This window comes from Culex pipiens, chromosome 3, assembly GCF_016801865.2.
Source record: "Culex pipiens pallens isolate TS chromosome 3, TS_CPP_V2, whole genome shotgun sequence".
Lineage (NCBI taxonomy): Eukaryota > Metazoa > Arthropoda > Insecta > Diptera > Culicidae > Culex > Culex pipiens.
The window spans coordinates 94,695,904-94,767,472 of NC_068939.1; the positions used below are offsets into that span (position 1 = coordinate 94,695,904).

At 37.0% G+C, this 71,569-nt stretch overlaps 5 protein-coding genes across 6 annotated transcripts in view; 1 reads left to right on the forward strand and 4 right to left on the reverse strand.

Moving 5' to 3' along the window:
* Nucleotides 1–2,918: 2,918 nt before the first annotated feature.
* LOC120422705 (A disintegrin and metalloproteinase with thrombospondin motifs adt-1) lies at nt 2,919–35,760 on the reverse strand. Its single transcript, XM_039586217.2, has 15 exons — nt 34,559–35,760; nt 11,336–11,417; nt 10,358–10,447; nt 9,384–10,293; nt 5,720–5,794; nt 5,574–5,627; nt 5,266–5,515; nt 4,919–5,205; nt 4,792–4,843; nt 4,322–4,579; nt 4,073–4,265; nt 3,761–4,017; nt 3,424–3,687; nt 3,172–3,358; nt 2,919–3,110 (listed from the first exon to the last, which is right to left on the reverse strand). The coding sequence occupies exons 1-15, from the start codon at nt 34,697–34,699 to the stop codon at nt 3,055–3,057; spliced, it is 3,156 nt and encodes a 1,051-aa protein (XP_039442151.1). The 5' UTR covers nt 34,700–35,760; the 3' UTR covers nt 2,919–3,054.
* A 13,697-nt stretch (nt 35,761–49,457) lies between these two features.
* Nucleotides 49,458–50,823, reverse strand: LOC128093285 (uncharacterized). Of its 2 annotated transcripts, none has more exons than XR_008212381.1 (2): nt 50,322–50,823; nt 49,458–50,256 (listed from the first exon to the last, which is right to left on the reverse strand). XR_008212381.1 is itself a non-coding variant. In XM_052709517.1 (2 exons), the coding sequence occupies exons 1-2, from the start codon at nt 50,400–50,402 to the stop codon at nt 50,006–50,008; spliced, it is 327 nt and encodes a 108-aa protein (XP_052565477.1). In that variant the 5' UTR covers nt 50,403–50,823; the 3' UTR covers nt 49,458–50,005. The 2 variants fall into 2 exon arrangements, 1 of the variants encoding a protein (XP_052565477.1); XM_052709517.1 differs by having other exon boundaries at nt 50,327–50,823.
* Nucleotides 50,824–54,778: 3,955 nt separating this feature from the next.
* On the forward strand, nt 54,779–56,006 carry LOC120422701 (proteasome subunit alpha type-4). Its single transcript, XM_039586212.2, has 3 exons — nt 54,779–54,938; nt 55,061–55,688; nt 55,749–56,006. The coding sequence occupies exons 1-3, from the start codon at nt 54,936–54,938 to the stop codon at nt 55,901–55,903; spliced, it is 786 nt and encodes a 261-aa protein (XP_039442146.1). The 5' UTR covers nt 54,779–54,935; the 3' UTR covers nt 55,904–56,006.
* A 24-nt stretch (nt 56,007–56,030) lies between these two features.
* On the reverse strand, nt 56,031–56,771 carry LOC120422702 (COMM domain-containing protein 3). The gene is made up of 2 exons (XM_039586213.2): nt 56,550–56,771; nt 56,031–56,487 (listed from the first exon to the last, which is right to left on the reverse strand). Exons 1-2 carry the CDS (start codon nt 56,680–56,682, stop codon nt 56,063–56,065), a joined length of 558 nt encoding a protein of 185 aa, XP_039442147.1. The 5' UTR covers nt 56,683–56,771; the 3' UTR covers nt 56,031–56,062.
* A 13,740-nt stretch (nt 56,772–70,511) lies between these two features.
* LOC120422704 (protein immune deficiency) overlaps nt 70,512–71,569 on the reverse strand; it is a 1,230-nt gene continuing 172 nt past the window's right edge. Inside the window, exons 1-2 of the mRNA XM_039586216.2 lie at nt 70,965–71,569; nt 70,512–70,905 (exon numbers count right to left, since the gene is read on the reverse strand). The exon at nt 70,965–71,569 is cut by the window's right edge and continues 172 nt beyond it. Of these exons, the coding sequence (XP_039442150.1) occupies nt 70,747–70,905; nt 70,965–71,569 (764 nt within the window). The 3' untranslated portion in view covers nt 70,512–70,746. The remainder of the gene's footprint in view (nt 70,906–70,964) is intronic.

Below are 71,569 nucleotides of genomic sequence, written 5' to 3' on the forward strand. Positions count from 1 at the left end.
CATGGATGCAATACACCAAAAGCTTCGTTTTTCCGCCAGGAATCATATTCCGATGAAAAAAAAACACAGATCGCAGGCCGGATTGCGGGCCACCAGAAGATCTGGACTTTCATAATTGTAATCATATGTATTCATAAATGAGCTATATCATTGTGTTTTCCAAAAAGTAGTTTTGCAAAAACATCAAGAAATATTTGGAAAGGTGGTACGGTCCTTCAGACCGGTTCAACGGATTTCCGATTTCCGGTGTTTGCAACTGGAAATACATATATTAAACTTTTTTTTTATTTTGATTTCGAGTTTTTAGCTGGAGCCAACATTTTTTGCATATATTTTGAAATAATTTACTAATTTTCTACTTTGTAGTTTACATATAGGTAGTGAGATAACTGGTAAGAAACGCCAAAACACACGACTGCATAAGGGATATTCAAATCAAGAATTTTACACGCTTGTAGAGCAATTCTTTACGAAATCGGTCTTTTTTAGAATTTAAATTTTTGTATTTTTTAATCCGACTGAAACTTTTTTGGTGCCTTCGGTATGCCCCCCCCCCCCCATTTTGCATCATTAGTTTGTAGGTTTGTACATATAATTTTCCATACAAATTTGACAACTGTCCATACAAAAACGATTTATGAAAATTAAAAATTCTATATCTTTTAAAGGAATTTTCTGATCGATTTGGTGTCTTCGGTAAAGTTGAAGGTGTGGATATGAACAACACTGAAAAAAATTATACACGGTAAAATTTTTTGGAGATTTTTTATTTAACTTGTTGTCCCAAAAACTTGATTTTCAAAAAAAAACACAATTTTTATTTTTTTTTTTCATTTTTGATATTTTTTAAAGGAGATCAAATGCCAACTTTTCAGAAATTTCCAGGTTATACAACCGAGTTATGAATTTTTTAATCAATACTGATTTTTTTTTAAATCGAAATATTGGTCGCAAATTTTTTTCAACTTAATTTTTCGATGTAAAATCAAATTTGTAATCAAAAAGTACTTTAGTGAAATTTTGATAAAGTGCACCGTTTTCATGTTAAGGCCATTTTTAGCCAAATATTCAGTATAACGCTCTTTTAAAATGTAAGTCTTGGTTTAGAAATTTTGAAGATATTTTTTTCGAAGAGATCGGAAAATTTAAAAAATGTTTCATATTTTAACATTGTAAATCGGACCATTAGTTGCAAAGAAATCAATATTAGAAAAAGGTGGGTTGTTTGGGTGAGACTTAGAAAACATCAATTTGCATGTTTTTAAACCTTTGCATGGCAATATCTCAGCAACTGATGGTAGTATCAACAAAGTTCAAAAAAGCAAAATATAGAGAATTTTCTCAGCTTTTCAAAAATATTTTTTTCAAAAGTGGGCAAACATGTGCACTTATTTAAAAAAAATAAAAAACTGCGACTATTTTCAAAAAAGTTACCTAAAAATGGCCTTAACTTGAAAACGGTGCACTTTATCAAAATTCACTAAAGTACTTTTTGATCGCAAATTTGATTTTAAATAGAAAAATGAAGTTGAAAAATTTTTGTGACCAAAATTTCGATTTTTTGAAAAAATAAGTATTGATTAAAAAATTCATAACTCGGTCAAAGATTTTTTGCACAATCTGGAAATTTCTAAAAAGTTGTCATTTAATGTCCTCTAAAAAATATCAAAAAATTAAAAAAAAATTAAAATAGTGTTTTTTGCAAATCAAGTTTTAGTGACAAAAAGTTAAATTAAAAATCACCATATATTTACCATGTATCATTTTTTCAGTTAAGTCCATATCCATACCTACAACGAAGACACCAAATCGATCAAAAAATTCCTTCAAAAGATACAGATTTTTGAATTTTCATACATCATTTTTGTATGAACAGCTGCAAAATTTGTATGGAAAACAAACTAATGATGCAAAATGGCTTCTTTGGGAATACCAAACACCAAAAGCACCAAAAAAGTTTCAGTTGGATACAAAAAAATCGAATGACCGATATCTGAGAGAACTGCTCTGTATTGAAATTATCCACGATGGGAGGAAGGGGAGGGGGTGGTCTTAAATGTCAAAAAAGTGTCCACGTGATTTATGGATGGTACCTTATTCGTAAATTTCAAGTCCAAGATTACGAGCAAAATGGCAGTAATGAGATATAAACCCCGGGCATTGTACAAAGCAATTTGTATTGTAACAGACAATTAACCACTCGAATTTGACTGAAATGGATATTTTTGTCCGAGATTCGATTACATACACGCGGTTTTTGAAGTTGATGACAGTAAACGCCTCGGTTTCGTCAATATCTCGTCAGCTGTGTGCTATCTTGTGACAACGACCATTTAGTTCTTTTCGAGAAAATCGATTTTTAAAGTTTGTTGGTAAATAATTTCAAAATTAAGAATCATAGAGCCAAACTTTTTGAAGCAATCGGTTCTTATACTATCGCTTAACAAACGCTACAAGTTTCAACTAATTTGGTTACACCAGTTAAAATTTACAGTAAATAATGTAAACAAAAATCTGAAAAGCACGTGTCACAAGTGTGTTTTGAAAGTAATTTTGTACAACGTGTCAAAAGTGTGCACATGTGTATCAACATAAATTTGTTAAAAACAGGAAAATTTTTCCACATTTTTCAACAACATGTATGACGTGTCACAAGTGTGCACGATCATTTTGATGATAAATTGGTCTATGTCACAAGTGTGTATTGCGATTTCCGGGAAACGGAAGCGAGTTTCCAAAATCGGGTTAAAGCATCTTGTAGTGTTTGTTAAGTATAGCAAAACGTCATAATTCACTCATTTTCGATCAAAATGGTCTATGTCACAAGATAGCACACAGCTGACGAAATACTGCCTCTTAAAACAACAAAATTTAATGGACTTTCTCTCAAAGACTAGTAGGAGGCTATTCAATTTATATTAGTATTCGTTAAGTTTAATTTCGATATGCGTAAATTAAGCAAATAAATAGTTTACAAAAGATATGTTTCTTTCATTAAAAAGTCTGTGTAGGCCTACAGACTAATATTTTACTAGGAGTTTTGTATTGCATGCATCACGGACTAAAATATATTGGAGTTCTGAAATCGATGCTGTCTTCGTAAACGTCTCCTAAAATTTAATAATTTATTTTTTTTATTAAAGGACAAGAACAATTCCATTTGATGCTTACCCGTCGTTTTCTCAAAATCGATGTGCGCAATCAAATTGTCCAGATATTCCTGGTTGATTCGCTCGGTGATGTTAATCGGTGAGTAAAACTCAAAGTGTCTCCTCACTCTGCTGAGACTTCGTTTCGCTCGCAAATGTGCCAAGCTGTTGTACAACTCGTTGACGGGCGTATCGTCCTCACCGAATCGCTGAAATTGTTTGGATGGAAATTTAAGGTTGGGGGAACTCTACCAAGGTGGGGTTTCCGCCTTACCAAGCACTTTCCATTGACACAGAAGCGGTTCGGCTCGTCAAGGTTGCAGCGCGTCCCGAAAGGAAAGTGTCCTTGCTCCCCATTCACGAGGTAGAATCGATGTCGAATGAACCCGTCTTGACACGCCACACGGCACGACCGGTCTGGGTCCTCAATGCTGGCTGCAATTTGCATGCCGGTTCCAGACAGGCCACGAACCTTCTGCTGGTACCGTTTGCACAACCTCGTGGCATACTCGTACGTTGATTGCATTTTATCACAAGCCTGAAAGGGGTAAATTGCCATCATTATTTGTGAAAACATTGCCGAAGAAATACCGCAATCAATCGGAACAAACAATTGTATTTGGGGTGCACAGCTGAATGCTGGTTCGGATGTCCATCTTTGAGGCCACGATTTGAATGCCCTTTGATTTCTCCATGCAGTTGAAGTGGCAGCCGGATTTCACCTCCCACTGATTTTTGCGCAATCTGAGCTGAGAGTTGCGGTCGTAGCTGACCGGTTCAAAGTTGCGTGCTCTCCAGCGACTGTACGCGTCGGCTTTGTAGAAATTCGCCTCGGGAAAACGCTTTCGCTCGGGAAAGTTGTAGACAACTGAAATTTGCCATAAATTGTATTCATTAACTTATTCAAATATGTTTTTTCGTACCCGAATTTTGAGTAACGTTTTCTGGCTTTCTGCTAGTCGGTTGAGCTTCTTTTAACAAATTTAAACTTTTATAGTCACGTCCATTCTCCTGTTGAATACTGTTACTAACTCTATCCGCAGAAGTAAAACTATCAGGACAAAACGTTGAATCAATGCGATGGAAGTTGTCAGCTGAATTATTGCACGAAAATTTCTATGAATATAAAAAAAATAACTTCAAGTTCCAAGTGGAATTTTACGCTGCCCTACCTGACACCTTCCCCCAATGCAGTAGAAATAATCGTCAAAATCTGCACTCTGCACCCGACAAGCCGTTCCGTCGGGGAAGATCCAACTCTTCGTTTTCGGCGTGCCGGATTTGGTTTCGCAGAAAACCTTGCACGCATCCTCGGCATCGTCCGCCACCTTTTGCAGCCCCATCCCCAGAATGTCCGAATCGAACTCCTTCGCACGGCCGCAAATTTGGTTGGCAAACTCCAGAATCGTAGTGCGAGCAATGTTGTAACACTGGAAAGGAAACCGAGGGGAAAGAGCTCTCAAACTGGGTGTAAAACTGTTCTCGGCTGAGAGGTTAGAGCAAGAAACGGTCGAGAGCATTTTACTCTCAGCTCTTAAAAAAAAATCTTACGCAAGGCATATTTTTGATTCTCTCAATCAAAAAAGAAACCGTTTTACTCTTAACCGTCTGATGTGGTTTAATAAACTCAAAAATGACGTACCTGTTTGGCAATACACGTTTCATATTTCTTGTTAGATCCTGGGCAACTGTTTCTAGAATTTATACAAAATTGGTCAACTTACATTTCTAAAAGACAAAATGAACTTAAACATGAATTTTCACAGTACCGTTTATCGCGACAAGCTCTGTTGTACTGTCGCAGTCCAACGCTGCCTTCCTTCAGCCGACCAGACTCTCCGTAGAGACATCCCGATTCACACTCCGTTGGGTTGCCCCAAGCCTCCCACGTGGGCACTGAGTTCAGTGTCCGGGCAGTGTCTTGCTTCAAGCTGGCAAACTTTAGCCCCTGGATGAACGTCTTCTTGTCGATCGTTTTGAAGGCAGTGATGTGCTTTCCACTTGATTGGATGGTTAGGCCAGGAATTTTAGAAACGCAAACCCCACTTCGACACCACTGAAATTTGAAAACCAAATTAAAAACAACTATTTCCAAAGACATCAATTCCAATCCCACCATCAACGTCCCGCAGGCGGTGCCCTCGAGCGCCGGATGCGACGTCCACGTGTACCGATCGCGCTGGCAGTGCAGATCGCGGCAAATGTCCGCCACGTTCTGGGACTGCGAGCGGATGCTGTCCTTGCCGTACTTGAGCATGCACTGCTGGTCGGCGTCGAACCGTTCCCCGGGTAGCTTGCCTTCGACGTTGTGGTCCAGGTTGGGCGCCACGTGGCCACGATCGAAGAGGCACACCGACTGGCTGGTTCTGGATTTTGGAAAGGGAAAGTTAGTCGGTTTTATTGTGTTTGAAATGAGAGTAATACTTTAGGAATGTGTTCAGGTAGTTGCGACTGCATGCTGACCACGTGATTTTTCCACTGAAAATAGCGAGATATTTTGTATTCAAAGTAACTATAAAACTTCTACCACAATATCCAGTTCAGTTAAAAAATATCTGTAGGGAACATACCTTCCAAGTGTGGGTGACATAATGTAAAGACTTGGATCACAATTGTTTTCGGAAGTATCATGTCGCATACCTAAGCTGTAAACATATATAAAGAGAAGTTATTTACTAAGATTTATCAAAAAAGATACGAAGTTATCCCACATATTCGGAACACCCACAAATTCGGAACACTATTGTGATAATTTGTCAATAGCATGCCAAATGCAGCTTTTCTCTCGACCCTACTACAGTCATCCCACATATTCGGAACACCCACAAATTCGGAACACTTTTGTGGTAATTTGTCAATAAAATGCAAAATGCAACTTTTCTGTCGTCCCTGCTATTTTTAGGACCTTTATTCGGACATTTTCTTGCTATTTCACTAGTAAAAATAGTACTTTTTAAACAAAAACCTCATTTCAAGACTATTTTATCCAGAGCAGCAAAACACTGCCTCCAAATTGACTGTTCCATGATTGTGGAATGTTATTGTGCCTCCCACAATTGTGGAACACCTGAATTTAAGTGATATTTTCACAAAAAAAAATCAGTCCATGTTCAAATATCACTAAGCTTGAGTTTTATTGGTTTCAGAGTGTGAAGAGAAAAAGAAAGTTTGTTTACATCGTAAGAAAAAAGTGTTCCGAATTTGTGGATTTCAAGGGTCAATGTTTTTCTTTAAAAACTTGATATAAAACGTAAAAATGTACAGCCGGTCTAAACATCAATCGAAAGATCGCAAGAAAAGCTTTCACATGAACAAAAAAGCAAATCATTATGTTCAATTATCGATTTTCTATGATTTGTTGAACATTGGCATATCTGTAAACTGTTCCGAATATGAGGGATGACTGTATTTTTAGGACCTTTATTTTTGGACATTTTCTTGCTATTTCACTAGTAAAAGTAGTACTTATTGAACAAAAACTTCACTTCAAGACTATTTTATCCAGAACAACAAAACACTGCCTCCAAATTGCCTGTTCCATGATTGTGGAATGTTGTTGTGCCTCCCACAATTGTGGAACACCTGAATTTAACTGTAATTTCACAAAAAAAGTTATCAGTCCATGTTTAAAACATCACCAAGCTTGAGTTTCACTGGTTGCAGTGTGTGAAGTCATTATTATGTTACAAATATGGAGAGATCCAAAGTTTGTTTACATCCGTAAGAAAAAAGTGTTCCGAATTTGTGGATTTCAAGGGTCAAAGTTTTCCTCCTAAAACTTGATATAAAAGTTAAAATTTACAGTTGTTCGAACCAGCATTTGAAAGATCGCATGAAAAGCTTTCAAATGTAGGTAAAAGTTAATCATTAAGTTCAATTATCGATTTGCTATGATTTTTTGAACATTGGCCGATCTGTAAACTGTTCCGAATATGAGGGATGACTGTATTCGAAGTCTAATTTTTCCGAGGTTTTTTGGATAATCAATTTTGGACTGTTACAGCAAATCATAATTTCGACGCTGTCGTGCTATCTTGTCGTTTGTTACTTTTTGACGTTTCGAGAAAACACGTTTGACCTTGAATAGTCAAAAACAAGAGCATGCAGCATTAGGGTGGAATCGAAAATTGGTTTCTTCAGCAACACATTTTTTGGGTCCCAAACAACCTCTCAAAATTTGGGAGCGATTGGTTAAGCCCACGATTGGCGCAAAGCGAATGAAATTTGTATGGAAATTACTATGGGGAAACTTGCATTTTCACATTTTTGAAATTACAAAATTCATGTTTTATTATTTTATGAAATTAACACAGTAGAAGTTTAGCCCTGGATGTCCTGAACAACTCTCCCGAAGACAATATGGTGCTAACTTGCTTCAAACAAAAGTTACAGAGCGTTCAAGAGAATCGTTTCGGAATACTCGGTAAAAATCATACTTTTTGCCAACACTGCCAAGTCATGTGTAAACCTTAGTAAACTATAATATATTTGAGGAATTGGGGTGCATTTTAACTAAATAATGTCTTCTGGACATTTCTTCATAACGATTTTACGTAAGGCTCAACAAAATATAAGAACAATCGTGTTTATTTTGTATTTCATGGTTCCTTCGGCAATGTTTGCAGAAAATGTGAGTTTCACTGATTATTTCAATACACTACTTTTGAAAACTCTGTATCTTTTTTGTGACGCACTTTAGCACCATACTGTCTTCGGGAGAGTTGTTCAGGACATCCAGGGCTATTGCCGTTCAAGAGCCAAACGACATGCGACACCTAGTGTTGAGTAGCAGAACAGAGCGAAGAATGTCGATTGAAATTTCCGCCCTTTGAGGTTATGTATGCGAATTCTGTTTTGCTAAATTCCAGCGTTGAGAACAACTTTTGAGCAAAAATTCGAGCTGATACTTTGTTAACTTTTGATGCTCTATCATTTTAAACAATATTATTTTTTCAAAATTATTTTTTTTTAATTTTTTTTTATTGCGTTAATTTATAGAGGTCAAAGAGTTAACAATCGTACTACTTGAATTTTTTCTCAAACGTTGTTCTATGAGCTGTAAATTCAATTTTAAGTTTGCATTCCTATGTAACCGAACAGCGAAAATTTGAATCGTCATTCTTCGATGCTTTGCGCCACCTGTCGGAATTTTTGAGCTTTTGATCGCGAATACTTCTACGGTGTTAGTTTCAAAAAATAATAAAACATGAATTTTGTAAATTCAAAAATGTGAAAATTCCAGTTTCCTCATAGTAATTTCCATACAAATTTCATTCGCTTTGCGCCAATCGTGGGCTTAACACGCTCCCAAATTTTTGGAGGTTGTTTGGGACTCTCAAAGGGACCCAAAAAATGTGTTGTGATTCCACCCTAATGCAGCATGCGAAGTTTGGTTGAATTTGGTTGCCTCGGGACCTCGTGTTATAATTATACAGCAATTCCCCACGAAAACAGCATGATTCGAAAAAAAAAAGTTCTCCGATCGAGCTCAATTTTTTCTGGGGGATCCTTGGCCGAAATAATTAGACCCGTATTTTTTTGTTTGGCCATTAGGGTGACCTACGCCGTGTTAGGATGGTTCGAAAAATGGCAATTTTCGTCAATTTTCGCAAAAGCCACTTTTTTCAAAAAGTTAGTCCAAAAATTTGGGAGCGTGTCTTAGTTTTTAGTTTTTAGTTTTTAGTTTTTAGTTTTTAGTTTTTAGTTTTTAGTTTTTAGTTTTTAGTTTTTAGTTTTTAGTTTTTAGTTTTTAGTTTTTAGTTTTTAGTTTTTAGTTTTTAGTTTTTAGTTTTTAGTTTTTAGTTTTTAGTTTTTAGTTTTTAGTTTTTAGTTTTTAGTTTTTAGTTTTTAGTTTTTAGTTTTTAGTTTTTAGTTTTTAGTTTTTAGTTTTTAGTTTTTTGTTTTTAGTTTTTAGTTTTTAGTTTTTAGTTTTTAGTTTTTAGTTTTTAGTATTTAGTTTTTAGTTTTTAGTTTTTAGTTTTTAGTTTTTAGTTTTTAGTTTTTAGTTTTGAGTTTTTAGTTTTTAGTTTTTAGTTTTTAGTTTTTAGTTTTTAGTTTTTAGTTTTTAGTTTTTAGTTTTTAGTTTTTAGTTTTTAGTTTTTAGTTTTTAGTTTTTAGTTTTTAGTTTTTAGTTTTTAGTTTTTAGTTTTTAGTTTTTAGTTCATATTATTCCAACACAGTAAATACGTTCGTTTGTACAATTTTAGTGATACCATTTAGCATTATCATACTCACTTGTGACCAATCTCGTGCGACACCACAAACACACTTTCAAAGTGTTTTCCCTCGTTGATGGTGCAGCTGGACGTCATTGTGCACATTCCGGCCACCGGGGCCAATCCCACGACCTGGTTACTCACCTTGCCCGTTTTACTAACCACGTACAAATCCAGGCCGGTCAGTATGACGGCGTGATCGAAATGCACCGGATCTGCGTCGGAAATCGGATTTAGCTTCCTTTGCCAGCCGCAAAAGCTGTTCAGGTAGACGTCGATGTCGCTGGATCTACGAAGGTCCTTCGGGTCATTGTGCAGGATCTCCAGCCGCTTCAGGATGAAGTTAATCGGACGTCCCAGCGAGGGATGGTTGTACAGCAGTTGAACTCCGTTGATCATCGCCAGCACGAATCGAATGAGGTGAGCTTCGGTATTTTTGGGGAAATTTTTCGACATGTGCCGGTACAGGTCTTTATCGATGAAAATTGCAGTCTCAACGTGTAGCGTGTCCGGTACTTTGATATTGCTAATGTGGCGCTTGTTGCGTCTGTCTCTGGGCTCGTTAAAAGTGGGTTCATAGGCAGCCATATCCGGCTCGAATATCACATGTTCGTCAGTCTGGTTGGTGCTGGGTGCAGCGGAATCGGTCGTTCGATTCCTGTAGATCAGGACGTGACTTGAGGAGCCAAACCGCTCTGGCAGTGGGTGAACGATTAAGTCACTTTGATTTGACTTGAGTAACCCTCGAATGCCACCCTCGCACAAATCGAACGCGGCGTGGTCATTGCGGTAAAAGCAGTCTGCGTATTGCTGAACAAGTTGGTACGAATCGTCCAAAAGTTGGGTGGAGTTATCATAACTCTCAATAAATGCAAACGAGTCGTCTATAAGGATGTTGGACTTTCGCAGCTCGACAGAGAAATCCGCAACTAAAAGGTACAAAGTGGGTTAACATTAAAGCGAACAACAGCCGTAACCGATTTTAATTTATACCGGCGCTGTTGCTGACGTTGAACGAAATTAGTCGCTCCGCAGATCTCGTGGTTCGTTTCCTTCGCCGCACGCTAACGATGGTAAAGTCTTCTGCAAAACACAATCATCAATTATCCTTAAGTGAATTAGTCGTGTCGCTAAAACAATTAAACAATGACACGAAACCCAACCGATGAACTTGAACTTTATCCGAACTCCCACGCAATTTCTGTCGACCACCTTCACCGTGCGAGAGTGCATTTCAGCATAAATGCGTAGAATGCAGAAGTACACCAAAACAGGTGGAAAAGCCTTAATCTGGAAGCTACATTGGCTTGAAATGCCCAGTACCATGACAAAATAAGTGCGTGATCGCGGGACCGAGGTGAGTGGGTGGCTCACAAAATTGCAGACTATGCAAGTCTCTGGAACATTATAAATATTTTAGTTTTCAGAAGAAATAATTGCTCAAACTTGAAATTTGAAAAATATCATTTAATGTTTAAAAAACTATTTCAAGTGTCAAAATTCAATTGAATAAAAATGATCGTTCGTATTTTTTTTCATCAATTTACTCATAAACCAGCCATTCTCAACCTTATTCTGCGCTGGTACCCCCTGCCATGTAAATCAAGTAGGCCCGGTACCCCCGTTGAGAATCGCTGTCATAAACCAAAGAAGGAAAATTCGTTCGAAACTTTTTTTGAAACCCCAGAGAACTGTGGGCGTCGCGGCGCTCGCGCACGTTGGTCAGCGCGGCAAATGGTTTACTTCCGGTGCGCCTTGCCAGTTGTTCGAGTGACAAATTCGCTGCGCATCGCGGATGGTGGTCGAGGCGCGAAGCGTGGAAAATAAAATAAAGCAAAAATAGCAAGCGCCAATTGAATGTGACCATGGTTTGGTTTTGATATTATGCTAGAGGGTATTAATGATGGACCACGTGGTGGGGGCTTGGGGGAAGGGAGTTTAGGTGCTCATGTTTGTTGTTCTAATACTAACCAGCAGCAGCAGCATCGTTCTCTCCAAATAGTAGCAGCTTCTCGTGCTCCTTCAGAAACTGATGAAGATTCTTTTCATCGATCTGCAACGAAAACATGACAAGAAACAAGACGAATGCCTTTAAATTAAATTTCCATTACCAGACAGCAGGCATAATTAGCAAACAATGGAGACAATAAACTCTTGTAAAATCTCGCCAAGATGTACTGCGCCCTTAACAGACACTAATAGGGTCTTTACCAAACCCACAAAGGCTTGATACAATAGCGAACCATAGAGATAAAAGCCGTTCAAACGTTTCTTCATGTTTGTCCATGTAAAATTTATCTTCTGCACTTCCTAACCCCGATTCAGGTGCATCTGCCATGCGATAAAAAACCCCGCCACAGTTCGGTGCATTTCTGGACACCTTGAAAAGAGCCACAAAGAACGTCAGATCTAACGGTTTTTCGAATGCAACAATTTATGACATCTTCAGCCACCAGATCCGACCCCCAGCCTGCGGGTTCTCATTGTATGGGAAAATTTTGCATACAATTTCCTCTCCGTTTCTGATGATGGGACCCGGCGCTTCTCATTTGTTCAGGGTCGGTCAGCTGTGAGATGGACTGTCAATGTCATGCGCCATCCTTTTATAACCGCTTGGTTGGTTGGTGAGTTTTGGTGTAAAAAGTGGGAAATCGCGATAAAATCTTGCATGACACCGTGACCTAGGTGGGTGCTGATTTGTGGCTTTTTTTGGACAGAACATTAACGAGCTAATTAAACACGAAGCCACTATTTATGAGGTGGATTGAAATAAGCACAGGGTCTTCAAATAATTATCGCATATATATTGTTGGAGAACTAATCATTTTATTTGTATCCAGGTACTTCTTGAAATTTTCTTTTTGATGTAATTCCATGTTCTATTTATTTATTTTTTGTGCGCTAATGAAACGATACACACTCAAAAGATTTGAAATTTCACATTCATATATCAGCAGCATTTTGTAATCTGATTGTAATCTAATCTAATCGAACACAAGCGCAGCCAGTCCGAAGAAAGCATCCTGGAAAAAGTTGTGGTTAGAATACGCCCCATGTATTTTCTTGTCCATTTTAAAGATTGCATCCGACATCCGAGTTCATGTGGCAGTGCGTGGCCGAATGGTTACGTTGTCCGCTTTGTAAGCGGATGATTCTGGGTTCGATTCCCATCTGCTGCAACCTTCCATCGGATGAGGAAGTAAAATGTCGGTCCCGGCCTTGGTTGTTAGGCCGTTAAGTCATTCCAGGTGTAGGAGTCGTCTCCATGCCATAAGTACAAACAACACACCAAACCAAGCCTACTCCGGTGGAATCGCTGGCGGCAGTTGGACTCGCAATCCGAAGGTCGGATTGGTTTCGGACTCCTCCTAGGTTTGAGCAGAAACTTGCAATAGAGACCACAAAAGACCCGGGGGTCGTTAATGTGGATGGTTTGATTTGAGTACATCCGAGTTACTCCGAACATGTATTGCAAATATTAAAGCGGCCAGGCCTACTGCGTTGCATTAGCCGCCGGGACAGATTCTGAGAACGGATCACATTTCATAGAATCGTCATGGGATAAAAGATGCGGGGACATACCGTACCAGACGACATCCATACATCAGCAGTTTTTTTATTTAAAAAAAAATTAGCCGTAGAAGAGGAAAAAAATTCTCGGGAATTTCCGTGATTTCCAGAATAAAAAATATTTCCCGTTTCCCGAATTCCCGAAATTCAAGCAAAAGTATACATTTTCTTTACTTTTTAGCACATTTTTTTAAATTTACAAAAAAATGATGACAGAACTCAATTTCATTTTATCCAATATAGATTTTGTTTATTCGTTTGTATAGTTTTTTAAACATAAAATGTTGTTATATCATTTGAAAATAAGGTACCTTTCCCGCTAAAAACAAATATAATTTTTTTTTACGTTTTTGTTTACTATGACAAAATTGGATGAAAATGGAATTGGTGTCATTAAATGTCTCAAAGAGGATTGTGCAAGAAGATTTAGGTTAATTTGTATTACATTGTTCGAGAAATCACAGAGTCAAGCTAACAATGTAAAGAGCACTAAAGCAGGGGTAACCAAAGTATGGCCCGCGAGGTGATTTTTGGTGGCCCGCGGGCCCATTTTGAATGATCATGTAAAATGGCCCGTTTGACACTTGTAAAAGCGATTTCATACATTTTCAAAATTAGAATTATTACATTTTTATGCTGATCTTTTTTTGTTTATAAAAATAAGATTAATATTTTGATCCCCTTTTTACGACACAAATATTTTGTCCAATAATCATAATAATTCAAACAATTTCACACGTTTCAATTTGAGTAAACTGTACTTGTACTTGAATGTAATATGTACCAGGTCTTCTTATTTTTAAAAGATACAAAACTGTTTTTTTTTTGTTTCGTAATGTTTATTCTAAAAAAATGAATAATTAGACAATTTATTATTTTTTTCATATTGAAATTGGCAAAAATACCAAAATTATGAGAGTTTAAAGATATAAAAACTAAAAAAAATCTCATCGAAAACAGGGGGGGGGGGTCTGGCAAAATGTGACGTACTTTTTGAGGGGGGTGTGACAAAGTGTGACATAGGGGGGAGGGGGGGGGGGGTTAATTTTGGCCGTTTTTTGCTTGACATACTTTATGGATGACGCCTTACGGGAGCTTAACAAATTTTATAGGTAACATTTTTTCATTGAAATTACATGTCACAATTTTCGAAATAAAAAAAAATAATGAAAATATAAGTTGAAAGTTCATACAATTTTGTTTAAACCTAAAACAATAAAATCAACATTACTGATAAAAAAGTGACATTTTGTCTTTTCTATTATTATTTTTTATTAACGAACGTGTTTTAAAAATAACAGAAATTTCAACGTATTTTGTAAATTTGGCCCGCAAGCTCATTTGAGTTTTAAATTTGACCCGGCCTTCAAAAACTTTGAGCACCCCTGCACTAAAGCTACCAAGGCAGGGCGTTAGAAGTTTCAATATGAAACCACTGAACTCCTTTTTTTGCTTTGAAAATTCTTTTAACCGAAGTTATTTATTAGGCTGAATGATTAAATAATCATTAAAAACTGCTTTGTATTATAAATAAACTCGCTCCAAATATTTGAAAACTTTGAGTTGTATTTGTATTTGCATAAAAATACGTTTTCAAGTAAAATGTAGATTTTTACGCTAAATGCAATGGTTTTATATTTAATCATGAGCTCAAACCAATAAGATTTCTAAAGTTTTTTTAATAGGCCCTATAAACATATGAAAGACAATAGTTTATAGGACCTTTAAAAAAAACTCTAGAATTTACTCTGGAAAAAAATATTTGCCATGAACAACATATTTTCTTCATAATTTTTTTCTGCCTTATTATCAATATTATTCTTTATCTAACTCACTCAAACTTATCATAGAGACAAATATAAAAGCAATTTTATGGTTTTTGAACATGAATTCATTTTAATCACTGTCCAAATATTGTGATTGAAAAAATAATACCCACTCCTCGAAAAAAATACTAATATTTTTTTTGATATTTTGTATGAATTGAAAGACAGTTTATTATTTTAGAAAATTTTTATATTTTCTTGAAGTTGTATGTTTTTTTTTTACAAACAGTCATGACATTACACAGAAAAAAAAATCAATTTTCGTAATCGTGAATTAAGTTCACGATTGTGAGAACCAAGAAGGAATTTATTCATGAGTATCCGTGTAGTTGATCCTCACACTTATTTTGACTATTTAAGTTGCTGTCCTATACATTCTTTTTTGCAAAATATTTATCAGAACCAGGATCAAAACAATTTTCTATAAACTGTGCATTTCCCGAGAATTTCAGGGATTTCCCGAGAAATTGGTAGAAAATTTCCCGTTTCCTGGGAATTTTGTAACCTCGGAATATTGGTCACACTAAAAAAAGAATATTTTAAAACACAAAAAATTTAATTTGGCTTAACAAATTGTACAATAATAAGAATAAAAAATAAACATGATTTGTATTAAATTGTATTCTAGTTCGCTTATATTAGCTGAACTAGGCTATGAGTTTCATATCCAGTTAGGACTTAACGAAAAAGAACTAAGCTAATAAGGAAATAAACAGAAACAATAGAACGCTTGGGGCGATTTCTCTTCCCGTAGATGCTGTGTCCAAAAGTTCAAACCATAAATCTTTTTAGATCTTCCTGCCTTTGACCATCAAAACAAAAGCCTAGAGCTCGATTTAACTAGCTAGAACAGCCCACGCTCATTCGGCCTCCACGCAGTTTCTGTTCACCGACGTTGGCTTTGTTTATTTTATTTTTTCTAATTGTGATAATAAAAATTTAAATCAAGAACCATTTAACAGCACTGAAAACCCCATCACGCCTCCCAGCTGAAGCATATATTTACATGTGTGCAGTCGTGGTAACTTGGCTGAGCTGAAGCCAATTTGATGAGAACCGCGCATAAATTTAACGCTCGCTGGTGGTCGAACTCTAGCCAGATCGTCCAACCAGCCCATAGGAGTTGGAAGTGGATGTAGTTTTCACTTTTATTCTGTACTTTTTTTTTCACTTTTTATGAGACTTACCACGGGGTCGTTGGACGCGCGCGCAGAGTTTATTAGATGCAAATGGCACAGATTTTATGCAAATTTTGCCTACACGTGGCTCACATGTGTACCTTATGCTCGCACATTGTAAATAATGCAGCGGGAAAATTCTCCCACAATTTGGTGAATGCAGAGCAAACTTTCTTCCTCCCAATTTGAAACTGTAAACTGGAAAAATTTCAGGGTGAACGATCTGTCAATGCAAACCGTTATGTTTTAATTTTTATTTGTTTTTTTTCTATTCTATTCTATCTTTATAACTTTACGATTTTATCAAGGATTTTGAAAAAAATAATCTGTTATGTTATTTACACTCATTTTTCCAAATTATTATTTCACTAGTGCTTAGAATTGTAATGAAAATATTTGGTTCAATAAACCAAATTTCCAGTTTTTTTGCTTTTTGGGTGTTTTTAGAACCGCCTTGAGTCAGGGGTATTGAAAAACACTCAAAAAGCAAAAATTGAAAATTTGGTTTATTGGTCCTTTTAAAAAAAAAAACTCCAGATATGATGTATACATCATATAAGACAACAGCTGGGTTAATACAGTCCAGACTCGATTATCCGAAGGTCTCGGAAAAAATCCACTTCGGGTAATCGAATCACGATTTTTTTTTTCGTTGTCTGATTTTTGATTTACAGAAAAAAAAAATCATGGTAATATTACATCTGGGAAGGGGTACATCTTTTATGTCAGAAAAAAATGTGTAATTTTACCTCTGAAAATGTGTAATTTTACCACTTTTCTGGTGTAATGTCACTTTTTCAGTCTAAATTGAGGTAAAATTACATCATTAAAGAGGTAATATTCAACCTTCCAAAATTACAGCTTCCAAATTTACATTATTTAAAATTACACATTTCCAGAGGTAAAATTACACCTTTTTTCTGACATAAAAGATGTACCCCTTCCCAGATGTAATATTACCATGATTTTTTTTTCTGTATTGTTAAGCTTAAGTATGACCCCTAAACTTCGCTAAAGTGATTGGCGGCTAATATGGCGGTGACGAAATATTGAAAAAAATGCATTTTATTATTTAATAGGCCAGCAACTATTTAAATTTGACTGAAATGGGGTCACAGAACTCGAGTTTGATGTTAAAAACAAGAAAAAGAAAAAAAAATAAATGGTCGTAATTTGATTATCCAAAGTCATATACAAACCATCAGATAATCGAATTTCGGCTAATCGACACTTTGGATAATCGTGGCTTTGGACTTCAAGGCTTCGGTCTGGACTGTACTTTATTGCTGTATAGCTGCTATAGCTAAAGCTCCATTTTATTCCTGTTGACGGTATGACTATGATTAAAATAAACTAGTGAAGAAAAACAAAAGATACATTTCAGATTTGACAGTGCTAAAGTAACTAGGCTACAAATACATGAATTCTTTACGATTTTACTGATTACATGTTACTGAACATGTAATAGCTTTACACTCAACCCCCGGTGGTTGGTCACTTTTTCGTTTGACAATTTTTTTAGTTTGTACCCCGTTGGTTGGTCAAAGTCAAACCAAAAAGTGACGAACTGTCACTTTTTACACGGCGCTCACGCACACTATCAAAACAAACGTTTGATAGTGTATGTGAACTCCATGTAAAAAGGGTGTCAGAAGAAAAAGGGACTCCGTTCGTTTGACAACAGTTGGTGTCAAACCATCGGGGTTTGAGTGTACCACATGCAATTTTCAACACACCTAGAGAGCAGCCGCCATTCCTAGAAAATGAAGTGATTTATTTGCTGGGGCGCGATCTCCCCGTCATTGATGGCTTTGTTTTCGTTAATTAATCAGAGCATTTGGGGTCGACCACCAGATTCAAGTCTGCGCGATACGCGTACCGAAATTAAAATTTGCACGCCGCCAGCCCACGAAAAGAATAGACGTGTTGTTGCAACGTGTCTCTTCTTGCGCTCACTTTTAGACCATTAAGCGTGCACTAGGGTGGTCCAAATCCGGACTTTTTTGGGGCTACCCCCTGAAATCAAAGATTGACCCATCACTAGGCTAAATTCCAAATTTGAGCTCATTCTGACCACGGGAACCCCTCCCTCCAATCGCTTAAAGTTTGTATGGGAAAAATCGTCAAAATGTATGGAGAAAAGCAACTGTTTTACTTTTTTACCTGTGGAAGGCGCCATAATTATCCGATTCTTACCATTTCTCAAATGTAGAACCTTCATTAAATTTAGAACAACTTTCCCGAAGACACCATATTTTTAGGATTTTTTCCCGCGAAGTTATTAGCGCCCAAAACTGACCCTTTTTGCGCGGCCAGCTGTAAGGGGCTACCTAACAACGATGTTTATTTCCAATTCGTACACGCACGTGCTCTCTCTCAGGTTCAAACTCTCTCACGAGTTTGCTTGCCTGCCTGCCTGCTTACCAACAAGCGCGCGCTGTTTCTCTGCTTGGACTTTTCTCGTCGTCGTTTTCGTTTGCTATCCGCTGCGCTGCGTTTCTGGCATGTTTATTATAATTTTCAACTAAAATAGCAGGATTGTTTTGAGATATATTTAGCATATAAATTCTTAAATTATGACAAAAATAAAAAAAACTGCGCTGAAAAAAATAGTTTAAAGAAAAGACAGCTTAGGCTCGATTAAAAAATTACAGCAAATGTCATGAGAACAGGGTTTGTTTGTTTTTCCAAGCATTACACGCAGTTTTTCATATATGCTAAAGAAACATGATAATGATTCAATTATTTAAAAAAAATCTTCAGGTAATATAAATGTTGTTCCTTTAGGTAGTTTGCTTTAACAAAAATATACTTAGTACAAATCAAGGCAATTTTACAATTATTGCTGCAAATTTTCATTCATACTCTCTAAAATTATTTTTTTATTCTTTCTGGAAATTTCTTTCTGTGTTCCTAGACCACCTGCAACAAATATTGCAACTGTTTATCATTTTTTGTCAGTTTACCTGTAAATTTTTCGATTCAGGAAACAACTCTTTCTGCACAATCGTTAACTACCTTCAGATCTTGCAGTTGCGGCCTTCCTTTAAGATACTCATTTGGATTCAGTTTAAAAAAAATCTAAAGAAAATTCCTTCCTTTTTTATCTAAAAAAAACTGCATGGTATTTCTTGTAACAAAAGCAGATAAATTAAAATCCAAAACGTTTGCAATTAGGTTTGGATCAGAACAGATGACGATTCATGGATGAACTAATTCATCAAATTTGTATTCTCTCTCACACGCTCTTATAATATGATATATTTTGTTGATCACATATTACATTAAATTTTATATATCAAAACAAACCTGGTATTTTAGTTCAACATTATAATGAACATGTCAAGAACGCAGCACAGCGGATAGCAAACGAAAACGACGACGACGACAAAAGTCCAAGCAGAGAAACAGCGCGCGCTTGTTGGTAGGGCGGGCAGGCAGGCAGGCAGGCAAGCAAGCTCGTGAGAGAGTTTGAACCTGAGAGAGAGCACGTGCGTGTACGAATTGGAAATAAACATCGTTGTTAGGTAGCCCCTTACAGCTGGCCGCGCAAAAAGGGTCAGTTTTGGGCGCTAATAACTTCGCGGGAAAAATCCTAAAAATATGGTGTCTTCGGGAAAGTTGTTCTAAATTTAATGAAGGTTCTACATTTGAGAAATGGTAAGAATCGGATAATTATGGCGCCTTCCACAGGTAAAAAAGTAAAACAGTTGCTTTTCTCCATACATTTTGACGATTTTTCCCATACAAACTTTAAGCGATTGGAGGGAGGGGTTCCCGTGGTCAGAATGAGCTCAAATTTGGAATTTAGTCTAGTGATGGGTCAATCTTTGATTTCAGGGGGTAGCCCCAAAAAAGTCCGGATTTGGACCACCCTAGCGTGCACCCAAAGCACTACGACTAGATAGTAGAGCCCAGACGACTTAAATTTAATGACTAAAACTCTTGCAAGCATGACCGGCGTTGTTGTGGTGCATTCCGCCGCGGGAGATTTGCTCTTTATTTTTTTTGGTTCGTTATGCAATTTTGCGGGTAGAAGATGGATTAAAAACAAAAGACATCAAAACTCAGCTGCGAAAACCTAAAGTAAACTGATTTTTTCCAGGCCATGTTCAACCAAGAAAAGGGGGGTTATCACGTGGAAAGCGTCAACGCTTTGAATAGCTCTTGAATGACACTTTTGTTGACACGCCGTACTTGTCTGCGCTTTGTTATGACTGGAGTAGAAACACGATCTATGCATATATTACGTTGTTTTCGGCAATTAAAGACCATTTTTGTCTCAGAAATTGCAGTATGATGACGGTAATCTTTTTTTAACTGCGCTGCTCTACAAACATAAATATTAATCGTGGACCCAATAATGAAAAACGAATGGACAGAATGACCCAGTGATGGGAGGAAATTTGAAAATTAGGTATCACATAAAAAAAGATGAATGGAGTTGAGAGAACGTTTTTTTGCATTGAAAATTAATAAAAATCTAAAAAGGGCAATGATGCAATTCTCATTCCTTAGAGGCTGCCAAAACTAAAAATTTCTAGGAACGAGTTTTTTCAGATTTTTTTTCTTTAGAAGTGAGGATGTTAAAACCAGCATTAGGTTTCATTGAATTGTAAATGTAGCATCTTTAAGCAAAACTGTTAAATTCTTTAAAAAAAATACGAATTGAATTAAATATTTGAACAATATATTCTCAGGTTAGTTTTCAAAAGGTCAAAGGGTAGGGTAGTCATCAATGAGACCCTTTTAGTGTTTAACTTTCAACAATTTTTGTATTTTTTTCATCAACATGCTTTAATGTACTTTTTGTTGCATTTTCTTTCTTTTAATGTGTTCTAACCTAGGTTCTAACATTGATCAAAATGTGAAACCGATCTGACGTCTACAGCCAGAGTTATTCAACTATCTCATTGTAGACGCACTTGTCAGGAATAATGAGACAGCTGGGAAACAATGAGACACTCTACGAAAATCAATAGTTTTCTCGTAAAACATCATGTTTTGTCTTGTAGTATTTAGGCCGATGCAAATATTTAAAAAAGTTTTTGTCCCTCGGCCCTGGCCGAGGTCAAGGGGGGGGGGGCAAAAAAATAAAAAAATATAAAAATTTAAATAACAAGCCATAATCTCCACATTTAAATGAAAAAAGTGTTTTACAATGCATTTTACACTAGTTCAGTTGTTGTGCAATCATTAGTTTTCAAAAAATCTAAGATCTGACAAAAACAAAAATTGTATCGAAAAAAAAAGATTTTGCATCGAAAATTTTCAAAAAATCTTAATATTTTTTAATAAACCCAAACATGCTAAAAATGATTTTAAACGCAGAAGAATGTATTTTAATTTGATTTCAGCTGGTTGCACTTGAACTTTTATTGAAATTTTGAAGCTTATTGCAAAAATATTTTTTTAGCCCCCTGATTTTTCGGGCCAATTTTGAACGGGGGGGGGGGGGGTGACAAAAACTTTTAAAAATATTTGTACCAGCCTTAAATTTAGAAACATCCATTTATTTATACCAAATAACTTCATATGTTTGGTTCAATAGAGTTAAAACTCAATAAACATGTATTAATTTTGAAAAGTTCAATGAATAAAAATCAAAGTGTCTCACTGTTACCCATGAGCTGAACAATGAGACAGTCCTGGATTCAATTTTACATACTAAACTCAAAAACTGGAGGTGTTCATAAACAGGATTCCGAGATATGATTTTTTGAAAACCAAAAGTGGGATTTTTGGCGCGCCACACGCAAAATCGAGAAAATTACGAAAACAAGAAAAAACAACTTTTCTCACTAAAACTGCGATTGCTTAAAAATTTCAGCGATGACCTATACATGTTTGGGTACCAAAATTTTCTTATTTAAAACGCTGAAAGTTTAAAGTTATTGAAGTTTTACACAGAAAAAAAGCAATTCTCGTAATCGTGAATTAAGTTCACGAATGGGAGATCCACGAAGGAATTTATTCATGAGTATGGTGCATTTGCACCATAAACGTGAATATATTCCTTCGTGGTTCTCATAATCGTGAACTGACTTCACGGTTTCAAGAATTGTTTTTTTTCTGTGTAGTGGAAAAACGTTTTCCGTTTTCGTCATTTTCTTGATTTTGCGCGTGGCTTTTTATTTTCAAAAAATCATATCCCGGAATCCTGGTAATGAACCTTTAGTTTTTGAGTGTGATACATATTTTTTTAGGAATCCGATAAAAATATTTTAAGACACATTCTCTTTGGTCCAGACATGGTCAAAAACGCCATTTTAAGTTTTCTTGCGACTTTTTCAAATATTTGGCATATTTTTTCGGTCCTCAAATTATTTTTCATTGAAAGGCCAACTTGCATCTAAGACAGCTAAAATCGGTTGAAATGGAGCGGAGTTATGATTTTTGAAAATAATATTTTTTGCGAAAACTGACTAAAATTGACACTTTTGGGACCACGGTGAAGGTCACCCTAATGGCCAAACAAAAAAAAAAAATACGGGTCTTAATATTTTGGCCAAGGAATCCGCACACAAATTTTGAGCACGATCGGAGAACTCTTTTCGGTTTGTGTCCTTTTCAAATGGAATTGCTGGAATCAATTACATTGTAGAGAACAGTTTTCTGAGCAATTTCCTTTAAAAGTATCGGTTTTGATTCAATGCTCGATTTTCTAAAATAAATAGGGACTTTCTTCAAAATTTCTTGATTTTATTCTCTTTCACATGATGAACACAGCGTACTCAGATATTTTTTAATGATGGTAATATTTTATTGAAACATAACTATTATACCTATCTAGTTTTGACGAAATTCAAGGAAATTATTTTAAAGCATTATGTGAGAAGTTATACAATTCAGAAATTTTTGAGAAATTCACTATTTATTTTAGACAATTAGGCATGTCTCTGCTTACAAACTGATACATGTTTCATGGAATTTGTTCAGATAATGTAATTTAGCATGAGCATGAGCATGAGAGACCACCCATGGTTGCCCCTCCGTTGCTGAACAGAACCGTAATATCCTTTCATCACTACTGATCATAGGCTTCGACTATCAAGTGTTCCCTTATCAACAGCTTGTATGAATGCGCCGAAAAGATAAAACACCATGATTGCCAAAGCTAGATCAGTTGCGAATAGGTAACAGTCATTGGCCACCAACGGTGCCCGCCATGTCAGCTTGTAGACCTCGATTTTAAGGGACGGGAATGTTAGTTAGCGCAGGTTGCTACTAGGGCAGGTGATTTACTCTGTGCTCACACCCCACAAGCGCCAGGAACCTGAAAATGTGTTAGTAGGATAGGGTGTTTGGTCAGGATTCATCATAGAAGATGATGATGCGATTCAAAATCATAGTGTTTGTTCAACGGTATTATGTATTATTCTCAAGGCAAGCAATCGGATGCTGCGGATGAGACATTTCCCGTTTATCGGAATTTGGTCAGATAATGTAATTTATTCTAAAATGAACTTAAATGTAATGGTGAGGATTAAAAAAAATAATTTTGGAAACTAGAGCGTCCAATTTCCCGGGGTTACAAAATTCCCGGGAAACGGGAAATTTTCATCAAATTTCCCGGGAAATCCCGGGAATTGGGTCTTAAAATGAAGCTTAGATTGCTGATATTATTGTTTAAAGTGATAAAGCTTATTTTTCTGAGTACAATGACCCTTTGTACGAGCACAAAGAGTTTAAAATGGATTTTAAATCAATTTTGAAAAATTAACCTCGCGGTCCTTCTTGACAGAAAAGCTCCTACTTGACAGCTCGTTCCAAGGGGACCATAGTTGATCCATCGGAAAAATGTTGTCTTGTCAAAAAAAATTTGCATTAAAATGAAAAAAAGTGATCAGAAATGGTTTTTTATCGTGTTTTTTTACCGTTGTACATAAAAATTGACATAGGGCTTTAGTACCCAATTCCCGGGAAATTTGAAATATAACGAAATTTATTATGATCTTGTATCTGATTAATATTTTGCGACAGAATTTTATAAAACAGCAACTTTAATGGTCAAAATGAGTGTGAGGATCAATTAAAGGCATGACTGCTAGTTAAAAATTATGCAACTTAGAGAAAATATATAAATTTTCTATTCTTTAATGCTGTCTTACAAATCGTACCAAATCAAAAAATGAATATTAATGGTATTTTTTGTTGAGAAGCATTTTTTCAATCAAAGTGTACAGTGGACAGTGAAAATCTATGCTTCACAACAATAACAATAAAATTGCTTTTAAATTTGTCTCTTATAAAGTTAAAATGGAAAAAATCATTTAGAAATAATGCTTTTCATGGCATGAAATATTTCATGGTTCCTATTATGATATGATTTTGGTTATATGGTAATATGACCTAATAAATTAATTAGATTTAAGAAAATTTCATGTTGTAAAAGTGATAAAAATTAAGCGATATTTTTTTTCATATTTAACCCTCTTACGCCCTTGGTAGCTCAGGTGCTTCTTAAATTAATAACTTCAAACAGTAATTTCTCCAATACTTTTGAACAAATTCTTCTCGAACAACCCTTTTTGAAACAATTAATTATATCAATTTAATTTTCATCCAATTTGGTCAAGGCAAACCAAAATGATGAATATCTCATTTTCAAATGATATAACAAAAAAATCGTTAAAATGGATTGTCGAAAATAAAATAGTAAATATTCATTCCGAAATTGCGTAATTTTTGTTGCTCATCATATAAGCGAACTATTCCTAGTTGTGAATGCTTCAGAAATAAATATTATCTGAATTAAACCTTGTAATGAAATACACAGGCATGATGATAAGTTCAATATTAACAGTAGATTGAGATGACCTAATTCAAATCAGGTTCTCTAATTTTATTTTTTTTTTTTGTAAAATTTCAATATAATATATTTCGGCCAAAAAGGTTGGAAAATGTACACTTTGAATTTTTAATTTTGAATTTATTTACTTTTTTTAAGGCAGGAAAAGCCACCAAAGCAGTGGCACCAAAAACCTACTTCTTTTTGTAAATACATAATACAAACGGCTGAATCCAGAGCTGCGCTTGTATTTCGGGAATTCGGGAAATATTTTTTTCCGGGAAATCCCGGGAATTTCCGGGACGAGAAATTGGACGCTCTATTGGAAACCTATTGCTCATTAATGCATTAATATATGCTTTGCATTGTTTAATGCACGAATTTGTATCCGGGTAATGTATTGCTGTATTTTCATGACAGATTTAACAAAGAAAAGATTTATATTCGATCGTATTAAAGTTTCCAGCTTTGATTTTGAGGTAATTTAAAAAAGCTATAGAAATTTGGTAAATTTGGTTTAAAAACTTTTTATGGAAGTCAAACGTTGGTCAAATATATTTAGTAAGAGTCTCCCAAGGCATATTTATAACAAATTTTAGTGATATCAACATGAATGCACCGATTTTTAGTGACTTTTTTTTGAAGAAATATCCCATAAAATCGAGAAAAAAAAAACATTAGAAAAAGGTTGCTCTAGACTTTCCGACAAAATATTTCGGTATATCCCGCAAACTATCGGGAAAAGCCCTTCTTTTACGGTCAGTCATACCGATTTCATGCTTCCCCACGAAATTAGTATGTGCAGTATTTTTTGCATTTTTGTGGTTTTGTGTTGTTAGTAAATAACTCTCAAATTGGATACAGAAATTGAGTTTAGATTGCGTATTTAACTACATACAACAATTAAGTTTATTTTTCTGAGCACAATGACACTTTATACATAAAAAATCAAAAATTGTTTAAAAATTTTCTAATTTCGATCACCTCTATGGACAGAAAATATTTTACTTGAGAGCACGTTTCAAGGGGGCAAAAGGACTATTAGATTTAATTTGTTTGCTTGAAAATAAAAAAAAGTTATCTGGAATGTTACTCTAGTATGCTTTTTATTGTTGTACGTAGGGCTTTAGGAACCGAAATAATTTTCCAAAATAATTGATCGATCGTCTTTGCAAAATAGTATAGTTGGATGAAGTTAGATGTTTAAAAATAAATCTAACAAGAAAAGTTCCAATTAAAAAATATTCAAAGTGCCCAGGAAATGCAGCACACCTAGTTTTAAATGAAAAAGTACCCTAGGACTATTAAAAAAAACCAATCAAGAACAAAACGGCCCTGTCCACACTGTCAATGAACTCAATTAGAACGGTCGCAAAACTCATCATCTGCTGTTATCAGTTCTCTGCTCACTGCTCTCTGCCATTCATGGTAGTGCGATTATTGCGTAAACAGCAGCGCATCAGCATGCTGTCACAGGTGAGTCTAGACCGCTGGCGGCGGCGGCGTCGCGACGTCCAAGCCATGCACGCGGTGTCGTCGATGGTGCTGGACACAAACGGGCACAAATGACGATAATCAATTCAGAACCAGATCGGAAAACACCCCATTTGATATGCCCGTGACATGTTCATCTCATCCCACTCTAGAGAGCTGATGCTTCTACGCTGGTTTTACCCTACATTTACCGTAAGGTGGTGGAAATGATAACTTCACTGATTTGGTTGAATTGTTTACATTTTAAAATTAAATCTATAAACAGTTTACGACCAAAAAGAAACTTTTATGAAAAATATATTTGAATCATTTATTTAGTGAGAAAGCAACTCAGCTAATTTTTTGAGCACTCTTAATAAACCAAATTCAGTTGTTTTGTGTAATATTACGTACGTAGTTTTTCTAAGATAAAAATCAATAGCGAAATAATGATGCACCATGGATGCTGCAAGCTTTTTCGATTTACCCCGGGCCACGGCGCGTATGATCATTGCTGCTTGCGTGCCAAAGGGGCCATTGCTAGAACATCATGACCGACCTGGATCTCAATTATATGCTAAGTTAGCCCAGAACAATTTGCCGGTCAGCCGGTCGGTGTCGCAGAACCAGCCAGCCTAGCCATCGAACCGTCGATAATTGTGAATGGTGGTTTTACAAAACAAGAACAATTTAGACAATTGCTGGCAAAATTCTTTGGGAAAGTAAATTGCGAAAGCGTTTTGCGAGTCGAATTGTTCTCTCAAAACAAAAATCAACAAAATTACACGAATTTATCCACACATGCACGGAGAAAAAAGAGTTCCCAAAATCGTGAACAAGCGTTCATGAAAATGAGAACCACGAACAAAGTGTTCAAATTTCATGGTACGTTTTTCAAAATCGTACCATGGGATTTGAACACTTTGTTCGAGGTTCCCATTTTCATGAACGGTTGTTCACGATTTTGGGAACTCTTTTTTCTCCGTGTGGTTCCTCAATTCGTCATACAGCTCAAATTTGGCAGCATTTCGTTCTGTTCCGTCCAGAGGAAAAATTCAAATTCACTGTTTATGTTGACTTTGAAAATGAAAAGTGCGAAAGGAAAAGCCAACCTCAAACCGCTTTTGAACAATGCTGTTTGAATAATTTGAATGTCAAAGACTCCCAATTCGTCACAGTTTGTTGTGCTGACGGGCGGTGACTTTATTTTCGCGCGGCGTGTGACAATGGGCTTGCTTTAGAACTGCGCGCCCCGCAAATCGTTTAAAAATGCTAAAACCATCATCAGAAACGGATTCTAGAGCCTTTAATGACCTCAGTGCGAATCGTTCTACGTACGTTAGCTAAAAAAAAAAACAAACTTTTTTGGGTAGCATAAATGATCACTTTTTTGTTTCGGTGGAGAATGATTTATCAAAAAAAAAATCAAACCATCCACAGTAACGACCCCCGGGTCTTTTGTGGTCTCTATTGCAAGTTTCTGCTCGAACCTAGGAGTCCGAAGGCTTAAATGGGGAGAGCACCCAAACCTCTTTTACTCCAAGGAACCTTCCACTCCAGTGTTTGAACTGACGACCTTTGGATTGTGAGTCCAACCGCCGCCAGCGATTCCACCGGAGTAGGCTTGGTTTGGTGTGTTGTTTGTACTTATGGCATGGAGACGACTCCTACACCTGGAATGACTTAACGGCCTAACAACCAAGGCCGGGACCGACATTTTACTTCCTCATCCGATGGAAGGTTGCAGCAGATGGGAATCGAACCCAGTATCATCCGCTTACAAAGCGGACAGCGTAACCATTCGGCCACGCACTGCCACGGAGAATGATTTATATTCGTCAAATTCACCCATTTTAAACTATAGGTGTAGCTTGAACAATTTTACATATGTATACAAATCAATTTTTTTCAATAATATAAATGAAACGTGAACGCTAATTTTTGTTGAAATTCTGCTTATTTCAACTTCAAATTTAACATTTATTGGACATGAGCATGGTCAAAGCTTGCCCTCTAAAATTTTGTTTTTTAGAGCATCCGTAAAATCATATCAATAAGTCAAAGTATCAAACTCATAATACATAAAACTCGTAATACAGAAGGTCCAAGAATTATGTGCACTTTCAATCTTTCAAAATTTCTATGAAAAATAAGTGCAATTCACTCCTCGTAAATATGCATATTATGCATGTAATTGTTGAGTTATATGCTAAATCGGCTAACCACCATAGTTCTTCATACAAACTTTGAATTTGCATTTAAGGAGCAACGACAACGCCGAATTACGTTGGCAGAACAATAAATTTGAAATCAGCAACACGTCATTAAATATATAAAGAAATGATTTTTTTTTAATTTTATAATTTTCTGAAAATTTCAATATTTTTACAAAGGGGTCGTTTCGCCTCAATTGAACACAAAAAAGAACAAATGCAAAATCGACTTTTTCTGATAAAGCTCAGATTTTGTGGAGCTATTGATACTATCAAACCATGTAAGAATCCCGATTTTGAACCAAATTGGACCACCCCAAAATTTTGCGATTTTCGTCATGTTTTCAAAAAACCTCTTTTTTTAAATAACCATAACTCGGAAACAAAAAATGATAGAGCTATAAACAGATTTCAGATTTTGCGCAATTGAAAACTTTGAATTAAACTTCTCCATCGTGTTCCTCAGACGATTTTACATAAAAATCAATTTTTCGGATGTTGGGCGAATTGAAATCTCTTTAGATAGCGATTTTTTAAGCTTGTAGTTTCAGAATATACCTACCAATGAGTGTCAAGTTTAGCTCTATATTTTTGCCCATTTGAAAAAAGTGGTGTTTGCCTTCCTCACCTCAATGAGGAAAGGTTATAAAATCACTCGAAAAATGAACTTCTTTATTTGACCTCGTAGACCCACCTTCGCGTATACCTATCGACTCAGAATCAAAAATAAATGTCTGTGCATGTGTATTAGGGTGGGTACGGAATTTTGAAAAGTTCTCAGATCAAGTTCTGGTGTGATTCCCCTTGTAGGGCATACCCATAGAGACTCTCACGCCAAATTTCAGCTAATTTGGTTGAAAACTGGCTTGTCTCAAGCGGGTTCAAGTTTACATGGAAATTACTATGGGAAATTTTGAATTTTCATTCATTCGCTCCTACAGGCCTGGGGAAAACATGTAGAAACTTCTAGGATGGCCAGAAATGAGCAGAATCGTCTGGAGAACAACTTTCCCTGAGATACCAGGTCGATTCGTTCAACCCCCATCGAGCTCAACGGTAATACATCCGGGGTTTTCGGAACCAACGGTTTTCCCCAGAAAAGCATCAAATTTTCCTTAGCATGCTATGAATGCTTGATGAACACCGCGACGCCACGTGTCAAACAGCTACCACGTGATTGTAAAATTTGCACCATAACAGTTTTTTTTTCTTATTTGGAGGTTCAGAATACAGCTGAATAGTATCCTGATCACCATGAATGATAATTCTATGGTTCAAAAAGTAATAAAAAGTAATTTTTTATAGGCGATGCTAGTCCACGTGGTAGCTGTTTGACATGCAGCGTCGCGGTGTTCATCAAGCATTCATAGCATGCTAAGGAAAATTTGATGCTTTTCTGGGGAAAACCGTTGGTTCCGAAAACCCCGGATGTATTGCCGTTGAGCTCGATGGGGGTTGAACGAATCGACCTGGTCTCTTAGGAAAAGTTGTTCTCCAGACGATTCCGCTCATTTCTGGCCATCCTAGAAGTTTCTACATGTTTTCCCCAGGCCTGTAGGAGCGAATGAACGAAAATTCAAAATTTCCCATAGTAATTTCCATGTAAACTTAAACCCGCTTGAAGCAAGCCAGTTTTCAACCAAATGAGCTGAAATTTGGCGTGAGAGTCCTTTTGGGTATGCCCTACAAGGAGAACCACACCAGAACTTGATCTGAGAACTTTTCAAAATCTGTACCCACCCTAATGTGTATGTCTGTAAGTCCGTGCACCGAAAAATATGCACACAATTATCTCCGGACTGGCTGAACCGATTTGGACCGTTTTGGTCTCACTCGATCCGTCTTGAGGTCCCACAAGACCCTAGTTGATTTTATGAAGTTTAGAAAAGTACTTCAAAAGTTATGCTAAAAAAATGATTTTAGATAAACTTCGGAAGATTGTAAAAAGGGTGTTTTTTGTAAGAAAACCCGTCATGCTATATTGTTATACAGGTAATTGAAAGACCTTTCCAACGCGTTCAAAAGATTCTGACAACCCTATCAAAAGTTATGAGCACTTAAGTGTTATTTATACGCTTTTTTGAGGCCGGATCTAAAAAATTTTGATGAAAAAGTAGTCCGGATCGAGGTCCGGATCTATCATGCGACCCATCGTTGGATAGGTAATCAAAAGACCTTTCCAACAAGCCCAAAAAAGTGAAGATCTGGCAACCCTATCATAAGTTATAGGTACTTTAGTGTTTCTAATACACTTTTTTGGGCCGGATCTCAGATATTTTGATACACACTTTTTTGAGGCTGTGTAGTGTATTCACTTTATGAATGCGGATTAAGAAAGGTTTATTTTTGAAAAAGTGGCGAAAATTGCAATTCTTTGAGGCGGTGCCAAAAAAGAAAGGATGGTCCAATTTGGTCCAAAATCGGGATTCTAACATGTTTTGGTAGTATCAATAGCTCCACCAAATTTGAGCTTGATCAGAGAAAGTGCACATTAAATTCGTACGGAATGCTATGGAATCATACTGACCATAATAGAGAAGCGTTCAAAGTATTTCAGTAGAAGTTTGCATAACATTTTGAAAAGTTTAAATAGTAAGTTAACTATAATGAAGAAAATGTTGATAAATAGCATTATTTTAATATTCTCAAAGTGTCATGATTTTCTCAATGAACATGATTTCGAATCGGAACACGGAATGCATTTTCGGATTCTTTGGACAATTTTCCATTAGAAAAAGGTAAAATAAGTTGTGTAAATAACAAATATTAAACTTCTAATTTATAGGCATTTTGGGTAGAAAAAATTTCATATAAAACGTGAAAACTTTTGATTTGTGATTCGTGATTCGATTTCAGTTCAAAATGCAATAGGGCATTTGTCCCTATTTTGGGCCTAGTACCTATTTTGGGTGTACCAAACTTAATTCAACGAAATTGAGCATTTCACCAAATCTGGCAGAAATCTGCCACTTCATAATGGTAAAAAAGTAAATCTTTCCCTGTTCCTGAGGGGAACACCCGTGAAGAGTATCGGGGCCGGCATTTACAAAGCGGATTCAGTAACAGTTTATTATTAATCAACTTAATGTTAACATGTTAAGGTTAATGTTAACATTTCATAGGTTGTCTTCCTAAGGTGTCGTGATAAGGTCCAGTTTGTGACGATACACTACCTTCCCTTTACTAAGGAATCGAATCCAGAAGAGAAAAGATCTTGATCAAGATCTTGATAATGATACGTGCAGTCATTATCTTCATTTTGGTGGGCAAGAATAATTTACTTTTTCCTCCTAAATTAGAAATAAAGCAATAAAAATAGCACTCTTCACTTTTTTCTCGGCAAATCACTAATTGCCCATCAAGTCGAAAAATTTCATCACTTTTGCTTACCGCTTGTTGACACTCAGCGTCATCGCATTCATCGCTCGTTATATGTGTGTGTGTGGACCAATCCAATACCCGCTAACCGGTAGCGATATTATGGGAAAGTATAGTTTGTATCAGACTTTGTATATGCCGAATGCTGATACAACTTATCTCAGTCCCGGGTATTAGGTGGTGATAGCCCTATCGCGCTGCTTCCAACGACCCGTTTCAGAATGACAGAGCTCCTTGCGGTCCAATTCCGAGGTCGCTGGACATTGTTCGGCCCCGCCTAAACATGGAAGCAAGCATCTGAAGGAAACTCGATCTATATTTAGACTTCCAATCCCGTCAGGCAAATCAGGGATCAGCGCGTATTTAATATGAGAAGATAACATGTTTCAACACTACGGATCAATTCACTGCTAGAGTGTTAACCTTCTGATGGCCGACTGCTTAGCGTCCCAGACCACCAATCCAGAGGTGTGAGTTCGAACCCCACCTGATTCATTTTCGTTTTTGTTCATATTCAAAGTTCAAATTCCTGATTCCAAATTTCAAAGGTACCGGCTGGGATTTGATCCCTGAACCTTCTGCTTGTGAGGCAGAAGCCGTAACCATTAAGCCACGGAGCCGGCTTAGCGTCACTGCATTCATCGCTCAGCACACAAATGAGAGCCGTCCCCCGAATCTCCAACCACCGCCAATATGTTTTTTTTTGTGGGTTGCACAATCCAGTTGCAAAAACAATCACTAAACTGCCACCAAATCAATAAAAGTTGTTTTGTCACAATGATTGAGCATGTTTGTCGACCGAATTTGTGCGGCTGTACTGTACGAGCTGGGCTGAATCGTACGTCAAAAAAGTTAGCCACGTGCTTCGAGATTTCAACCAATCAGAAGGTAGGCCGAAAATATACACAAAGAAGATCGGATGCTAGAAGCAATATTCCCAAAATAGGGACAAAAAATGTTTTAGTTTCTCGGGCTTATACAGAAGTATTTTTGTCAAAAATGTGATTAAGTAAGAGCATTAGCATTACAAAACCAACCTATTCATGTAATACAAGCAAGGATACATCAAATAAAAAGTGCGCTCGGCTTAGTAGGCCCAAAATAGGAACAAATACCCTATAAATTGATGATTTTATAAACAAAACTAGTTTTATCGAATTCCAGGCAAAATTGTGACTTTTTAACAATTATACCTATAAGTTATACGTGTTTTATTAAAAAAAAAGCTTTTGAACTAAATTAACAAATTATAAAGATTGATTTTTTCTTAAAAACTTAAAATTTGGAAAAAGGTTAAGGTTACTTTACTTCAATTCCTCATTGGAAATAACATTGTTGCGCGATTTGATGTTTCCGTAATGAATTAGGACTAAATATTTTCTTGCATAAAATGTTAAACAAATCGTCACAGCAGAACCAAATCACCGACTACTAAAATCCAAAAAGTAGGTGGTTGATTTGTTTAATATCGATCAGAATATTAGATTAACACCACTGAAGTCAGTGTTCACACATTAATTATGTTTTTCACTTTTAAAAATACGTACGGCAATAAAAGTTGTTACAGTGAATCATTTATATTTCGTTTTAATTATTTTGATTAAACAACTTTTTTTCGAGTGTTAATGTTAATTCAATTTCAAACAATGTGGAATGGTTTCCCTATCTAGTTAGTATAAGAGAGCACAAAGATGATAAGTTAGGTATTCATTTTCGAAGAAAATTGATCATGACTATAAAATATTCTGTATTAAATTCAATTCAACGAATTTCAGCACCAAAAGGAATCAGCATGTGCCGGTTGTTGCCTTCTTAAAACCACTGAAAAAATTTTTGATCTAAATCAAATGTGCTTCAAAATTTATATCATTCTGTGGTACAGTCATTGACGTCCTAGTTAGCATCATTGATTAATGACGATTTCCATAACTTTACAGGGAATGGGATAATCGTTACCAAAAGGAATCAGTATGTGTAGGGCACTATTCTAAACAACTTGTTGAAGGAATATTGTCAAAATATTGAAAGCGACACAACATTTATATTTTTGAACGAAAAATCATGACAATGATGGAATTCTTCACGTTATGAAAACTTCAAATGCCGTTTTGACGGTGTCTGGACTCAAGAGCCTATATCTGAAAATATTTTTAACGGATTCCTCAGACATTATAACATATAAATCAACAATCCCATAACATATAAAAATGGCTGAGATTCATTATTAGGATTCCAATAAATGATTTTTGAAAATAAAATCTGGATTTTTCCACGCCGCACGTTCCTGATTTCCATTTTACGTTAAAATTTAATCATTCATTTTAATCATTTTAATCATTTTAATCATTTTTATCATTCAAACCCATATTTGAGAAAGTATTGTCAAACCTACGGACCAAGAAATCAGAATAAATATTTACGAATCAATTTTGTAAATGTGTTGCATGAAAAAATATCGAACCGTCGAAAGTTTTCTGAAATATGATTTCTGGCGATTTTTCAAATTCACCCCCAGTGGTGGGGTTGTGTTATTCAGGATTAATTAAAATAAGTGGCACAGAAAAACGCTATAATGGTCTAAAGCGACTTCTATACGAAACATTTATCTCAAAAGAGTCTCCTTTGTTTTAAAACAAACATTGGCAAGCCGTTTATATCAGCAACATTTGGAGTAGAAAGTTGTTAAATCTAAACCACTTAACACCCTACGCCGGTTATACTTATTGTATTCAGATATGCATTAACCAGCTCAGTCTGCTCCTTACCTTAGAGTTATCTAATACAATGTGATTCACTTTTTGCACATCCAGGTGAAAAGCGCCAACATAAAAGTTGCCTCCCCCGAAGTGTTCCGCGCCAAAGATTGCCGCCGCCGTCGCCGTCAGAAACGCAACGAAGGAGAGCATTTTCAAAGTGGTTCTTCTCCGCTGGAAGAAGGTGGCAAACAGCTGCTGCCGCTGATGCTGACGAAGGTGCCGTTGCTGGTGGTGGGACTTGCGATACTAGAGCTGCATTTTTCATTGCACATTGCACTCCCTGCTATCTGGATCGCGATCTGGTATTTCGGAACACACTTGCGACTAACAGTTTGGTCTTCTTTCCGTGTGGTGCTTGTTGCAAGTTCCACGGTCTATGTTTTTAAGCTTGTTGTAAAATTCCCATTTTGTCACTTTGCCACTACACTTTATGCTTGTTGAGTGATATACCACCCCCTGAGTCGAGTGAACGCACGAACGTTGCAAACGGAAATTAATGCATTATAACCGCATTTTCCACAAGGCTGCGTGGCCGTTACAAACTCAGTTGAAATGCATCTTAATCACGCGCGAGTGTAAAACAAATAATTATTGCTCTAAACGATGTTTCCTTGATTCTTCTCTACATTATTAGGTAAATTTCCGCACAAGCAAATATTTCTGCTACAGATGACTTAATTAATCTTAAACCACAAATTTGCCTTTTCTAAGGATGAGCCACGGTTTAGTAGCCCAGAAAATATTCAAAAAAAAAGTTTAACCGTCGATCGCGTTCAAACAACAATTATTATTGTTAAGAATCAGCAGACCTAAACGCGTGAAGCCACCGCAGTATTCGGTTGAGGCGCGACCAGGTCGGAAAACGTTTGAACACCTCGGCGGTTAGTGTCTGACTAAAATTGAAAAGCGCTGGAAAATAATTCTGCACAGAGTGGCTCCAGCCAGCCAGCCCACCACCAGAGCCTAATGATGAGCTGCTCTGGGTGGTAGGGCGGTAGAAACAGAAACTATACGATAGTATAATACACTAATAAAGCATGAATGAAGTGTGCAGGGCAGAAGCGAAAGAGGCAAAGCAGTGAGTGCAAGTGCGTGATCTGATGCATTTGTTGTGCGACGAGAGCAAAGCCACAGCATAATGCTAATTACTGAATGAGCTTTTATGCTCGCGTTCTGGTGGATGTCGCAGCATCATCATGGGAATTTGCATTATATGACATACCCACTTTAACTTTTGGGGGGGGAGCGGGCGATTATCGGGCATCGCCAGTGCCAGTTAAGATTCTTAAGCCAAGACACACACCATAAAAATTTTGGTGTTTGTTTTGCACACGCACACCAACATCATTTGTGCTGGCCAACACGCACACTGCCTCAATTTTCATAACGCGTGAGCTGTCAAACACACTTGTTTGCTTTTTTCAAACGTGTTCGAAACAGTTGGTTGTTTGGTGTGTTTTTTCGTTTATTCAAACGATTTGCAAAATTTAAGGTAAGTGATCATATTAATTATTCATTCAAGCCTTGATAGCTTCATTCCCCGGTAACAGAGTTTTTTTTTATTTCTCCAGCCTGTGGAACAATCATCGGGGACGACTTTGCAGCTTCCTCCTCTGCCACCTCTTCCAAGCGGCACACCGCTTCCATCCCCGACGAGGAAAACGGCCACCGTGGCCAGACAAAGATGGAATCTGGTTCGAGGTGGTGCACTTCAACGTCGGAACAAGACCATGGGCGGCAACGCAGCACTTTCCTCAACCGGGCACGCGCACCACCGCCTCCAGGACACGTTCATCGAGGAGGATCCGGAGTGGGTGGTCGCCGGAAGGGGATGAGAAGCAGAGGTTAGGTCAGCGGGACGGGGTCAACAAGAATAACGTAAGACTTTATAAAGATTGTCTCCATTTTCAGGACTGCACCAGCAACAGTGGCGCCCAATCCGGATCGCGCTTCAGCAAGGGTTTCCGCCAAGGTGCGATTGAAAACAAACAGTAGACTGGGGCGAACTTTCACCAGGCGTTCCTGTGGAACAGCAACAGTCTTTCCCCCAGCAGCAGAACCAGCGTCCGACACGGGGTTCAAGTGCCTGGTCTTCATGGTGACCCAAAATCGTGCCAGCAACTTATGCTTACGAAGGCAACGTGGCCGACACAAACCAACAGCAGCCGGCAAGTCAACAGCTGCGCATTCCCACTCAGCAAGAGCTGCAGTTCCACACCCAGAGCATCATGCAAAACGCGCTGCTCTGCATAAAGCTGCAAGACCAGCGCATGATGCTGTTCGAACAGGCCGTCGAACCGGCCGGAGCTAACGTGGCCAGTTTGTCCAGTCCATCTGCCCAAACATCCAGCGCAGTCTGTCGGTGCTGAGCCAAACAATTCTCTGCGCCGCCACCGCAGCCGGCGGTTGCCAACTCATTGTTCCCCGATGGATCTCCTACTCGCTGCAGCAGATACTGTATCTCTCGAAACCCCAGGGACGTCACGCCGCCAGGGCCGAGGTCGCTTCGGCAAAGGTTCCGTCAGCTGGAACCTCAACTGAAAAGCGTTGAGCACTTTAAGCTGCGCATTTGTTCCTTTTTCTTGCTTCTTTTTTTCGATAGAGAATTGCCTTCTCGCACCCTGTTCCGCTTCATCTGCAGGAAAGAACAATTTACTATTCAAAGTTTTCATTCTTTTTTTTATCGATTTTTTGCTGCGTTTCGTTTCTCGAGCATTGACGACTTAAAGTTTCATCATTACTAAATAGTTATAAAAATGCAGAAATACCCTATTTAAAAAATACAAAGAAACAAAATATTAAAATCCACAGCCACAAATATACAATGGAACAAAAACACTAAAAACTATGATACTAATATTCTCAACTACAAACAATTTAAACAAAGATTAACAAAATAAACAAAAATACTACAAAAATTATACAGGAATACATAAAATATATAAACACAAAAATACAATAAATAGTAAAATACAAAAAAAAAATAAAAAAAAAACTAAAATACAAAAACTATAAAAATACAAAAACACAAAAATACACAACTACAAAAACACAAGAAAACAAAAATACAAAAAAATCAAAACTACAAAAATACAAAAAACACAAAAAAACAAAAATTAAAAAAAAAACAAAAATAGAAAAACAGAAAATACAAAAATACATGAATACAAAAATAAAAAGAAAATTAAGGGTCAACTACGAGCGAACATTTTTTGCACTTTTTGTAAACTAAATTTAAGTGATATTATCTAATTTCAACTCCTTTTTACTAAATTTAACTTAATTTAACAAATTTCAACTACATTTTACTGACTGTATCTTTATTTAACTTGATTGAAATGCATTTAACTAATTTTATCTCAGTTTAGCTTAATTTAACTAAACTTTACTAAATTTAGCTGGTCAATTAATTTAATGTGATTTACCAAAATTCAACTGATCTTAATAGAGTTTCACTAATTTAACCAAATATAACCATATTTAACTTTATTTGACTTAATTTAAAATTCTCCAAATTTAACTAAAGTTAACTTAGTTTTGGGACCATCCATAAACAACGTGAACACTTTTTTTGGGAATCTGTTAACCCCCTCCACTTCTCGTAAACAATTGTCCATACAAAAAAAAGGATGGTCCTTTTACTGAATTTAACTTATTTTAGTTAAATTTAAGTAATTCTAACTATTCTTAGTGATATAATTAAATTTAGTTAAATTTAAGTGATTCTAACTAAATTTAACCAAATTTAACTAAATTTAATTGAATTATACTAAATTTAATTGAATTGAACCAAATTTAACTAAATTAAACTGATACCAACTAAGATTTTTTTTACGAAATATGTCTTAATTTAACTAAATTTAACTACATTTTACTAAATTAAGTCAAATTTACAAAATTTATCAATATTTAACAAATTTCAACTCATATTGACTTGATTTAAAAATTTAACTATATAAAACTATACTTAACAAACCCTATTTAACTTTATTAAACTTCATTTAAGTTAATTTAGCTAAATTTAACTTAATTTATCTAAATTTAACTAAGTTTAACTGAATTCAACCAAATGTTAAGTCAACTGATTCTAAATTCTAAATTTAACTGAAATAAACTAAATTTAAATAAATTTAACTAAATGTAACTGATATTCACTATGTTTAACTAAATTTTAATAGATTTAACATAATTTTACTAAATTTTACTTTGTTTAACATAATTTGTTGGATTAGATTAGACTAGGTTTAACTTAATTTAACAACTCTTTGTAACTAAACTAACATTAGTTTAATATAACTGAACTCAACTAAAATTAACTAAATTTAAGCAAAATTAACAAAACTTAGCTAAAGTTAACTGAGTTTTACTTATTTTAACTGAATTAAACTAAATTTACCTAAATATAACTAAATTTACTTATTGTAATTAAATTAAACTAAGTTTTACTTTATTTAAATTCAACGTAATTTAACTAAATTTAACTACATTAAAAAAAATATTACATTTAACTGAATTTAGCTTATTTAATTGATCTTAACTAAAATAAAATTTATTTTATTTACCAAAATTCAACTGATCTAAAACTATATTCAACTAAATTAGACTAAATTGAAATATTTTTACTAGATTTTATTAATTTCAAATAAATTTAACTAAATTGAAATCAATTTGAATCAATTTAACTTAATTTGACAAAATATAAATAAATTAAACCAAATTTAAGCTGATTTTTTCAAATTTATACAAATTTAACGAAATTTGATCAAATTTAACAAAATTTAATCAAATTTTTTAAGTTTGTAGAAATTTAATCAAATTTACCTAAATTAAACGAAATTTCAATCAAATTTTCTAAATTAAGCTCAATTAATTTAATTTAATAGATTTAATTAAATTATACTTAATTAAACAGAATGGAGCTAAACTGAACTAAATTTATCTAATATCAACTAAGTTTTTTAACGACATTTGTCTTAATTTAACTACATTTTACTAAATTTAGCCAAATTTAACAAAATTTATCTAAATTTATCAATGTTTTACTTATATTAACTTCATTTAACTTAATTTAATTATATTAAACTATACTTAGCAAACCCTATTTAACTTTATTTAACTTAATTTAGTTTACCTGAATTTAAATAAATTTAAAGTCAACTGATTCTTACTAAATTTAACAGAGTTAAACTAAATCGAACTAAAATAAACTTAATTTAAATAAATTAAGCTAAATGTAACTGATATTAACTAAGTTTAACTAAATTTTAATAGATTTAATTTAATTTAGCCATATTTAACTGAATTTATCTAAATTAATCTTAGTTAAACTGAATTTAACATATTTTAACTGATCTTAACTAAAATCAATTTAATTGAATGAACCAACATTTAACTAAAATGATCAATTGAATTAATTTTAACTAAATTTAATTTAATTTAACTATGTTTAACTAAATTTTACAAAAGTTAACTTTATGTAACTAAATTTAGACAAATTAAACAAATTTACCAAAAAATTTCTTAGTTTAACTGAATTTTACTAAAATTAGTTTACTTTAACTGAACTTATCTAAAATTAACTTAATTTAACCTAAATTTACAAAACTTAGATAAAATTCACTGAATTTAACTAAATTTAACTGAATTTAATTAAATTTAATTAAATTAAATTCAACTGAATTAAATTAAATTTAACTAAATTTACTTATTGTAATTAAATTCAACAAAATTTTACATTATTTAACTAAATAAATTTAAATTCAACGTAATTTTTCTAAATTTCAGTACATTCAACAAAATTTAGTTCGTTTTAACTGAATTTTACTAATTGAATTGATCTTAACTAAAATTAAATTAATTTAACATGCCAAAATTTAACTGATCTCAACTTAATTTAACTATATTTAACTAAATATGACTAAACTAAACTATTTTTCACTAGATTTGATTAATTTCAAATATATTTAACTGAATTGAAATAACTTTGAATCAATTTAGCTTTATTTAACTGAATTAAGTTAATTAAATAAAACTAAATTTGACAAAATTAAAAAAAAAACAAATTTAATCTAATTTACTTAAATTTTATTAAAATTAACGAAATTTTATCAAATTTAATGAAATTTACCTAAATTTAACAACATTTTATTCAATTTTTAACAGTCTAACTAAAATTGTCTACATTCAACTTAATTAAACAAATTTACCAAAATCAAATTTGAAATTTGATCATTTGTTACTACATTCAACTCAATTAAACAAAAATAAAGTAAGTTAAACTAAATTAAACTATATTTGACTAATTTTAAACGAATCCTAACTAAATTCTAATAAATTTAACTAAATATTTTACTAAATTTAACTTATTTTAACTTTATTTTACTTATTTTAACTTCATTTTACTTAATTTAACTTGATTTAACTTAATTTAACTTTATTTAACTTAATTTAAATTAATTAAACTTAAATTAAATTAATTAAACTTAATTTACTTAATTCAACTAAATTTAACTTAATTTAGCTTAATTAAACTTAATGTTACTTAATTTAACTTAATATAACTTAATTTGACTTAATTTATCTTAATTTAATTTAATTTAACTTGATTTAACCTAATTAAACTGGTTTTAACTTATTTTAACTTAATTCAGCTTAATATTTTCTTAATTTCACTTAATATAACTAATCTTGACTAAATTTTACTGATAAATAAATTTTACTACATTAAAATAAATTTTGATCAGTTTAACTAAATTAAACTTAATTTTGTTAACATAAGTAAACTAAATTTTATTACATTCAACTAAATTCAACTTTATTTTAATCAATTAAACATAAGTTAACGAAATTAAACTAATTTGACTAAATTCAAATAAATTTAAATAAATTATTTTTTTATTTAATTATTTTCATTAGATTCAAATTAATTCAGTTAACTACATTTAACACTAAATTTTAATAAATTTAACTAAGTTTAATCAAATTTAACTAGATTTATCGAGAAAAAAATCAATTTAACATAATTTATTTAAATTAAACTGAAAAATATAACAAATTCATAATAATATAACAGCTTAAAATTAACTAAATTAATCTAACTAATTCAATCTTAACTTAACTAAATTTAACTGAATTCTAAGTTCAACTAAATTTAATCAAATTTAACTAGATTTTACTTAATTCATATCAATTTAACTCAACTAAACTTAATTAAACTAATTAAAACTGAATTGAACTAACTTAAACTGAATTGAACTAAATTAAACTAAACTTGACATTTAACTCAATTAATCTAAATTTACCTTAATTTGACCAAATTTACCTAATTTCAACTTAATTTTAATAATCACTACTAATTTAAAGTTTTTTAAACTATTTTGGTTAGTTTCGTAAAATAATTCCATCAAATTCAGTTATTTGAACCAACAGGACCAATTTAAATTATTTATACTTTTATTTATACAGGCTAGTTTAAAATAGGTTTAGTGGCTTTTATTGTAATTTTAAGATCTCTTTGAATAAACATTTTAATCTGTTTTGTTTTATTTTGTCACCCTATTTGTATTGATCACCCTAACCGCTCTAAACTGAATCCGGAAATACTAAAGAAGAAGAAGAAGAAGCACCCCCAAAATGCGCCCGTTCCGCCATCGCTTTTTTGCCCGTTATCGTGGTCAAAATGTGCCCAGAAGCGTGCCACAGACGGGCGTAACAGCTCGGCCAAAATGCGTAACGCCCGCCTAAATGTTGCATTCTGGCACGCAATGGGCCACAACGAGGGGAAAAAGCGTGCTGAAAATCGGGCCCGCTTTCAGGCAAAACGTCCCCGCTTTTTGGACGTTTTCCGCCCATTTTTCTATGTGGGTATTTGTAGATATTAATCTGCCCCGCGTTGGTATGGACAGGATTGCGTTGATAGCTCAGTCACAATCTTGTTTGCCATTTTTTGTTTGAGATTTTTACATTCAAACAGTGTTTTTGATTTTTTTTATATTACGTCACATTGTGAGAAAATCTCATGTTTTTTCATGAAATTTTATTAACAAATATCGTTTTTGAGCGAAAAAAATAAATATATCCAAAATATTTGCCATCTCGTTTGTAATCATAGTAGCCAATGTTTTATGCTAAAAACGCTTATATACCGTAATCTGGGGCGAATCGGGACTACAGTCTGAATAGGGACAGCAGTTTTTAGAGCACTTAAAGCTTTTAAATTTGGAAATGGATACACACATTTTGTTGGTCTGAGTCTGTTCTAACCGAAACCAACCAGAAAAATCAAAATATTGTGCTCCAACATGGTTAAAACTGCTGTCCCAATCCGCCCCATGTGTCCCGATTGACCCCAGTTTACGGTATCAAGAATTTTGAGAATTCGTCACTTTTTGTTCACTAAAATGCAAATATCTCGGCTTTGCGTGGACATAAATTGAATGTTAAAAAAAGCAAAATGATCTCCGTAAAATTTCCTATAAGCTGAATGCATAAGTTTTGGCTGCACAATTTTTTGGCTGGTTTTGGGGAGTGATTTTGACATAGGACTATGTCTCTACTTACTATATTGGGGGGCCAGTTCAGAAATTCGACCCAAAGCGTCACTTTTAAGCGTTAAAAAAGGGGACATTTTGAACGCTTATATCTTTTTTCCCTGTGAATCAATACAGACGGTTGGACCACCAATCGAAAGAGGAAGACTTCAGCTATTGTTTAACTACATAGATAGTTTGACTAAACATAGTTAAAGCACTTAAAACATGCAATCAAAATGAGTAATTTTTCAGTACAATTCGGACAGATGACCAATCAGAGCGAGCGTATGCATTCGAGACCGCGCCCCTTTTGTGCCGTTCTCCGGCTCTGCCGCTATTTAAGCAGAAAATTTCGCAAAAGCAAGTCACTTTGGAACGAGCACTCGAACTGTGCACGTCGGGCCGGCGCGGAGCAGCAGCAGCAGCAGCAGCGGCCAATAGAAGAAGAGGACCAGCAACCAGAAGGAAGAACCACCAGCAGCAGAAGGAGGAAATTCGAGCGAAGCGGACCGCGTTGAAGTCACTATGATCCCACATAGAAAAATGGGCGGAAAACGGCCAAAAAGCGGGGACGTTTTGCCTGAAAGCGGGCCCGATTTTCAGCACGCTTTTTCCCCTCGTTGTGGCCTTTTTCGTGCCAGAATGCAACATTTAGGCGGGCGTTACGCATTTTGGCCGAGCTGTTACGCCCGTCTGTGGCACGCTTCTGGGCACATTTTGACCACGATAACGGGCAAAAAAACGATGGCGGAACGGGGCGCATTTTGGGGGTGCTTCTTCTTCTTTAGTATTTCCGGATTCAGTTTAGAGCGGTTAGGGTGATCGATACAAATAGGGTGACAAAAAAACAAAACAGATTAAAATGTTTATTCAAAGAGTTCTTAAAATTACAATAAAAGCCACTAAATCTATTTAAAACTAGCTATATATAAATAAAAGTTGAATTAATATGTTAAAATAAATTTAAACTGGTCCTATTGTTTTAAATAACTGAATTTGATAAAATTATTTTACTAAACTAACCAAAATAGTTTCAATAACTTTAAATTAGTAGTAATTACTAAAATTTAGTTGAAGTTAGGTAAATTTTGTTAAATTAAGGTAAATTTAGATTCATTGCGTTAAATGTCAAGTTTAGTTTAATGTAGTTAAAAACAGTTGAATCTAGTATATTTGAGTTAAATTTAGTTTATTTAAGTAGAATTGAGTTAAATTGATGTGAATTAATTAAAATATAGTTAAATTTGATTAAATTTAGTTAAACTTATTTGAATTTAGCTAATATTAGGTACATTTAGAATAATTTAGTTAAATTTAGATAAAATTAGTTGGATTCATATGAATTGAGTTAACTCAAGCTACATAAAGTTAAATCAAGTTTAATTAAGTTAAATAGAGCTAAATAAAGTTAAATGAAGTTAAATACAGTTAAATTAAGTTAAATAAAGTTAAATAAATTCAGATTAATTTAGTTAATTTAAGAAAAATTGAGTTAAAATAAGTTAAATTAAGTAAAATTTAGAAAAAAATAATTAAATTTATTAAAATTTAGTTAAGTTTCGTTTAAAATTAGTAAAATGTAGTTTAATTCAGTTAAATTTAATTTAATTCAGATCAATTTAGTTAAATTCAGTTAATTTTAGCTAAGTTTTGTTAATTTTGGTTAAATTTTGATAATTTTAGATAAGTTCAGTTATAGTAAACTAATTTTAGTTGAATTCAGTTAAACTAAGACAAATATAGATAAATTTGTTAAATTTGTCTTAATATAGTTAGATAAGGTTAAATTTTGTAAAATTTAGTTCAATATAATTAAACATAGTTGAATTTAGTTAAATTTATTTAAATATAAATAAACTTAGTTCAATTAAGTCAAATTTAGTTAATTTTAGTTAAATTTAGTTAAATTCAGTAAAATTTAGCAAAATTCAGTATAATTTAGTAGAATTCAGTTAAATTTAGTAAAATGTAGTAAAATTTAGTAAAATTTTGTAAAATTTAGTTCAATAGTTCAGTTAAGTTAATTTTGGTAAATTTAATTAAATAGAGTTTGTTAAGACCAGTTAAAATAAGTTGAATTCAGTTAAACTTTGATAAATTTAGTAAAAATTTAGATAAATTAAATAAAATTTGGCTAAATTAAATAAAATTAAATTAAATTTAGTTAAATGTTGTTAAATTTAGTTCAATAAAGTTGGATTCAGTAAAATTTAGTTAAACTAAGTTAAACCTAGTAAAATTTAGTTAAACATAGTAAATATCAGCAACATTTCGTTTATTTTTTAAATTTAGCTTAATTCAGTTAAATTTAGTTTGATTCAGTTACATTTAGTTAGAATCAGTTGACTTTAAATTTAGATAAATTAAGATAAATTTCACTACATTAAATTAAATAAAGTTAAATTAGGTTTGCTAAGTATAGTTAAATAAAGTGAATTTAGTTCAATTAAAGTAAATTAAGATATATTTAAAATAAGTAAAATTTAGGTAGATTAAGTAAAATTTAATTTAGTTTCATACAATTTCGCTTCATTTATTTCAATTTAGTTAACTTTGGCTAAATTAAGTTATATCAACTAAAAATTAGTTAAACTAAGTTAAATTGAGTAAAATTGTGTTATATATATAATTAAATTTAGTTAATTTTCGTCAGATTTATTAAAAATTTATTTTAGTTTCGTCGAATTTAGTTAAATTTAGTTAAATGTATGAAGATTTAATTATATTTAGGTGAATTTAAATATATTAAGTTAAAATAAGTAAAATTTAGTTAGATTAAGTAAAATTTAATTATGTTTCGTAAAATTTCCCTTCATTTATTTCAATTTAGTTAACTTCGGCTAAATTAAGTTTTATAAAATTAGTTAAACTTAGTTAAATTGACTAAAATTGAGTTGAATATAGTTAAATTTAGTTAACTTAGTAAAATTTAGGAAAAAATCGCAAAATTTAGTAAAATTTAGTATAATTTTGAAAGTTCAGTAAAATTTCGTAAAACTTAGTTAATTTTGGCTAGATTTAGTAAAATTTATTAGAATTTAGTCAAATTATTTAAATTTAGTTAAATTTAGTTAGACTTAATCAAATATAGTTGAATTTAGTTACATTTCGCTTAATTTATTTCAATTTTGTTAACTTTGGCTAGTTAAGTTAAATTGACTTAAATTGAGTTCAATTTCGTTAAACTTAGTAAAATTTAGTTAAATTTAGCTAAATATAGTTGATTTTAGTTAGATTTGGTTAAAATTACTAAAATTAAGTTAAATTTACTAAAGTTTAGTTAAATATATTTGGATTTAATTAAATTTAGTTAAATTTTGTTACATTTAGTCCAAATAAGTCAAATTAAGTTAGATTAGGTAAAATTTTATTAAGTTTCATTAAATTTTCCTTTATTCAGTTCAATTTAGTTAAATTTAGTAAAATTTAGTTAAATTGAGTTATAGTTGGTTACATTTAGTTATAATTAGTTAAACTTAGTTAAATTTAGTTAGATTTATTTAAATTTAGTTAAATTTAGTTAGATTTAGTAAAAATATGTAAAAATTAGTTAGAATAAATAAAATTGAATTTAGTTTCGTAAAATTTCGCTTCAATTATTTCAATTTAGTTAACTATGGCTTTAGTTAAAATTAGTTAAATTTGTATTATAATTAGTAAAATTTTAGTTATATTTAGTTAAACTTTAGTTACATTTGATCAAAATAAGTAAAATTTAATTAGATTAATTAAAATTCAATTAAGTTAAATTTAGTTATATTTAATAAATCTTAGTTAAATTTAATAAAATTTAGTTAAATTGAGTTATATTTAGTTAAATTTAGTTATATTTAGTTGAACTAAGTTTAATTTAGTAGAATTTAGCTAGATTTATTTGAATTTAGTTTAATGTAGTTACATGTAGTAAAATTTAGTTAGATTGAATAAAATTGAATTAAGTTTCGTAAAATTTCGCATAATTTATTTCAATTTAGTTAACTTTAGCTAATTTAGATAATATTAAGCTAAAATTAGTGAAATCAAGTTAAATTTAGTTAAATTGAGTTAGATTTAGATACATTTAGTTAAATTTAGTTAAATTAAGTTGAATTTAGTTAGATATAATCAAATTTAGTTGAATTTAGTAACATTTAGTGAAATTTAGTTGAATTTAGTAGTGTTTAGTTAAATTTAGTTAAATTTATTTAAGTTTAGTTTATTTAAAGTTAAAATTATAAAATTTAGTTAGAATAAGTATTTTTTCAATTATAGTGAAATTTCGTTTAATTATTTAAATTTAGCTAAATTTGGCTTAATTAAAATATTGAGTTAAAATTAGTTTAATTCAGTAATATTTAGTTGAATTTGGTTAAATTCAGCTTAATTTAAATTAATTTAGCTAAAATAAATTTAAATAATTTAAGTTAATTAAAATTTCGGTTCATTTATTTAAAATTAAATTTAGTAAAATTAGGTTAAATTTAGTAAAATTAAGCTAAATTTTGTTGAATGAAGTTAATTTTACCTAAATTAAGCTAAATTATGTTTAATTTACCCAAATTTGGTTAAACTTAGTTGAGTTTTACTTAATTAAGTTGAATTTGGCAAAATTTAGTAAAATTTTGCTAAATTTAGTTAAATTTCGCTTGATTAAGTAAAATTATGTAAAATTTAGTTTTTATTTAAATTAAGTTAAATTTAGTTTAAAAATATTAAGTTTAGAAAAATTTCGTAAAATTTAGTTTAATTTGGCTTAAATTAGTTAAATTTGGTTAAATTAAATTAAATTTGGTTAAATAATGTACAATTTATTTATGTTTAGTTAAAAAAGTTGACTAAATAAAATAGTATTAAGCTTAATAAACTCAATTCACTTAAATTTAGGTAAATTGAGCTAAATTTACTTGAATTTGGCTAAATTTAGAAAATAGAGTTTAATTAATTTCAATTCAGTTAAATTAAAATAAATTTAGTAAAATTAAGAAGAATTTAGTCACATTAAGCAGAATTAAGTTAAATTAACTTAAATTATGAATTTGGCTAATTTTAGTTAAATTTGGCTAAATTTAGTTAAGCTTGATTAATTTTTGTTTAATTCTGTTGAATTCATTTAAGTTTAATAAATTTTATTAAACTTCGCAAATTTGATTTAAATTAGGTTAAATTAAGCAAGCAAGTTAAATAAGTTAAATTGGGGTAAATTAAGATAAACTTAGTTAAAATTGGTAGAATAAAGTGAAAAAAGTTTAATTTCGTTAAATTAAGTTTTATTTAGTAAAATTGAGTCAAATTTGGTAGAATTTAATTCAATTAAGATAAATTCAGTAAAATTTAGTAAAATTTAGTTGAATATGTTGAGTTTAGTAAAATTTGGTAAAATTTAGTTCAATTTGGCTAAAATGAGTAAAATTTAGTTAAAATAAGCTAAAATATGCTTCAAATTGTAAAATTTAGTTCAATTTTATCAAATGTGGCTGAATATAGTTTAATTTATATAATTTTGCCTAAATTTTCAAATATTTAGTTTGATTTAATTGAATGTACTAAAATTAACTTTAATTCAGTTAAATTTAGTAAAATTTTACTAAATTCAGTAAAATTTAGTTAAATTTAATGAAATGTGGCTGAACATAGTTTAATTTATAAAATTTTGCCTAAATTTTTAAATATTTAGTTTGATTTTATTGAATTTACTTAAATTAACTTTAATTCAGTTAAATTTAGTAAAATTTTGATAAATTCAGTTAAATTTAGTTTGATTCAGTTAAATTTAGTTAAATATAGTTAACTTTAGTTCAATTTATTTCATTGTTGTGTATTTGTATATCTTTGAATTTGTTTTATTTTTGTATTTTTGTATTTTTGTAGTTTTGTATTTTTGTATTTTTGTATTTTTGTATTTTTGTATTTTTGTATTTTTGTATTTTTGTATTTTTGTATTTTTGTATTTTTGTATTTTTGTATTTTTGTATTTTTGTATTTTTGTATTTTTGTATTTTTGTATTTTTGTATTTTTGTATTTTTGTATTTTTGTATTTTCGTATTTTTGTATTTTTGTATTTTTGTAGTTTTGTAGTTTTGTAGTTTTGTATTTTTGTATTTTTGTATGTTTGTATTTTTGTATTTTTGTAGTTTTGTAGTTTTGTATTTTTGTATTTTTGTTTTTTGTATTTTTGTATTTTTGTATTTTTGTTTTTTTGTATTTTTGTATTTTTGTATTTTTGTATTTTTGTATTTTTGTAGTTTTGTATTTTTGTATTTTTGTATTTTTGTATTTTTGTATTTTTGTATTTTTGTATTTTTGTATTTTCGTATTTTTGTATTTTTGTATTTTTGTATTTTTGTAGTTTTGTAGTTTTGTAGTTTTGTATTTTTGTATTTTTGTATGTTTGTATTTTTGTATTTTTGTATTTTTGTAGTTTTGTAGTTTTGTATTTTTGTTTTTTGTATTTTTGTATTTTTGTATTTTGGGGAGGGGGGGAATTGACGAATGAGAAATTTGAACAGAACAAGAAACACTACAAAAAAGGACAAAAATGAACAACTGGGCAGCACTCTAAGCAGGTCAGTTGAGGTTCCAGGTGACGGACCACGGCCGGCTCCGGCGGCATGACGTCCCAGGGGTTGCAAGAGATGCATCCTCTGCTGCAGCGAATTGGACAGCTCGGCCGCGGTTGATACGCCGGGGAACATTGGGTTAGCAGCCGACGGCGCGGTAAATTTGTTTGCTCCGGCGGTCGTTTGGATCTGCACCGACAAAAGGACTGGATAAATTGGTAGCATTCGGTTCGACGGCCTACTCGTACAGCATCCTGCGCTGGTCTTGCAGCAGCACGTTCTGTGTGTTGCTCTGGATGTGGAACTGCAGCTCTTGCGGAATCGGCTATACGCGGCTGTTGACTTGCCAGCTGCTGTTGCAGTTGGTTTGTGTCGGCCTCGGCGTTCTTCATGCGGCGCAAGATCTCGCTTTGCTGGTTCTTGTTGAGCAGCTGGGCCAGCAGATAGTTGCTGGCATGGTTTTGGGCCACTGTGGCGACAAGGCACTTGAACGTTTCTTCTGCTGCTGGGGGAAGCGACTGTTGCCGAAGGGAGAAAGTTCACTCGCTTGACTGTTTGTACGAATTCGCACCACGGCAGAACCATTTGCGGAAGCGCTATCCGGATAGAGCGCCACTGTTGTCGGTGCAGCAATCGGTCCTGAAAATCGAAACAAACTCGATTAACTTCTCAGGTTATGTTCAAGTTGACCTCGTCCCGCTAACCTAACCTCTGCTTATCATCCTCCTTTGGCAGCCATCCGCGCTGGATCCTCCTTGATGACCGTGCCCTGGAGGACGAACCATTCTTCCTCCTTGGTTTGCCCAGGGCCACGGTGGCCGTCTGGGTCTTCGGGGATGCAAGCGGTGCGGCGCTTGGAAGAGGTGGCGAAGGAGGAAGCAGCAAAGCCGCCCCGGGGGTTGTTCCACAATCTGGGGGAATAAACAAAACCTGTTGCCGGGAAATTATGCTTATTAAATGGCTTGAATGATTAATTAATGAAATCACTTACCTTCAATTTTACTTTAATAATGTAAAAGGAAAAAAAACGCGCTAGCCATCAAACTATTTTTCGAACCTTTGTCGAAAGCAGACCAAAATGTTTGACAGTTTGCGCGTTACGAAAATTGAGGCAGTGTGCGTGCAGGCGAGCGCGAATGTATTGGTGTGAGTGAGCAACACAAAAATTTAAATTTTTCAGGTGCGTGTCTTTACTTAAGCGTCTTAACTGGCACTGGCGATGCCCGATTCTCGCCCGCAGCCCCCCCAAACGTTAGAGTGGGATGCGGCGGTTCTCATGAAAAATGTCAAATTGGTGGTGGATAAAACCTGGAGTGGCCGGTGCCCTCGAAGTAGGTTCCCCCGGGGTCTGGGGGGACATTTACAAAACCATACTAGTTGTGGAAATATGGGTATCAAAATTCATGGTTTTTGATACTGAACATAATAATGGCCATTTCGACAGTAGTGGCCACAACCTGGAGTGGCCGGTGCCCTCATAGAAGGTTCCCCCGGGGCCTGGGGGGACATTTACAGAACCATACGAGTTGTGGCAATATGGGTATCAAAATTCATGGTTTTTGATACTGAACATAATAATGGCCATTTCGACAGTAGTGACCACAACCTGGAGTGGCCGGTGCCCTCAAAAAAGGTTCCCCCGGGGCCTGGGGGGACATTTACAGAACCATACTAGTTGTGGCAATATGGGTATCAAAATTCATGATTTTTGATACTGAACATAATAATGGCCATTTCGACAGTAGTGGCCACAACATAGAGTGGCCGGTGCCCTCAAAGAAGATTCCCCCGGGGCCTGGGGGGACATTTACAGAACCATACGAGTTGTGGCAATATGGGTATCAAAATTCATGGTTTTTGATACTGAACATAATAATGGCCCTTTCGACAGTAGTGTCCACAACCTGGAGTGGCCGGTGATCTCTAAGCAGGTTCCCCCGAGACCAGGGGGAACTTTTACAGAACCATAAGAAGAAACGAAGTTGACTTTATAGCTGTCGGCCACCATTGCTAGTACCAACCACTAGTGTCTTCCTTTTATCTACAAGAACTTCGCCGCCCTGGGCTCCTAAGTGTATGAAAGTATGGCACGGAGCGACGGCGCCGAATACCCATATTTACACAAAGAATTTTTAGAGCGCCCGCCGCGGGATTCGAACCAGCGACCTCAGGATTGTGAGTCTAGTGCGCAGTCCGATTGATCCACACGGTTGGGACATAGTAGTGGCCACAACATGGAGTGGCCGGTGCCCTCAAAGAAGGTTCCCCCGGGGCCTGGGAGGACATTTACAGAACCATAAGAGTTGTGGCAATATGGGTATCAAAATTCATGGTTTTTGATACTGAACATGAAAATTGACATTCCGACAGTAGTGGCCACAACCTTGAGTGGCCGGTGATCTCAAAGCAGGTTCCCCCGGGGCCCAGAGGGTCTTTTATAGAACCATACGAGTTGTGGCAATATGGGTATCAAAATTCATGGTTTTTGATGCTGAACATGAAAATTAACATTTCGACCGTAGTGGCCACAACCTGGAGTTGCCGGTGCCCTCATGGAAGGTTCACCTTGGGAGAACATTTATGACAATTTTGCCGACAAATCTATGAAACAAAATAAAATAATCTTATTCCAGATTTCACTAGCAATCCAACAACACATTCAAATTGTTTGGTCCTATGTCTTTCGGTTATGTCTCTGACATACCATCTTGAACTTTTTTAAATTGTTTGTCTAAAAAATACAAATTTTTCTCCCTAAAACGCCCTGCTACCCAGATACGAGATTTTCTTACAGAATTGGTTCTGTAAGAATCCTGCTAGAATGATTTTAGCAGCACTGTCAGAATTCTGTAAGAATTTTGCAAGAATTTTCTAATAGAAAAATACTGCTCACTGATTGGTTGGCGTTAACCGGTTCAAATCATGTTTAAACAAGATTAATTTTCACTCATTTTTTCAATTTCGACCACGTTTTTTCGCGAGAAAAAACCTCCCCGCTGCAAATTGCCAGGCCGTCGGAAATCGAAACTTAGCTGGCAGATTAAAACACTATCGTTAGGTAAGCCATCACTACCACTATTCCGGCATAAGTTGCGAATAGATTTTTTAGGCATTATGAAACTCAACCTCTTCCTCAATTTTTCCGCTCTTTACAGGCATGGCTCTGCAGTTATGGCGACATCCAGACCTTGGATCTGGAGTCCAGTTTCTCTCTTCGGCTTCTTGGCCGCGACATCGTCTTCTAATAGTCCCAGCCCGGGTTACTTGGAAATATTGGCAATGAAAAGCAGAGAGTGTTGCCGAAGAATCAACAGCCGCCTCCTACACCGATAGTGATGTGACTTATTAGACCAGAAAACGAGTTAGGTTGTGATGAACATAGAAATAAATTTTGTCCGAAATTTAATTTTATTTTGTTTAAATTTATCCAACAATAAAATTCCAACAAAATTCTAGCAGGATTCTAGCAGAAAATTTTGCCGTCTCATTCTAACAACGGCCTGTCAGAATAGTTCTAGCAGCATTCTAGCAGGGTTCTAACAAAACCGGTTGCTTTCACCGGATTCTGCTAGAACCGGTTATTGCATTTGAGCTAGAATTCTCTGAGAATTCTTGCAAAGATCTGGCAAAATGATGGCAGCGTTCTAGTAAGAATAATTTTGATCTGCTAGAATTCTGTAAGAATCCTGCGAGAACGCCGTGACTGGGAATAACCGGTTCTAGCAGGAGCCGGCGAAATCAACCGGTTCTGTTAGAATCCTGCTAGAACCTTGCTAGAACTATTCTGACAGGCATCCTGCTAGAATTCTGTAAGAATTTTACTAGAATGAAATGGCAAGGATTTCTGTGAGAATCCTGCTAGAATTTTGCTAGAATGTAGTGACTAAGATTTCTTTAATTATTTTCTGATAAATATGTTTACATAAAAAAACCAGTTGCAGCAAAAAACATTTATTTATCAACACCATTTTTTCACCATTATCACTAACACTAACACTTTTTGAAGCTGGAACTCTGCGGACGCGGACTGCTTGGGCAATAAGTGTCAACGTAGATTCCGATTCCATTTTTGGCGTTCCGTTAACTGCGACCCACGAAGCCATCGGCAACAGTTCCCGGGATGTACTACACCTCGTACTACACCCTGGTGCCCTGGCAGGATCCTTTTTGTATTTCTTTCCGGATTAACCTCGTTCTTTTTTCCTGTTGAACATAAGTTTAATTATATTAGTTATTCCATATTTTTCTTTAATTTACTCACCAAAACGTGGCTGTGCTTAAAAAGCGTCATCCTCGGTCAACAAACGAAAATAAAAGAACAATTTGACAAGATGGCGGTTATCACATTCGCCACGAAGCGGTTAAACGGAAATGACGTCAGTTTCGACAGATTTTTCTCTGTCAGAATATTCTAATAAAATTCTAACAGCAATCTAGCATGCCTGCTAGAATCATTCTAGCAGGATTCTGGCAGAACCAACTCTGCTAGAAATTTCCGTGACTGGGTTGCATTTGAGCTAGAATTCTTTGAGAATTCTTCCAAAGTTCTGGCAGAATTATGGCACAGTTCTAGTAAGAATATTTTCGCTCTGCTAGAATTCTGTAAGAATCCTGTGAGAACGCCGTGACTGGGAAAATGTGCCGTTGCCGGGTCGGGAAAGCAAGAATTGAAAAATATATATAAAAAAAAGAAAGATCGTTGCCCGGTTGTTTTTGTGCGACAATTTGTATTTATTTCATGGGATACATATAATAAAAAGTTCTTTTTCAATAAAATTGATTATTAATTTAAATAAAAAAATTGAGATAATCAGAAAACGGTATGCAATATTCAGTACACATGAATATCGCTGGAAAACCATTCAATTTACACTACAAAATCATTTGAAATGCATGTGCACTCCATTCCAATGTCATGTGAGCTTTCACTTAAGATTAACGTGTTTTGCATTTGGATTTGCAGGGTCGCTCGATGGATTCTTTCAAGTGATTTACACGTGACATTCACATGCTAAGTCGTATAGGGCAGATTCATGTGTGAAACATGTGATATTGCTATGTTGGTTTTTTCAGTGTGTATCATTTATTTTTACCGTATACGGTTTATTTTACCTATTTTACCGAATTTTGACAGCGACGCAAAACAAATTAAACTGGCAACCCTAATGACAGAGTGACATTTCAAAAGTTTGTACTTTTCGCAAGTGAGATCTGTTTATATTCGGTTCTTGCTCAGTAATTTATAGTAAAAACTGTTAAAATTTACTAAAAAATACTTCAGTTTTGTAGTTCTGTGATACAGCAATCAACCAGCAACAATGGTGAGTGTTTGGCTTCGCAGCTTTTGCTTCAGTTTCCTGTTTTCCGGCACTCTTGCCGCAAAACAAAAAGTGTGAGGTTAGGAGCCGCTGTATTTGTGCTTCATCACCTAAATCTTTTTCAGGCCCGTCGTTATGATTCCCGCACCACGATCTTCTCGCCGGAAGGCCGCCTGTACCAGGTCGAGTACGCGATGGAGGCCATCTCGCACGCCGGCACGTCGCTCGGCATCTTGGCCAAGGACGGCATCCTGCTGGCGGCCGAACGGCGCAACACCAACAAGCTGCTGGACTCGGTCATCTTTTCCGAGAAGATTTACAAGCTGAACGATGACATGGTCTGCTCGGTGGCCGGAATCACGTCGGATGCGAACGTGCTGACGAACCTGCTGCGAGTGATTGCCCAGCGTTACCAGCTGAACTACGGCGAGGCCATGCCCTGTGAGCAGCTGGTGTCGCACCTGTGTGACGTCAAGCAGGCCTACACGCAGTATGGTGGCAAGCGCCCGTTCGGAGTGTCCATCCTGTACATGGGCTGGGACAAACACTACGGCTACCAGCTGTACCAGTCCGACCCGAGCGGAAACTACGGCGGCTGGAAGGCGACCTGCATTGGGAACAACTCGGCGGCCGCCGTCTCATCCCTCAAGCAAGAGCTGGGAGATACCGAAATCACACTTGGCCAGGCTCAGGATCTCGCCGTTAAGGTGCTGTCCAAGACCCTGGATATGACCAAGCTGACGTCCGAGAAAAGTTCGTATAACTCTGGCTTGAAAACTCGATTAAACAACTAACAAACTTTCCTTTCCGTAGTCGAAATGGCCGTGCTCACCCGCGAGAACAACAAGACGGTCATCAAGATTCTGTCCAGCACGGAAGTTGACGCCCTGATCGCCAAGTACGAGAAGGCCGAAGCGGAAGCGGAAGCCGCCAAGAAGGAAAAGCTCGCCCAAAAGTCGGACAAGTGAGCGCGCTCGCAGAGTGTTAAGGTGTTAACGTAAGTTTATTTTTTCATTTCGGATTTGGTACGCAACCGGTTCTCGGAACGGTGCAAAATACATTCGTAAAATACTTCAATGAAACAAACGAGTGTCGTCTTCTAGAAAGTATGAGAAACTCCTTAGTATTCATTTCGTCAGCTTATCACAATTCAGCTCGATATCTTTCAACTTGTTGATCAGCAACTGCAGTTCCTCCGGGGTGCACGTGAATCGCACCGCCGGTTCCTTCTCGTTTGTCTTGGGGTTGAACGTCTCCAGCTCAATCCGGAATGTTAAATTGCCAGCGGAAACCGAGTAGCAGGACGAGGAAAGGTCCGAACGTAGCGTCCAGTTGGCGTCCGTTACGTGGGGCAAAGCGATGCCAAATTTGGCATTTTTCTGGGCGCAATCGGCCCGGTAGGTCACGTATCGGGATGTAACGGCTTCGACGATTTCCGGACTTGCGATGTGAACTTCCAACAGGCGCCGCAGTTGCTGCTCGTCGTAGTCGAACTTGCAGGCAAGAATGAGGACCGTCGCGAGAGAGTACTGTTCGCTGCCGGAAATGGGTTCTAGTTGAAAATAACAAATTATTTGAGCGAAAATAAAACAAGCCGGTTATCAAAACATGTACCTTTCGAGGGATCTTCGATTATGTTGAACGATTTGTTGATGATTTTCATGCTACTGCTGAGGTCTTTCATCAGTTTTAACCCATTTTGCACTTGTTCTGATAGTTCGATTTCTGTGAATAGTTTGCTCGCCATTGTTTGGCCGAAGCAATAATTTATATTTAAGAAATAATCTTTAAATTTATTATAATATTTCGTTTGTTTTGGCTACAACTTTGATATTCGTAAAGGCCTTTCCGAAGTTGGCTTGTGTTGTGACAGAATTGAGAACAGGGTGTCGTCTTACTTTATTTTTTTGCAAAATAAAACCTTTGAAATCTTTTAGTAGAAAAAAGCGCCTCATAAAATACATCAATTTGTTTAATTAAAATTATAAACTTTCATAAAAAAAATATTTCATCGAGGTCACAGAGGTAAATTAGGTCCGAAACATCTCCACTAGGAAAGCACACCGTTAATATCAAAGTGGCTTTAAAAAACCCCAAAAAGCAAAAGTGAAAATGTTGTTTATTGGACCTTGAAAAAGTTAAAAATGGACATTTTGTCTGTCGCAGTTTGTGTCGAAGATTGCCACACGGCCACAAATGTCTTCACGTAGCGTTGCAGCTCGGAAGGCACAGTATTGATGCAGTGTGTGTCATCCGGCGATCAAGTCGCTCTTCTTGTAAAATTGAAGGGTTTCATCGGCTCTCAGCATTCCTGCACGGAAGGCCTCGTAAACCAAAAACCCTAAGACGTAAGAGCCATTGGTAAACAAACTCCTTATTGTATCGGTACTCGACGTACCCACGAAAAACCACTTTCAAAAATGCTTCAGATTGTTCATCTACACGTCCTTCAAGTTCCCCTAACTAAAAATTAACTCAATTTTGTTTCAATTTGGGGAAAACCCAAAATGCAGGCCAAGGGTGCATGGTACTGATGATACTCGTCGGTTGACACCCAGGCGAGGAACATACCGGAAGGAGCCCAACTACATCCGTAGTGCTGTTTGGACAAAACAGCATGGCTCTGGTTCCTTGCAAGTGTCCTATTTGCTTACCTCCACGTTGGCTTGGTTTAGTCATCATGACAAGGTGTAACCTAGCTGGTGGCCTGTGGAAACGATTCGTAAACCTTTGACCAGCGATGGTCAGAGTAGAGACGGCTAGGAGAAAGGGGCGCGTCAATGTGGGAAAGGGAAGTAATTTGTGATTGTAGACGGTATTGTTTTGATTCGCAGTATGTTGAGTCAACTGCTGTGGATGTACCTGAAACATCGCACAACGGGGTCTCTCTTCTCTTCATTCTCAGCTACCACCTATCTTCTGTTTATTTTGTTTCACTGATTTTCTAACGCTTTTTTTCTCTCCACGCTTTTCCACTCTATTTTACCAATTGATGCTGCTGTAACAAACAGTCTGCTTTTCCTTAATTTGACAGCGATGTCAATTTTGTTTATCATGTGCCTTTTCTTTATTTATCTATTTGAATAATTTCTCATCTTCCCTGTAAATTGCCCTCAATTTAATCTAAGCTTGTTCGTTACCTCAATTTATTAACTATTGGTAATTTCTTTATCTACTTCATAAATTACTATCTTTCTTTTACAGTCATCCCACATATTCGGAACACCAACAAATTCGGAACACTTTTGTGATAATTTGTCAATAGCATGCCAAATGCATCTTTTATGTCGACCCAACTATTTGGATGACCTTTATTTTGACATTCTCTTGCTATTTCACAAGTAAAAATAGTACTTTTTGAACAAAAAACGTAATTTCAAGACTATTTTATCCTGAGCAGCAAAACATTGCCTCCAAATTGCCTGTTCCATAATTGTGGGATGTTATTGTGCCTCCCACAATATTGGAACCACAGACAAACAGACGGGACACTCGAGTGCCGAACCATCGTCCTCCAAAAACGGTTATTTCAAATTGAATTTTGTTTCGGCATCCACTCACCCGCCGCTGATGGCGCTGCTGTCGTGACAGCTCGCCCGTTTTTTCTCAGAGTGTGAGATGCGTGTTTTTTTGTTTTTAAGTTGAGCGTGAGCACGTGTGAGGCAGCAAATGAAAACCAACAAAAAACAGCCTTCCACCTCGAGTGCACCCGCCGGAAGGTCGCTTCATCTGTGGAGAGTTCGAATCCGGCCGAATGCACCTGAACGACGAGAGCCAGCGGTCTCGGACGTAGTGTTCCGGCGGAAACACGAGCAAACGGACATTTACGGGCACTTCTTCGACACGCACGACTTTGGGTGTATCAATCGGAGGCGAATCTACCTCACGAGGGCGACTCGAACAGCGTGACGGACCGGAAGCGGACTGAAAACCTGAAGTGGCACACTCTTGCTTTTACCCCACTATTAACCAGATAGGCCTTGTTTATTCTGGAACTTGCTCCCAGCGAACCGTGGCAGGCGGAGTTTCCGACGGCCAAACCCGAACCGCGAATTACGGACCGACTTTCGGTTTCGGATAGGCAAAAAAAAAGGATCGACTCGAAACAGGTGACGTGTTGTCTCTAAGTCTTTATTCCGACTAATCTTCTCACCAAATTCAACTTCTCCCGTACCCTCTGTTCCACACCCGTTTGTATGTGTTCGTGAATCCAATAAGAAAAACGTGAACCCAAAAATAGGTTCGCCCTACTCAAATATAACTAACTTTAAACAACAAATTGTGTTCTTGCTTTAATCCAAAATATTTACTTCTCAACTCTAAACATCCCGGGGGCCGTTGAAAGCGCCTTTCAACCCGCTGTCTCTGGAACCGCCTGGACACCTTCATCGTCGTTCTCAGCTGCATCTGGATCCGCCTGCTTGTCTCCTTCCTCGTTCTCGGCTGCCTCCGGAACCGCCTTGTCCTCGACATCGTCGGCCGGTTGGTCGATCGGTAGAACCCGAACTTCGGTGACGGCGCGCTTGTACTCTCCATGAGCCGTTCGCACCAGGACTACTCGCACCAGTCCATCTGCGCCAGGAAACGTTTTGGTGATTCTTCCGACATTCCACAGAAACGGTGGCAGGTCTATGGACTTGAGCAACACCAGGGCTCCCTCTTGCACGTTCTTGGTTGCGGTTCTCCACTTGGACCGCTGGTGGAGTTGGCTGATGTAATCCCTGGACCAAACCTTCCAGAAATCCTGGACAGAGCGACGCGTTTCCTGCAGACGAGTGATTCGGTTGAGCGGGGCACTGGTGTAATCGGGTTCTGGGATCGAGAACATGGGTTCCCCGATCAGAAAGTGCCCAGGAGTCAGGATAGCCAGGTCGTCCGGATGGTCTGTGAGAGGCGTGAGTGGGCGGGAGTTCAGGATGCTCTCGATGTGAACTACGGCGGTAGTCAACTCGTCCAAGGTGCAGGACCTTCCACCAAAAATGCGCCGAAAGTGGTGCTTGAAGGACTTCACTCCGGCTTCCCACAAGCCGCCGAAGTGTGGGGATCTCGGCGGAATGAATCGGAAGGTGATCCCGCTGTCCAGGCAGTAATTCTCCCACTCGGCCGTACGAAACTGCTCAAGGTAGCGTTTACGGAGCTCCTTCAACTCGCGATCTGCACCGACGAAAGCAGTCGCGTTGTCGCACCGGAGTTCGATCAGACGGCCGCGGCGCCCGACGAAGCGCTTGATCCCGTTTATGCACGCGGTTGTCGTCAAGTCGGGGACGACCTCGAGGTGAACCGCTTTCACCGACAGGCACACGAAAACCGCAACGTACATTTTCACGTTTGCACCTCTCCCATACAACGGACGCACGAGAAACGGCCCGCAGTAGTCCAGTCCAGAGTTGGCAAACACTCGAGTAGGCGTGGTCCGAACTGCCGGGAGTGGTGCCATTTGTTGCTGAGGAACTGGCGGGCGGCACCGAAAACAGGTGATACAGCTTTTCACCTCGCGACGTACCAAGTCGCGTCCTCGTAGCGGCCAAAATCTTTGTCGAATCGTTGCAAGCAGAGCGGATGGTCCAGAGTGTGCCGTCTGCAAGTGTAAAGATCTGGCGATTAATGTACTCAACTTGTGCTTGGCCGGCAACAGCATCGGGTATTTTGAGTCGTAGGCAACATCACGATTCGACAGACGGCTGTGGATGCGCAAAATTCCTTGGGGGTCGAGGAACAGGTTCAAGTTCTTCAGTGGAGATTTAGGCTCACGTGGCACCGACGAGGTCCCTTGGTTTCCGTGCTTCTCGTACTCCTGGATCTCTTTCGGGAACGAGGTTCTCTGTGCGGCCCGCACAAGAAGCTTCAGCGCCCCGTCCACTTCGCTCGGCTTCAACTTGCCCGACAGCCGCTCTTCTTCCGGTCGCCGAGCGTTCTGGCAAAACCGGTTGCACCAGGCCACGAGTTTCAGCAGCTTGCCAAGTTCCGATTGCCGCTCAAAAAACTCGTCCGGTCTGGTGGCCACCAATGCTACGCTTTGTCGTCGCTCCAGGTCCATTTCTGCAAGGGCTGCCAGGCTGAGGGTCGGCATTACTGGGGGCCACGGCTCGTTGAGGTTGGTGAAAAACGAACAGCCGTACCACCACAGCGGTTGATCCAAAAGCTGGCTGGGGCGCAAACCCCTCGAGATGAGGTCCGCTGGGTTCATCTCCGTGGGCACGTGCCGCCACGTATCGTCCTTGGTGAGCCGCTGTATCTCCGCAATCCGATTCGACACGAACACCTTCCAGGTTACAGGTGGGCTCCGCAGCCAGTGCAGAACGACCGTCGAATCACTCCAAAAGGTCACTGGTCCGACGAAGTCAGTAGTTTCCAACAGTAGATTGACCAGCTCCGCTCCAAGTAGGGCAGCGCACAGCTCCAGGCGGGGAACGGTTTGACCGCAGACCGGTGCAACACGGGACTTCGAGATCAAAAGCCGGCTCTGCATTTTTCCCTTTTCGTCCGGCCCCACAACGTAGACTGAGCAACCGTACCCCTTGGTTGAGGCGTCACACACACAGTGAAGCTTGTAGTTCCGAGTAGTGTTCCCGATGACGCGTCTTGGCACTTCCACTTGTTGCAGCATAGGAATTTCGCGGCGGAAGTCCTTCCACCACCGATCGTCTTCTGGAGAGAGTGGGTCGTCCCACCCCTTGTTGGTGGCCCAAAGGTGTTGCACGAAGATTTTCACGCTCATCAGCACTGGGCCCATCCACCCAGCAGGATCGAAGAGTTGAGCCATTTCCGACACCACGATGCGCTTTGTTGTTACGGCCAGCTCGGGGAAAGTGGGAATCTTGAAGCGAAAACAGTCGGCACGCGGGTCCCACAGCAACCCAAGTGCCTTGGCGAAATCCGGCTCGCCGATCTCCTTCGTGGGGCTGCTTTCCCAGACTTGTCTGAACATCTTCTCAGCGTCAGCTGTGAAGGCGAATTTTGGCAGCCGAAAGTTCAGGATAGTCGACAGCAGCGGTGGTTGCACCGTTGGCCCAGTGTGCAGAATGCTGTTCAGCGAGAACCTTCCAGACCCTTTGGCGCTACCATCGAACACCACGCGCGTTTTGGTGGTGCTGCTTCCAGGACGTTGGATGGCATGGTGGGGGAGGAAGAACTGCGGGCCCGCGACGCGTGAACACTTCTCCATATGCCCTAGCCGCTCATAGTCATCCATAAAACGCTGATACTCCTCCTTGAGGTGCTCATTAGCCGACAGTCGTTTTTCCATGGCCAAAAATCGCCGCTCCGCCGTGGCGTACGAGTTTGGGATTAGCGAAACCAGTTCTTCTCGCAGTGGGAGCCGCACCATGTACCGCCCGTCGTTGCTCCTTGAGACGGTACGCTTGAAGTGGTCCTCGACCAGCTGTTGTTCCGGTGTCAGCACCTTGCCGACGTCGAAATTCTCGACCTCCCACAGGCGTTCAAGTTTGGCGTTGAGATCCTCTTCTGTGGCGAGGTGGCATACCAGCGGGGCTGTCGACAACGAGGAACACTTGCCGGAAATCACGTAACCGAGTTGCGTCTTCTGCAGGAGTGGGAGGTCGTCAGCGAGAAGAATCTGGTTACTTTCGAGCAGGTCGAAGAACAGTTCAGCGCCAATTATCAGATCAACCCCCTGGCGAATGTTAAATTGGGGATCAGCGAGAGGCAAATTAGGGGGGATCGACCAACGAGAGACGTCGACGTGTCGACTCGGCAAGCACACGGTGAGCTTGGGTAGCACCAAACAGGTCAGTTCACGTTCATATTTGGCGAAACGAGATGCAAAAGCCAACTGCACACTGTAGTGCACGTTCACGGCGGCTTGGCCAATTCCGCAGATCGGCAGATTGATTCGTGTGCGTTTCAATCCCAACTTCTGGCACAGCGATTCAGACACAAAGTTTGACTGGGAGCCGCTGTCGAGCAGAGCTCTTGCCTGCTGGTAACGGCCATGTACGTCCAGGACGCGGATGACAGCAGTTGCGAGAAACACGGTGGTGTCTGCAGGCTTGCTCGCTTGGGCGGAAAACGGCGGGGCGACTTGCGGGGCAATTTGGAGTGGTTCAGAACCGATGCGATCGGTTAACACCGGCGACGGGGAGACGACCGAATTCGAAAACGACGCGAGTGTCTGCGACGAGGTACGCGACTGCACCGACGGTGGTGCTAACGAGACCGCGCGCGAAATTGTGGCCTGCGTGGCAACAGGCGGCGAACATACGGCAGTGCATGACTGCGAAGTGGCTGGATCGTCCTCTGCTGCTGCTGGTTTCAGTGGAGGCAGGTGCAGCAGCGTGTGATGTTTCTTCGCACAGGTTCTGCAGCTGCCACGCTTGCACTCCTTCGCCATATGTCCTCCCTTCAAGCAGTTGATGCAAAGGCGCTTCTCCTTCGCCAACTCGAGCCGCTGCTTTGGTGACAGTTGAAGGAACGCCTCGCACTCGATCAGCTGGTGAGCCTGCTTGCACTGCACACATTTGGGCACGTGTTCGGAAGCAACATGGGAGGAGGATTGCTTGGCCTTCGTTGGTTTGCTCAGGCTACTGGAGGATTCGAGATTGGGTTTGCACAACCGGAGCAAACGAGAACGTTTGTGAATGAAATCGAGGAGTTCTTGGTAGGTGGGGGCCACCTTGTCCTTACACTCCGATTCCCACTCCATGCGGGATTTTTCATCCAACAAGCTGCTCAAACGTTCGACTAGCAGAGAGTTCCAGTGGGCGTCCGCAGACTCGAGCTTGTCCAAAATTCCCACGTGGCGATTAAACTCGTCTGCAAGGTCCGAGAGGTTAGCTGCTGATTCCTTCCGAAGAGAAGGGATTCGAAACATGGCCGACAGGTGTTGTTTTACGAGATAGGTTTTGTTCTCGTAACGATCCCACAAAATGTTCCACGCTATTTCGTAGTTGTCGGCGTTGAGTTCCAGTCCCGCGATGTGTCGCGAAGCATGACCCTTGCACGAGCTGCGCAGATAGTGCAGTTTTTGTATAGCGGTCAACTGCATGTTCGCATGGATTAGGGACTTGAATATATCTCGGAACTCGGTCCATTCTTCGTACTCCCCGAAGAAATCCGGCAGCTTAATCTCCGGCAGCTTGACAGAGATCTGGTTCCCAGCAGCATGGTGGGCGAGCGGGGCAGGCGCGGGAACGACGACAGCGGGCTCCGGGATCTTGTCCGCGAGGGCCGCCTTAAGCACAAAGTATTGGTCGTGGAACTGTTGACGCTGCTGCGAATAGTCATCCTCAGCACCTTCGATAACCTCAATCTCGTCTTGCACGTCTTCGAACCGTTCCCAAAGTTCATCCAAGCGCTGAATCCGCAGCGGAATTTGGGTTACTTGATCATCTCGGAAATTGGTAAGAAAGTCCTGGATCAAGTTAGCAGAGCCCAAAATGTTACTGCGCTTCCTCAACAGGGTTCGATGCTGCAGACCGCCGGACTGCGCCGCCGCCTTCGGCGTGGCCTTCTTTCGACTGCCTCTTCCGGCCATCGGCTTCTCTCCAAACACGTGCTTCGCCTAACCTCCAAACTGCTACCCTGCTTCGCCTAACCTCCAAACTGCTACCCTGCTACGCCTTCGACTCCGAACTGCTACGGCTTCGACTGGAAGTTCTCGAAAGTTTGTTGAATCCTGCGGCGGACGATCGAGCTGCTGGCCACGACGAGAAAACCGGTGTCCAATTGGTCACCGCGACAAATCCAGCGAGAAAAACGTGGCCACAACTCCGAACTCGTACCACGTGCAACCCGGATTCCGACGACGTGGAGTTTCAACTCCCGGGTTTCGGCACCATTTGTTTATTCTGGAACTTGCTCCCAGCGAACCGTGGCAGGCGGAGTTTCCGACGGCCAAACCCGAACCGCGAATTACGGACCGACTTTCGGTTTCGGATAGGCAAAAAAAAAGGATCGACTCGAAACAGGTGACGTCCCTGACTGAAAAGTCCGTCGGACGTCCGTCGTTTGTCGTCCGTGCAATCATACGACGTCGCACGACAATGTCGTGCGACATTCGCACGAATGTCATACGTTTTTGCACCAAAATGTCGTATTTGTCGTGCGATCGATCATCGAAATTGTTCGACATTGTCGTACGACATTCGACCGACGTCGCACGGTTTTGTTATTTAGGTTGTCGTGCCTTTGTCGTGTGCTGTTTTTTCGGGTTTTTAGGTTATGTGGCAGTAAAAATATTTTTTTTTATTTTAAAATTATTAAAAATACATATATTTCTGTAAATTAATCTTTTTCGCTCGATTTCACAAAAATTCATTAATTTTACTTGTTGTGTGTCGCGATCTTCACGTGGTTTTTGGCGTTGTCTTCCAGTTGGCCTTTCAGTTCATCTCGTCAAGCATTGAACTTTAAAGTTTTTGAACAATTATGATATGCTCGAATCGTTAAAATCTAAAATATCGGAATAATTTTAAAATAAAAATAAAATCTTTGATATTTTTAAAAACAGTTTTGAAAATATCAAGAATTTTAAGAATAATACAATTTGAAAATTTAAGAGTTCATGATTTGTAGAACCTAAATATTTTAAAATTTTAACAATTTTATAATTTTACAATTTTATAGTTTTATAGTTTTATAATTTTATAATTTTACAATTTTATAGTTTTATAGTTTTATAGTTTTATAATTTTATAATTTTATAATTTTATAATTTTATAATTTTATAATTTTATAATTTTATAATTTTATAATTTTATAATTTTATAATTTTATAATTTTATAATTTTATAATTTTATAATTTTATAATTTTATAATTTTATAATTTTATAATTTTATAATTTTATAATTTTATAATTTTATAATTTTATAATTTTATAATTTTATAATTTTATAATTTTATAATTTTATAATTTTATAATTTTATAATTTTATAATTTTATAATTTTATAATTTTATAATTTTATAATTTTATAACTTTATAATTTTATAATTTTGTAATTTTCAATCGTTTGGTAGTGTGTGTGAACTCCGTGTAAAAGGGGTGTCAAACTAAAAAGTTACCCCGTTCGTTTGACAACAGTTGGTGTCAAACCATCGGGGTTTGAGTGTATTGTTAAAAGATAACCAAAGAAATAAATAGAATTGAATTGAATAGACACAATTTTATAATTTTTTATATATTTTTTCATATTTTTGAACGAAACTATACCTTTTAATAGATTTTTTTATATTTATGTGAATCTTAGAAAATTTGAATTGTGGAATTGAAAAGATTCAGGAAAGATTGGTATGAAAAATAGAATTTTATTGTTTAGAATTTGTGATGGTTTCAGGTTTTTAATTCTCCAGTCCCTCCCACGCACACTTTCATCGTCCTCATTTATTTTCCGTCGTCCAAATGGGATGCAAAACCCCCTCTATCGTTTCAAAAACACAACTCACCGTATAAAAACCTCCGGCGGATCAGAAACGCCGTCTTCCTCCACCTTTCTTTTCACACGGAACATTGTACACCTCCCCAAGACTTGACGGGAAGGGGAATGGTCTTTCTCCCTCCTTCTGTTCCATTGGGGGAAACATCCATTACTTGCCGTTTCATTGTCCTCCTCCTTGGGTATGGCACGCACCGCCACCTCCCGCGGAAAGTTAAACATCAATCCGCTTCCTCGATCGCAGACCGGGTGCTTCCCTTCCCGTCTTCCGGCATGGCCCGCCGGAGCAACGATGTGACCCGTTCTCCTCCTCCTCCTCCTCCTCCTCCTCCATCACGAAGGCCGAAATCAGGAAAATATTGCTATGATAAAGCCGCTCACAAAAAAGCAACACAACTTACCAATCAACCGGCCAAAATCCACACTAACTTTCGGCAACGTAAACTGGTTCGATTCGGTACAAAGTTTCTCTGATTTGATTAAGTCCAAACAAGACCAACTGAAGAGAACTGTCAAACTGCGTCGACGAATATCGTGACGTCAAATTGAAGGAAAATCGATGGAAAAAAAACAATGTCGCGCATGTCGAGTGTTTGTCGTTCGTTTGTCGTCCTTTCGACCAATCGATATCGAAACGGTAAAATGAAAACCGCGCGACAGCTCGTACGACGTGCGACATTTTTCAAACAGGGGTGTTGTCTCTAAGTCTTTATTCCGACTAATCTTCTCACCAAATTCAACTTCTCCCGTACCCTCTGTTCCACACCCGTTTGTATGTGTTCGTGAATCCAATAAGAAAAACGTGAACCCAAAAATAGGTTCGCCCTACTCAAATATAACTAACTTTAAACAACAAATTGTGTTCTTGCTTTAATCCAAAATATTTACTTCTCAACTCTAAACAGGCCTGCTCCACTGCCTGCCGAAGTCGAGGCTGCTGCTAAGGCGCCCGCTACTGCGGAGAAAGCCGGATCCTGTGGTGGAGTCATCTCCTTCGGAGCAACCTGCTTATCCTTCGTGGACTGCTCAGATTGCTGCTGCTGTCGTCCTTTTGGCATTTTGACGATGTTGCGTCGATCGTGAGCGCCACTCTTCGCGACTTTTTTTTCGTCATTCGGCCCTTTTGGTTTTGTTCGCTGGCAACTTAATTGCGCCGTGGACACGTTCCCCGCAGATGTTTCCAAACGCCCATCGTGGGGATCAATTCCGTTAGTTTTGAAATGAATTTTCCTATTCCGGCGGCCACTACTGGTGTTTTCGTGACCGGGATATCTGGTGTCAGGTGTAATGGTTCATGTTTTCGGTGGAGGAGGAATCTTAGACCTTGTCTTAGACGGAACATGCAAGCAACGGGTAGGACCAGTGGTGTGGTCTCTGTCATTGTGTTTGTCTTGCATCGCTGCAGGTGCTGCCGCATGATTTGCCTCATGAGGTTCAGCCTTTGGAAACGGAACCGACCGTGGAACCGACCCACCGTCATTTTCGGCCGTCGGTCTTGATTTATTTATTTTGATTTTGTTACTGATGATCAGCAACAACAAAATTATTTCGAAACAGCTGTTAATGTTTACAATCGTTAAGGCTTGATTGTCTCACGCATACACTGACATGACACATGACAGTAATGGGTTTGTATTGGTGTGTTTGGGCTGCGCTTCGGCATAGGCTCACCAGGCAGCGCTGGCGTCGCCGTGATTTGGTGGTTTGATGAAGGACGATGAATTTCAAAAATAATTTGTATGGAGAGTCACGTCTGTTTGTCTGTGGTGGAACACTTAGATTTAACTGATATTTTTACAGAAAAAAAGTTATCAGACCATTCATAAAACATAACTAAGCTTGAGTTTCGTTGGTTTCAGTGCGTGAAGTCATTATTTTGTAAAAACGTTACTTAATCCACCTTTAGGTGGTTGGTGCCTTCCTCATATTCATAAAGTCAATACATTAAGTAAAAATAGCAACATTCCTTAACATGTTTAAGAAATCAACTTTATTACTCATTTCTTTTGATATGGTTCGCAGACCATCAATATTTCTGGCTCATCGGCAAGGTCTAATAAAAAAACCTATCCAACGATAGTTCGCATGGAAGATTCAGACAATATTTTTATCACAATATCTGAAATCAAACCTCTAAAAAGTATATAAATAACACTTAAGTGCCAATAACTTTTAATAGGGTTGTCAGATCCTTGATGTTTTAGGCTCATTTGAAAGGTCTTTCGATTATCTAACTAACGATGGTTGCATGATGGACCCGGACATCATTTTTACTGAAATATCTGAGATCCGGCCTCCAAAAAGTGTATAAATAAAACTTAAGTGTCAATAACTTTTGATATAATTGTCAGATCCTTGATGTTTAAGGCTCATTTGAAAGGTCTTTCGATTATCTAACTAACGATGGGTCGCATGATGGACCCGGACATCATTTTCATTGAAATATCTGAGATCCGGCCTCCAAAAAGTGTATAAATAACACTTAAGTGCTAATAACTTTTGATAGGGTTATCAGATCTTCAATGTCATTGGAAAGGTCTTTTTAATACCTTTCTGAAAATGTATAACATGACAGGGTTTCTTACAAAAACCACCCTTTTTACAATCTTCCGGACATACGCCAAAATCGTTTTTTTAGCATAACTTTTGAAGTACTTTACTAAACTTCATAATTTTCAATAGGGACTTATGGGACCCCAAGACAAATCGAATGAGACCAAAACGGTCCAAATCGGTTAAGCCAGTGCTAAGATAATTGAGTGCATATTTTTTGGTGCACAGACCCACATCCCTACACACACACACACACACACACACACACACACACACACACACACACACACACACACACACACACACACACACACACACACAGACATTTGCTCAGAATTTGATTCTGAGTCGATAGGTATACGTGAAGGTGGGTCTACGAGGTCAAATTAAGAAGTTCATTTTTCGAGTGATTTTATAGCCTTTCCTCAGTAAGGTGAGGAAGGCAAAAATATGTACTCATTGAGAGAACCAAAGTTTGTTTACATTCGTAAGAAAAAAGTGTTCCGAATTTGTGGATTTTCTGGGTCAAAGTTTCTACTTAAAAACTTGATGTAAAAGTTAAAATTTGCAGTTGTTCGATACAGCATTCGAAAGATCGCAAGAAAAGCATTCAAACGAAGGCGAATCATTAAGTTCAATTATCGATTTTCTATGATTTTTTGAACATTGGCCGATCGGTAAACTGTTCCGAATATGAGGGATGACTGTACTATGGTTTCTTTACATAGCATATTTCCTTCACTGTCAATTGTTTTGAAACTTCACCTTTTTCTTAAGCAAGTGAGGTTCGAGCCCTTACTCTATTTATGGAATGATTAACACAAATATTACTATTGTACTTTTGCATTTTTTTTCTAAAATGCTTAGGACCAAAATATTGTAACAAAACACCGCGACAGAAGAAATAGCAACAGATTAACACGACTCAACACTAGAAAAGATTTCAGGAGAAAACAAAACACAGTAAAAAAACAACTAGTGTTTAAATTCAAACTAAAAATAAAACATTTTTTGCTTTAATGAAAGTTGATAGGCACACTATAGATGGTTAGGCGCTTATACTTACATCAAACCCTATGTAATGTACCACCACCGGCCGAGTTAAAATGCGTAACCGGAAAAGAAGGTGTGCATGCCTGACACGAACACTCAAAGCGTGTTCTAGCGTGTTGCTCGTACTGACTCAGAGTAAGGGTGAGATGTAGGTGTAAGGACAGTGCGTGTTTGTCGGGAACCTGGTGCATAAGATCGGTCAAGGCCCGTTCTTACACTGAAAATTGCGAATTGCGAAAAATAATGTACAATGTTAAAAATTATTATTAAGTGTGTAAGGTAATCAAATATAACTTGGTTATGTCACAAAGATCTAAGTAGATTACACTCAAACCCCAATGGTTTGACACCAACTGTTGTCAAACGAACGGGGTCACTCTTTGGTTTGACACCCCTTTTACACGGGGTTCACATACACTACCAAACGTTTGTTTTGATAGTGTTCGTGTAAAAAGTTACAGTTCGTCAATTTTTAGTTCGACTTTGACCAACCAACGGGGTACAAACTAAAAAAGTGTCAAACGAAAAAGTGACCAACCACCGGGATTTGAGTGTAGTAGAAGTCAAACCCATATATGAAGCCAGCTGTAAAGCCTTGCTTTTTATTTTAACAATTATGCTTAAACATATTACAAAATATAGGTATAATTTGGAATGTCAAAAATAGTACGAATAACAGCTAGAATGTTGTATAGTTAAGGCACTTCACGGAACGATTCATTTTCTCCCCTTGCATCTCGGATGGTTTATCACGTTCACTAAGAATAACTAATTTGGGTTTTCCCACTAAGCTTGGGAAAGGCACACCACACTAGTTGGAGTTGGCAGCATTTCGCCGCCGTTCCTTCCACAGCACCTTCATCCGGTAGACCGTCTCCTTGTGTTTGTTCTCCCAGAGCAGCTCCACCATCCGGCCAAGTGTCGGATTGTCGTCGTTCCGGGACCAGTCGAGTACAAATTGGTAAATTTGCTGAAATTACATGACCCAGTTTGAGATAAGGAACTAGACACGACCGCCGTTCAACCTACCTCAGCGAGCGTTTTGTGATCGCACTCGAAGGCCTCAATCTGCCCCTCGGAATAGTCCAGCGTTCGCGCGAAGGCCTTCCACTCGTAGCCCAGGTGCCTGGAGATGGTGTCCATCATTCCGGTGTCCAGCTCGTCCTCGCTCTTCATCATCTCGCGGATTGTGTCGGACAGCTTAAGGTTGGCCCACTTTACCTGACCGTTGCTGTTGGTTGGTTTGTTGTTGCCATTTTCGGTGGCCAAATTGAACGTGAAACTGTTTCCGATTTGAAAGTTTTTAGCATTCTTTATGTGCACGACATGAACTCCTCCCGCACTGATGGTTGTTTGCGGTCCGCTGAGTGTATTGTTCTGCACGTTGTTTACGATGTTCTGGGTGAGCGCCGGGTTGACCAGCTGAAGCTGCTGGGGTTCATCTTCTGACGTCGTCGTTGCCGGAACCAACGCGGAAGTTCCGGGAACCTCTGCGGTCGTCTCGGGAACTGGGACATTTGCCGTCGATGTTTCGTTCTTGTTTTCGGCGTCCTCGGCGTCGGTTCTTCGCGGAATTACGGCGGCATCGGTTTCCAGCTTTGAATTAGTCTTCGGGAATAACCCAGACAGCAGGT

Coding starts and splice junctions, on each gene's coding strand:
- LOC120422701 (XM_039586212.2), top strand. Junction 55,689..55,748: donor CAAGCTGACGTCCGAGAAAA/GTTCGTATAACT, acceptor TCCTTTCCGTAG/TCGAAATGGCCGTGCTCACC.
- LOC120422702 (XM_039586213.2), bottom strand. CDS start 56,682: ATGGCGAGCAAACTATTCACAGAAATCGAACTATCAGAACAAGTGCAA. Junction 56,488..56,549: donor AATCGAAGATCCCTCGAAAG/GTACATGTTTTG, acceptor ATTTTCAACTAG/AACCCATTTCCGGCAGCGAA.
- LOC120422705 (XM_039586217.2), bottom strand. CDS start 34,699: ATGCTCTCCTTCGTTGCGTTTCTGACGGCGACGGCGGCGGCAATCTTT. Junction 4,266..4,321: donor GCATTGGGGGAAGGTGTCAG/GTAGGGCAGCGT, acceptor TTATATTCATAG/AAATTTTCGTGCAATAATTC. Junction 3,359..3,423: donor GTGTCAATGGAAAGTGCTTG/GTAAGGCGGAAA, acceptor AAACAATTTCAG/CGATTCGGTGAGGACGATAC.
- LOC128093285 (XM_052709517.1), bottom strand. CDS start 50,402: ATGGTTCGTCCTCCAGGGCACGGTCATCAAGGAGGATCCAGCGCGGAT. Junction 50,257..50,326: donor AAGGAGGATGATAAGCAGAG/GTTAGGTTAGCG, acceptor TTCGATTTTCAG/GACCGATTGCTGCACCGACA.